The sequence below is a fragment of the Mirounga leonina genome, unplaced genomic scaffold, assembly GCF_011800145.1.
Source record: "Mirounga leonina isolate KUSES-001 unplaced genomic scaffold, KU_Mleo_1.0 Mir_101283, whole genome shotgun sequence".
NCBI classification, from domain to species: domain Eukaryota; kingdom Metazoa; phylum Chordata; class Mammalia; order Carnivora; family Phocidae; genus Mirounga; species Mirounga leonina.
In genome coordinates, this window is record NW_023270096.1 from 555,104 (window position 1) to 627,192 (window position 72,089).

A 72,089-nucleotide genomic window follows, 5' to 3' on the forward strand; every position below is an offset into this window, starting at 1 on the left:
GTGTTTAATTCACTCCTTTGCTTCTTGAAGCCTGCTGTTCATTGCATCAAGCCTGTTTTCCATCTCATTTATTGCATTCTTCATCTCTGATGGTTTCTTTTTTAACTCTTTCATCTCTCTCTTAAGAGTCTCACTGATATCTTCTATTTTATTTTCTTAAGTCCAGCCACTATTTTATATGATTGTTGCTTTAAATTCTCAATTAGGCATGTTACTTATATCTGTTTCACTTAGATCTCTGGCTGTGGCCTTATCTTGTTCTTTCATTTGGATAAATTCCCTTATCTTTGCATTTTGTCTATGTCTCTGTCTTCTCCGTTAGAAAAGTCAGTTATGTCTCCTGCTTCTGAACGTAATTGCCTTATGAAGTAGAATTTGTAGTGCCCAGGGAAGTGTCTCTTTTGTGTGCTGCCTGTGCTCTTCCATTGTGTTTTGGCTGCTCTATCGTTAGGCCAGTCATCTGCAGAGGCTCTCCTTGCTGTGGTCAGTGTTTCATCCCTGTCCTGAATGTGCTGAGTTTTTGCTAGGTGTGCTCTGGTCTGCTTGTGATTTGAAGCCCTACAGAACTCTCTGGTCAGGACAGCTGGTTTGGACAGGTTGTGTTTTTTTTTTTTTTTTCCTAGTCTTCTGGGGGAGAGGCCTCCCATGCTGGAACTCAGAAAGGCAGTTCTGCCAAGGTACATGGGAATGGGGTTTGTGTAATCATGTTAGGCCATCAGTGTCATTAGTGCTGTGCTCCTTTTTGCAATTGGCTCTGTGTTTATTCTGAGGGTCATAGCAGGGGATGTTTATGCTGAGGAGCAGGGGAGGGAAATGGTACTTGCCCACTCCTTTCTTCCCAGTGAGGCATCTCTGTGAATGCTGCCTCTCGGAGTCACACTCTGAGAAGATCGAATCATCTCCCCTTTGTGTGCCACAGGCACTCTTCAGATCACTGTTTCTGTGATGTCTGCCCCTGGGTTGTGTCCCTGCTTTGTCTTGAGGATCAGTGAAGTGTCCTCCAGGCTCTATCCTGCTAAACTGTAAAACTCCAGGCTCTCGGCCCCTCTCTTTTTCCAAGCCAATGGCTTTGGGGAAACCATTCTTGTGTGTGTCCCTGTGTGCTCCTCTCTCTTTCTCACCCTTCTCTGCTACCACAGCTCTCTCCCCTCCATTGCACCCACAATCTGTTTCTCCCCTAAAATCTGTCTCTGCACCTCCTATCTTCCATGTGGCCTCTTCTCTCGCTTTAGTTGTATACTTTGTCCTGTCAGTCTTTAGGTCAATTTCTGGGGTATTTAGGGTGATTTGATAGTTATCTAGTTGTGTTCATGTAAGGAGACAAGCCTACGGTCTGCCTACTCTACCACTATCTTACACATTGTCCTCAGTTCCTTTCTTTTAAAAGTTAGTTGGTTACCTTCTACAATTTCTAGACTTTTTTTTTCTTTCATAAATTATTTTGTCAAGTAATTATAGTAGATATATGGTTCTGGATAATAATTCAGTTATTAGCTTTTGGGACAATTAAATAATTCATAATGAATGAAAATGGATGAATTTTTTGTTCAATCCCTATGCACACGGTAATTGTAACACCATAGAAGGAATAAACTGTGGAATTGGGAAGAGCTTACTTTCATATCGGTCTAAATGGTGTGGGTTCCCCAGCCCTGATAGACTGAGAGTTGGAATAAGGAATTGTCCAGAAAGACCTAAAGAATCATTGTCCCTGCTTGACAGAGAGAAGGATACTTACTACTGCAATATATTTTAGGGGTTGAAATGAGGTTGAAAGTATAAAGGTATTTATACTTTGTGAAGTATAAAGTTGTTGAAAGTTGAAAATACAAATATATATATAAAGATATCAAGGACCAGGATGGATAAATGTGCATGCTTGCTACAAAACTGAATAGATATTTTTCCTAGGACAAGACAGAAGGCAACTAACATTTATTGATTACCCACAATATATTGGGCACTAAGCCAGCCATTTTCTCACATACTATATTTTTATCTTCTCAAGAGTCCTGTGAGATAAGTATTCTTAGCTCCAGGTCTAGATGGAAATGTAAAATAACTTCAGTAATCTAATAATAATGCATACCTTCAAACTGACTTTTTAATACTGTTCAATGTTTATGTAAAGGTGATAGTGAAAGTTGTATGGGAGAAGAGAAGGACTACTGGCAGCATTCACTCATTCATTCATTTAAGTATACATTGAGCACCTACTGCCACATTCTGTTCTAAGCACAAATTCCTGTCTTCATGGAGGAAACATATCCTGAAATCTATAACTCAATTACTTTTAATGTTACAGGCACTTCAAATATGGCCCTAAAATTAGCAGAACCCTCCTCTCCTCAGAAGACAGTTTATCAGCCATATAAGTGTGTCCTTTAGAACCCACCACTACCAACACTAATTAAAGTATTCTTTCCAAACTTTCATGTAATACTTTCTATGAGAAGAGAGTTTAGATAATGTAATTTTCTCAGCCTCATTATGTTTCTAGTGATTTAGAATCTCTTATATTTATATCCCATTTAACCATCCAGCTAGGCCAACCCATTAATCTTCTCTGATTATCTTCATTTTACAGATGAAAAAGCTGAGCCTCATAAGGATAAATAATTTTCCCTTGCTACATAACTGAAGTAGTAGGCCTGAATTGATAACTTTGGAAATTAAATTCGGGCTCCATCTGGTAAAACAGAGATATTTTTTAACATAAGGCACAAGATGCCCCAAATCTGCTTCTGTGTACATATTTCTAAGAGGCCCTGAGCTAAGCTCCACCATATGTATTTCTTTAATTTTTATTTCATCTATCCATTTATTCTAGAAGTATTAAATGCCTATTATATGGTTATCAATTTAGTGAATAATTTGGAACTACAAATAACATTTTGAAAAGTCTTCTCTTGAGGTTGGGTTCATTCATTTATTTGAATATATTAAAAGACAAGTTAATTTGAAAGTGCTTCTGAACTCCTATTTTAAAACCTAGTAAGGATTACTACAGAACAATCATTCAGAGAATGGTTAAATAAAATATGCTATATGCAAAAAATGGAAGGACAAGATAGACCTACATATAGGTCTATGGATAGATTTCTTACTTGAGTATAGTTGACACATGACTAGTTTCAGGTGTACAACATAGTGATTTGACAAATATATACATAACACTATGTCATGACAAGTATAGATGCAATCTGTCCTGTTACATCACTATTACAATATTATTGACTGTATTCCTTATGTTGTGTCTTTTATTCCCATGACTTATTCATTCTGTATCTGGAAGCCTGTATCTCCCTCTCCCCTTCACCCATTTTGCCCAACTCCCATCCCCTTCCCCTCAAACCATCAGTTTGTTCTTTGTATTTATAGGTGTGAGTCTCCTTTTTGTTTGTTTAGTCTTCGGAGTTTTTTAGATTCCACTTATGAGAGGAAACTTATGATATTTGTTTTTCTCATTCTGACTTATTTCATTTAGTATAATAACCTCCAAGCCATCCATGTTGTCTCAAATGGCATGATCCCATCCTTTTTTGTGACTATGTAATATTCCATTGTTTATATATACATTTTCCTCATCCATTCATCTATTAGTGGACACTTAGGTTACTTCCAGATCTTGGCCATCGTAAATAATTTTGCAATAAACATAGGAGTGCAGATAACTTTTCAAATTAGTGTTTTCATATTCTCTGGGTAAATAAGCAATAGTGGAATTATTAGTTCATTATATATTGCTATTTTTAATTTTTTGAGGAACCTCCATACTGTTTTCCATAATGGCTGCACCCAGTTGCATTCCCACCAACAGTGCACAAGGGTTCCTTTTTTTCCACATCCTTGTCAATTTTGTTATTTCTTGTCATTTTTATTTTAGCCATTCTAACTGGTGTAAGGTGATATCTCATTGTGGTTTTGATTGTCATTTCCCTGTTGATTAGTGATGTTGAACATCTTTACTTCTTTGGAAAAATGTGTGTTCAGATCCTCTTCCTATTTTTTAATCAGATTTTTTTGGGGGGGTGTTGACTTATATAAGTTGTTTATATATTTTGAATATTAACCTCTTATTGGATATATCATTTGCAAATATCTTCTCCCAGTCAGTAGGTTGTTTTTTTCATTTTGTTGATAATCTCCTTTGTTGTGCACAAACTTTTTATTTTAATGTGGTCCTAATAGTTTATTTTTGCTTTCATTTCCCCTGCCTTAGGAGACATAACTAGAAAAATGTTGGTGTGGCCATTGTCAGAGAAATTACTGCCTGTGTTCTCCTCTAGGAAATTTATTTGTGTGAAACTGCAAAAGATACTGAACAGTCCAAACAATCTTGAAAAAAAAAGAAAAGCTGGATGTACCACAATTCCAGATTTCAAGATATAGTACAAAGCTGTAGTAATCAATACAGTATTATGGTACTGGCACAAAAATAGACACATAGATCAGTGGAACAGAATAGAGTGCAGAAAAAAACCCAAGGTTTTATGGCCAATTAATCTATGTCAAAGTAGGCAAGAATATATAATGGGGAAAAGACAGTTTCTTCGACAAATGGTGTTGAGAAACCTGGACAGCTACACCTAAAAGAATGAAACTGGACCAGTTTCTTACACCATACACAAAAATAAACTTAGAATTGATTAAAGCCCTAAATGTAGGACCTAAAACTGTAAAATTCCTAGAAAAAAACCATGGGCAGTAATTTCTTTGACATTGGTCATAAAAATATTTTTCTAGATATGTCTCCTCTGGCAAGAGAAATAAGAGAAAAAATAAACTACTGGGACTACACCAAAATGAAAAGCTTTTGCACAGAAAAGGAAACCATCAGTAAAATAAAGAGGCAACCTACTGAGAGGGAGAAGATATTTGCAAATAATATATTTGATGATGGGTTTATCTGCAAAATTTATAAAGAATGTATGCAACTCAACACCAAAAAAAAAAAAACAAAACAAAAAAAAAAAAGCAAAAACCCACACAACAGTCTAACTAAAAAATAGTCAGAGGACCTGAATAGATATTTTCCCAAAGAAGATATACAGATGGTCAACAAACACATGAAAAGTTGTTCAATGTCACTAATCATCAGGGAAATGAAAATCAAAACCACGAGATATCACCTTACAATTGTCAGAATGACAAGAAATTTCAAGTGTTGGCAAGGATGTGGAGAAAAAGGAACCATCGTGCATTGTTGGTGGGAATGCAAATTGGTGCAGCTATTGTGGAAAACAGAATGGAGTTTCCTCAGGAAATTAAAAATAGAAGTTTCAAGTGACCCAATAATTCCAGTACTTGTTATTTACTCATAGAACACAAAAAACACTAATTTGAAAAAATATGTGCACTGCTATGTTTAGTGCAGCATTATTTACAATAGCCAAGGTATCAAAGCAACCTAAGTGTCCATCAGTAGATAAATGGATAAAGGAGATATGAGATATATATATATATACATATATATATATATAGGCATATGGGGTTGTATATGGTTATATATATATATGGGCATGGAGTCCCATGCCAAATGGGATAAAGGAGACATGAGATATATATAGATAGATAGATATGAGATATATATATATATATATATATATATATATATATATATATATGAAAACCAATGAGATATTACTTACTCATAAAAAAGAATAAGATCTTATAGGGGAAGGGAGGGAAAACTGAATGGGAAGTCATCAAAGAGGGAGAAAAACCATGAGAGACTCTTAACTATAAGAAACAAACTGAGGGTTTCTGGAGGGGAGGTGGGTGGGGGATGGGGTAATTGAATGATGGGCATTAAGGAGGGCATGTGATGTGATGAGCACTGGATGTAATACACAACTGATAAATTGATGAACACTACATCTGAGACTAATGATGTACTATATGTTGGCTAATTGAATTTAAATTAAAAAAAAGAATAAGGGGCGCCTGGGTGGCTCAGTTGTTAAGCATCTGCCTTCGGCTCAGGTCATGATCCCGGAGTCCTGGGATCGAGCCCCACATCGGGCTCCCTGCATGGCAGGAAGCCTGCTTCTCCCTCTCCCACTCCCCCTGCTGTGTTCCCTCTCTAGCTGTGTCTCTGTCAAATAAATAAATAAAATCTTTAAAAAAATAAAAAAAGAATAAGATCTTGCCATTTGCAACAACATGGGTGGACCTAGAGGTTATAATGCTAAGTGAAATAAATCAGACAAAGACAAATACGACTTCATTCAAATGTGAAATTTAAGAAACAAAAGAAAAAAACAAAAATAAAAAGAGACAAATAAAAATGGATTTCTAAATACAAAAAACAAACTGGTGGTTGTCAGAGAGGGTGAGAAGGGGATGGGTTAAGTAAATAAAAGGGATTAAGAGTTATTGTGGTGAGGGCGCCTGGGTGGCTCAGTTGGTTAAGCGACTGTCTTCGGCTCAGGTCATGATCCTGGAGTCCCTGGATCGAGTCCCGCATCGGGCTCCCTGCTTGGCAGGGAGTCTGCTTCTCCCTCTGACCCTCCTCCCTCTCATTCTCTCTGTCTCAAATAAATAAATAAAAATCTTAAAAAAAAAAGAGTTATTGTGGTGAGCACTGAGAAATATAAAACTGTTGATTCATTATTATTTTATACCTGAAATTAATATAATATATGTTAATTATACTTCAATGAACTGATGAATCATTGAACATTATATCAAAAACCAATAATGTCCTATACCTTGGCTAATTGATTTAAATTAAAAAAGAAAATACAGTCATATTCAAAATATAAACAAAATACTATGTAAAATAGAGAAAAGTTAATCATAAATGAAAGCAAAATAATATACATTTTTAACGTGCTACCTTATAACACAGTATATTAGACATGTACTGCATGGAGCACTGGGTGTTATATGAAAACAATGAATCATGGAACATTACATCAAAAACTAATGATGTATTGTACAGTGACATAACATAATAAAATAAAAAAAAATAAAGCAGTATATTAGTTGTTTCATAATTGAGTCATGAATGTAATTTTGTGTTATTTTTTTTTTCACAGCAGCAAGAATTAGCTCTTTCAGATCATATACTGATTGGGAGGATATATTTATAAACAAACCACAATTATTTCCAACTGAGTCCTTTAGCATGATTAATACCTATGAGTACTTTTTTGAACATCTTTATTTTTAAACAGAAATCAAAAACTGTTTTGCTCACATTGAGTTTTCATTTTTTAAGACAATTTTGTATACTTTTATTTTTATTATCATTTGATTTCAACACATAAAATTGAGATTATAATACATGGTTGCTATTAGTATATTACTGTATTAGTAATTATGGTCGTGTTAAATTCATAGTTTACTGCTTTGTAAAATCTTTGAACCAAAGTATGGTTTATTCTTGCCTGAAAAAATAAACAAACAAATAAATAAAAATAAAAATAAGAGACTACTTATAAGAAAACAGATCATCCAATTTTTAAAAAGGCAATATATTTGAATAATCACTTCACCATAAAAGAGATAATGACTTCAAATAAGCATAAGAAAAGATGTCCAAATCATTAGGTAAATACAAATTAAAAACATTATGAGATACTATTGCATATTAGAATGACTAAAATTAAAATAAAAAATACTGAGTACACCAAAAACTGAGTATGTTAACAAAGATGTAGAGAAACTAGAACTCATACATACATTGCTGGTGAGAACATAAATTGATACAACTACATTGGAAAAACAGTTTGACAATCTCTTAAAAAGTTAAACATAAAACTACCATATGAACCAGTCATTCCACTCTTAGTTATTAACCAAGAGAAAAGAAAGCATATGCCCATGCAAAGATTTGTATACACATATTTATAGCAGCTTTATTGTAAAACTCCAAATAACCCCGAAGGTTTATAAGCAAGTAAATGAATAAACAAATTATAATATATCCATATAGTGGAATACTACTCAGCAGTGGTCTAAAATGCAGAAGGAAAAAGGTATTCTGGGTCAGAGGAGCTATATTCTAGTTCTAGCTCCACCAGTCTGGAGTTTTATGACACAGAATAAGTCACATAATATTTCACAGCCTCAGTTTTCTCATTTAGGTATTGGAGAAATAAAAATATTTACCTTGTTTATTTCATATGTTGGTTTTAAAACTCAATTGAGGTAAATATATGGATTTGTTTGGTAAACTAATTTGTATGACTTTTTTTGAGGTATGAGATTTTTTAAATTGAAGTACGGTTGGCAGAAAATATTATATTTTCTGGTGTACACATACTAATTTGACAATTCAGTACATTAAGCTATGCTCACCACAGTTCTATACATTAAGCTATGCTTAATTCTATACATTAAGCTATTTACCATCTATCACCATTCAGTATTACAATATTATTGACTATATTCCCTACGCAGTGTTTTTCATCCCAGTGACATTTATTTTCTAACTGGAAGCTTGTATCTTGTAGTCCCCTTCACCTATTTTACTCATTCCCCTCAATCTCATTCCTTCTGTCAACCAACAGTTGATTTGCTGTGTTTATGATTCCATTTCTTTTTTGTTGGTTGGTTGGTTTTGGTTTTTACAATCCACATATAAGTAAAATTATATAGTATTTTTTTCTCTGTCTGACTTATTTCACTTAAGATATTAATTTATTCTTCTGATTAAATTTATGAAAACATCTTTCTTGAGAATTTTTTCTTCTAATGTTTCTCGTACTAAAGACTATAGCTAGAGAGCTCCTTTAAGGTTTAAGTAATAATAGATAAATATTGACATTCTTGGAAAGTTGATTTATGTTGACTTAAACGTGGTAAGAATATCATCATGACTGTTCACTTTTTAGCACATCAACAATTGTATTGGTTTATTCTGGACTCCAGTAAGAGATTTGGGGCACTAAAAAAAAACAATCTATCTGTCACTTTCACTTTGTCAAACTCAAATAAAGCCTTTTGATTGGAATGTATTTTTATCATGAAAAAACATGATTAATATTTACACATGGAGGTTGGGCTCCTTAATTGTACAGATTTATTCTTTGTTTGGTTTAATGACCTTCTTAAAGCAATATTTGTGTAAATATTGAACATAAAACAAGACCATACAAAGCTAATTCCCCCAAAGAAAATATATGAAAGTAAGTCAGTCTATGGGCTAGTACACATATCACACTACTTAATAATCTCAATTCGGATTGGTTTGGTTCTTATTGGCTAACCTATATTAATGATTTACTACATACGAACAGTGTGATATTGTCCTTGGTATATTATATATAGTAATACACACACATATTTATATATATGTATATATAGTATGTACTATACATACTAGTACTAGACATACTAGTATGTACTATACATACCATATTCTTTTGCTCTAGTACATACACATATACATACTAGAGCAAATGAAAGTTTTTATCCCCAGGAGGGGAACAAATCATTTCTGATTTAACAGCTGTACAAAGAGAGATGATTCTTCTTTCCAACTGGTAGAAATAGAAAACAAGTTTACTGGTTTGGCTTCTTTTTCTTATAGAGACTTCTTTCTTCCTCATCTTGGTAATGTGTTGTGATAGTTATCCCTTTAACTTGCTCATGAAACTTAGAAAATTCTTAAATTCCTTTTGTGTATGCATTTGTTCTTTGCTGTTGCAAGTTCATGTTTATTTTAATTTGCTTCTCTCTCTCTCCTGTCCAGTCAGACCACTGTAAAGTTTAGATTTTTGGAAAGCTAGCAAAGACTGATACCATTTCTTAATTTCCTTCACTCCCTTCTGTATTCTAGCAAGATTTTACTTTGAGGGAGACATATAGTTAATAGTCACCAATTGTGCTTCTTCTTACTCCTCTACAAAGAAGTAACTTAAACAGCCAAGTTTCAAGATACTGCTGCTTCTTTTAAGGACCATAGTTTCATAGGTGGCACTTGGAAAGACAGATAATGACCACCCACCTATCTCCCTCATCCTGGGCACACAGGAAGGTAGGTGAGTAGCAGCTCCTTCGAGACATATATCCACATTTGCATCATTGTGTGAATAATTTTATCTGCTGCCTCAAAACTTTGCCTCCTATCTTGCTTGCCTATAAGATAACAACCAAATCAAAGAAATAGCTGCTATTCAGAAAAACTTGGAAGGTCAAGAAAGTGCTTTCTTGGGGTGCCTGGGTGGCTCAGTCATTAAGTGTCTGCCTTCAGCTCAGGTCATGATCCCAGGGTCCTGGGATCGAGCCCTGCATTGGGCTCCCTGCTCTGCAGGAAGCCTGCTTCTCCCTCCCCCACTCCCCCTGCTTGTGTTCCCTCTGTTGCTGTGTCTCTCTCTGTCAAATAAATAAATAAAATCTAAAAAAAAAAAGAAAGTGCTTTCTTCCTGGAGGATCTTATAAGCTATTTAGCAGCTATTTTTGGAGCATCTACTATATGTGATGCTTAGCACAGGGGACTTAGAATAAGTCTCACCTTGTCCTTAAGAAGTTTAGTGTAGCAGAATGAAAGCTATGGAGAACAGTCTTCTTAATATCCTTTTAGACTCCAGAGGCAGATTGTGAGCCTTTTCTTGGCTGTCCACAAATGTAGTATTATTGCATCTATAAATCATTAAAACTGTAGAATCAGAAGGGAATCTCTCAGGGTCATATGTGGATAAACAAGGCTGACCCCTTCATCATGATAGCTATGGCATTAAGAAACTTCAGCTAATAGCATATTTACTGGTATGGCCAACTTAGATGTCAGTGGGAATATATTTCTCCACAAATTGGTAATGTCAAGTTGAGCAGTAAGTAACCCTAAGATCCTGATAACATATATATGAGGTATCAACTCCAGAGCAGCATTTCACTCTTCAACATGTTTCACATCTAAGAGAGAGTCATGGCTTTCTTTGGACAAAGTCACGTGTAAATTTCCTGAAATTCACATATTTCTAAATGAACTGTGGAATATATTTTCTAATGATTTCACGTTAAATATTGCCAGTTTCTCTTGTCTTGACATTTTTTTTTAAAAACGTTAAACAATTTTAGGTTCAGAAAATAGGGGAGAGAGGGGTTGAGATGGCAGAGGAGTAAGGGACCCTAATTTCTTCTGGTCCCTGGAATTCAGATGATAGTTATCAAATCATTCTGAGCACCAGCAACATCAATCAGACATCTTAGAAAAGAATTGCTGTAATTCTACAAATAGAAAAGCTACCACTTTTTGGAAGGTAAGAGGTGCAGAGATGTGAATCTAGGGTGATATATTGGAAGATAAGGTGGAGGGGAGGGAGCTTGCTTAAGTAAGATACTGCAAAGTATTATAAGAAGTAGAGCACAAAATCAGAACTTTCAGCAGTCTGCTACAGTGAGGGACGATGCTGACATTATGGTACTCAAGTGGCAAAGCATGGTGGAATCTGAGGTGGGACAGTATGGTGTCACAGGATCCCTAGGGTCACAAGAAGAACAGAGGTGCCTGAGTCCAGTAGGGTTTCCAGGGACAAGAGCAGGGAAGCTGGCTGAAAATAAGACTAGGAGACAGCTTTCTGCTTGGTGTTGCCATAAACTGACAGCAATTGCATGGTGGTGTGATCACTCTCTGGGCAAGGGCCCAGCAAAAGGTAGAAATGGGGTGAGACACCCCTCACTCCCCTGGGAGGAACCATGTGGGTCCAAGCCACAGGAGTCTGTAAATTTTGGAGACTCAAAACTGGGTCACATGCTTGAGATAAAAATGCTGGGTCACAGGCTGGGTGAACACAGAGTTTGGTCAGAAACCAGGGAGACAAGAGTGATCGACTGCTTTTTTGTAAGAGCTCACTGAAAAGTGGGGGGTGTGAACTTTCAGCTCCAGGGCTAGAGAGTGGGGCTCTGCCATTTTCATCTCCTCTGTTGCTGATGAAAGTCTTCAGGGAGCAAAAGAGTGCCATATAGTGGAATCTGGAACCACTTACATGGAACCAGCTGCATGTCAAGGGAGGCACAACTCCACAAAGGCAAGAACACCTGAGAATCAACACAACAGGCCCCTCCCCTAGAAGACCAGCAGGAAAAACTAGCTAACACCAAGTTTACCCATCATAGAGAACTACAAAACTTCAGCTCTTGGGGAAAACAGTATATAGCGTTCATGGGTTTTTAAATTATTTTTTAGTACTTCAGTTTTATTTTTTTTGGATATTTTCTTATTTTTTTCAATTCTTAATTTTTATTTTTATATATATGTTATATATAATATATACATTTTTTATTTTGGTTTCTTTTTATTTTATTTTTGTATATATATATTATTTTATTTGTGTATATATATATATATATATATTTTTTTTTTTTTTGTCTTTCTTCCCTATTTTGGGAATCTAGTTTCTTTTTTTTTTTAAAGATTTTATTTATTTATTTGAGAGAGAGAGAATGAGAGAGAGCACATGAGAGGGGGGAGGATCAGAGGGAGAAGCAGACCCCCTGCCGAGCAGGGAGCCCGATGCGGGACTCGATCCAGGGACTCCAGGATCACGACCTGAGCCGAAGGCAGTCGCCCAACCAACTGAGCCACCCAGGCGCCCGGGAATCTAGTTTCTTTTAACAAACAGACCAAAACACACCCAGGATCTAGTTTAGTGTTTTGTTCTGTTTTATGTTTTCTTTGATTCTTTTTTCTTATTTTGTTTTGTTTTTGTTTTCTTCTGGTTTGTTTTGGTTTGGTTTTTTTGGTGTTGTAGTTGTTATATTTGTCTTTTCTCTCTCTTTCTTCCATCCTTTTCTGGATATAATGATGAAACAGAAAAACACACCCCAAAAGAAAGAACAGAAGGTAGTACTCACTGCCAGGGATTTAATAAGTATGGATATAAGTAAGATGTCAGAACAAAAATTCAAAACAACAATTATAAAGATACTAGCTGGGCTTGAAAAAATCATAGAAGACACTAGAGAATACCTTACTAGAGAAATAAAATAACTAAAATCTAATCAAGTCGAAATTAAAAATACTATTACTGAGATTCAGTCCCAAATGGAGACTCTAAGAGTATAAATGAGGCAGAAGAAAGAGTTAGTGATATACAAGAAAAAAGTGATAGAAATTAAAGAAGCTGAGAAAAAGACAGAAAAACAACTACTGGATCATGAAGGGAGACTTTGAGAAATCAGTGATACCATAAAGCAAAATAATATCCAGATAATAGGGGTCCCAAAAGATGAAGACACACACACAGAGAGAGAGAGGCAAAGGTTTATTTCAACAAATTATAGCTGAGAACTTCCCCAATCTGGAGAAGGAAACAGGCATTCAAGTCCAGGAGGCACAAAGAACCTGCATCAAAATCAATAAAATTAGATCAACACCATGACATATAATAGTGAAGCTTGCAAACTTCAGAGATAAAAAGAAAATCCTGAAAGCAGCTCAGGACAAGAGATCCTTACCCTACAAGGGTAGACACATAAGGCTAGCAGCAGACCTGTCCACAGAGACCTGGCAGGCCAGAAAAGACTGGCATGATATATTCAGTGTGTTAAATGGGAAAAATATGCTGTCAAGAGTATTTTTTCCAGCAAGGCTGTCATTCAGAATAGAAGGAGAGATAAAAGAGTTTCCAAGACAAACAGAAAATAAAGGAGTTCCTGAACACTAAACCAGCCCTGCAAGAAATATTAAAGGGGGATCCTGTAAGCAAAGAGAAGGCCCAAAAGTAACATAGACCAGAAAGGAGCAGAGAAAATCTACAGAAAAAGGGACTTTATGGGTAATACAATGACACTAAATTCATATCTTTATATAATTACCCTGAATGTAAATGGACTAAATGCTCCAATCAAAAGACATAGGGTTTCAGGTTAGATAAAACAAAGAAACAAAGAAACAAACAAAAAAAAAACAAACATGACCCATCAATAAGCTGTCTACAAGAGACTCATTTAGATTCATAGATGCCTCCAGACTGAAAGTGAGGGGGTGACGAACAATTCATTATGCTTATGACATCAAAAGAAAGCTGGAGTAGCAATCTATATATCAGACAAACTAGATTTTGAACCAAAGACTGTGATAAGAAATGAAGAAAGACACTATATCATAATAAAGGGCCTGTCCAACAAGATCTAAAAATTGTAAATATTTATGCCCCTAACTTTGGAGCAGCCAATTATATAACCGAGTTAATAACAAAATTAAAGAAACACATTGACAATAATACATTAATAGTAGGGGACTTTAGAACGCTACTCACATCAATGGACAGATCATCTAAGCAGATCAACAAGGACACAAGGGCTTTGAATGACACATTGGACCAGATGGATTTAACAGATATATTCAGAGCATTTCATCTTAAAACAGCAGAATACACATTCTTCTCAAGTGCACATGGAACATTCTCCAGAATACATCACATACTGGGTCACCAATCAGTTCTCAACTGATTCAAAAAGACTGAGATTATTCCATGCTTATTTTGAGACCACAATGCTTTGAAACTTGAAGTCAAGTACAAGAAAAAAATTGGGAGGAGCAAAAATACATGGAGGTTAAAGAGCATCCTACTAAAGAATGAATGGGACAACAAGGAAATTAAATAATAATTTAAAAAATACATGGAAGCAAATGAAAATGAAAACATTACATTTCAGAACCTTTGGAATGCAGCAAAAGGTAGTCCTAAGAGGGAAGAGTATAGCAATAGAGGCTTTTCTCAAGAAACAAGAAAATTCTCAAATACACAACCTAACCTTACACTTAAAGGAGCTGGAAAAAGAACAGCAAATAGAGACTAAATCCAGACTAAATACTAATGATTAGAGCATAAATCAATGATATAGAAATCAGAAAAATAGTAGAACAGATCAAGGAAAGTAGGAGCTGCTTCTTCAAGAGAATTAATAAGATCAATAAACCCCTAACCAGACATCAAAAAAGAAAGAGACAGAGAGAGAGAAAGAACTCAAATAAATAAAATCATGAGAGAAAAAAGAGACATTACAACCAACACTGAAGAATTATAACCAATTCTAATAGAATATTTTTTTAAGATTTTATTTATTTATTCATGAGAGACAGAGAGAGAGAGAGAGGCAGAGGGAGAAGCAGGCTCCCAAGGAGCAGTGAGCCCGACGCGGGACTCGATCCCAGGACCCTGGGATCATGACCTGAGCCGAAGGCAGACGCTTAACGACTGAGCCACCCAGGCATCCCAATTCTAATAGAATATTATGAGCAATTATATGCCAACAAATTAGGCAATCTGGGAGAAATGGATGTATTCCTAGAAACATAAACTACCAAAGCTGAAACAGGAAGAAATAGAAAACCTGAACAGACCCATCATCAGCAAGGAAATTGAATCAGTAATCAAAAATCTCCCCACAAACAAGAGTCCATGGCCACATGCCTTCCCAAGGGAATTCTACCAAATATTAAAGAGGAATTAATACGTATTTTTCTGAAACTGTTACAAAAAATAGAAAACTTTCAAACTCATTCTATGAGACCAGCATTACTTTGATCCCAAAACCAGACAAAGAACCCATTAAAAAGGAGAATTACAGACCAAAATCCCTTATGAACATGGATGCCAAATTTCTTGCCAAGATACTAGCTAGTAGGATCCAATAGTACGTTAAAAGGATTATTCACCACGAACAAGTGGGATTTATTCCTTGGCTTCAAGGGTGATTCAACATCCACAAATCAATCAGTGTGATACATTAATAAAAAAAAAAAAGGACAAGAACTTATGAACCTCACAATAGATGTGGAAAATGCATTTGACAAAATGCAGCATCATTTCTTGAAAAAACTCTCCACTGTGTAAGGATAGAGGGAACGTACTTCAACATCATAAAAGCCACATATGAAAACCCACATTAAATATCATCCTCAATGGCGAAAAACTGAGAGCTTTCCCCCCATGGTCAAGAAAATGACAGGGATGTCCACTCTCACCACTGCTGTTCAACATATTACTGGAAGTCAGCTTCAGCAATCAGACAACAAAAAGAAATAACAGGCATCCAAATTAGCAATGAAGAAGTTGATCTTCACAGATGGCATGATACCCTGTAGAAAACACAAAAGAATCCACCCCAAAATTGCTAGAACTCATACAGGATTCAGCAACGTGGCAGGATATAAAATCAATGCACAGAGGTTGGTTGCATTTCTATACACTAATAATGAGACAGAAGAAAGATAAATCAAGGAATTGATCCCATTTACAACTGCACCAAAAACCATAAGATACCTAGAAATAAACCTAACCAAAGAGGTAAAGGATCTGTACTCTGAAAAGTATAGAACACTTATGAATGAAATTGAGGAAGACACAAAGAAATGGAAAAACATTCCATTCTCGTGGATTGGAAGAACAAATATTGTTAAAATGTCTATGCTACCCAAGCAATCTACACATTCAATACAACCCCTATCAAAATGCCATCAGCATTTTTCATAGAGGTGGAACAAATGATCCTAAAATTTGCATGGAATCAGAAAAGACCTCAAGTAATGAAAGGAATGATGAGAAAGAAAACCAGCTGGAGACATCACAATTCCGGACTTCAAGCTATATTACAAAGCTGCAATCATCAAGACAGCATGGTACTGGCACAAAAACAGACACATAGAACAATGGAACAGAATAGAGAACCCAGAAATGGACTCTCAACTTTGTGGTCAACTAACTCTCTACAAAGCAGGAAAGAATATCAAATGGAAAAAAAGACAGTCTCTACAATAAATGGTGTTGGGAAAGTTGGATAGTGAGATGCAGAAGAATGAAACTGGACCACTGTACACTGTACACCAAAATAAACTCAAAATGGATGAAAGACCTAAATGTGAGACAGGAATCCATCAAAATCCTAGAGGAGAACACAGGCAGCAATATCTTTCAATTTGGCTGCAACAACTTCTTGCTAAACCTGTCTCCAAAGGGAAACAAAAGCAAAGATGAACTATTGGGAATTCATGAAGATAAAATGCTTCTGCATAGCAAAGGAAACAGTCAACAAAACTAAAAGGGAACCTATGAAATGGGAGAAAATATTTGCCAATGTCTTATCAGATAAAAGGCTAGTATCTAAAATCTATTAAGAACTTATCAAATGTAACACCCAAAACCAAAAAAATCCAGTCAAGAAATGGGCAGAAGAAATGAACAGAGATTTCTCCAAAGAAGACATACAAATGGCCAACAGATACATGAAAAACTGCTCAACATCACTTGGTGTCAGGGAAATACAAATCAAAACCACAGTGAAATGCCACCTCACACCAGTCAGAATGGCTAAAATTAACAAGTCAGGAAACAATAGCTGTTGGTGAAGATGCAAAGAAAGGGGAACCCTCTTACACTGTTGGTGGGAATACAAACTGGTGCAACCACTCTGGAAAAGAGTATGAAGTTTCCTCAAAAAGTTAAAGATAGAGCTACCCTTTGACCCAGCAACTGCACTACTAAGTATTTATCCAAAGGATACAATAATACTGATTCGAATGGTGATTTGAACCCCAATGTTTATAGCAGCAATGTCCCCAATTGCCAAATACAGAAAGAGCCCAGATGTCTACCAACAGATGAATGGATAAAGAAGATATGGTATATATATTCACAATAGAATAATACTCAGCCATCAAAAAGAATGCATCTTGCCTTATGCAATAACATGGATGTGACTAGAGGGTATCATGCTAAGCAAAATAAGTCAGTCAGAGAAAGACCAATACCATATGATTTCTCTCACATGTGGAACTCAAGAAACAAAAGAGATGAACATAGGGGAAGGAAAGGAAATAAAAAATAAGATAAAAACAGAGAAGGAGGGAAACCATAAGAGACTCTTAACTATAGAAAACTCAGGGTTGCTGGAGGGGAAGTGGGTAGGTTTTGGGATAATTGGGTGAAGGGCATTAAGAAGGCACTTGATGTAATGAGCACTGGGTGTTATATGCAACTGATGAATCACTGAATTCTACCCCTGAATCTAATAATACAGTATGTGTTAATAAAAATAAATAAATAAATAAATAAATAAATAAATAAATAAATAAATAATAAAAATAAATAAATTAATTAAAGATAGCTTTACCCTACTACCCAGCAATTGCACTACTAGTTATTTATCCTAAGGATACTAAAATAGTGATGCAAAGGGACACATTCAATCCAATGTTTATAGAAGTAATGTCCACAATTGTCAAAATATGGAAAGAGCCCAGATGTTCATTGACAGAAGAATGGATAAATAAGGAGTGGTATATATATATACAATGGAATATTACTCAGCTATCAGAAGGAATGAAGTCTTGGCATTTTGCAATGATATGGATGGAACTAGAGGGTATTATGCTAAGTGAAATAAGCCAGTTAGGTAAAGACAAATACCACATGATCCACTCATATGTGGAATTTAAGAAACAAATCAGATGAACATAGGGGACAGGAAGGAAAAATAAAGTAAGAGGAATACAGAGAGGGTGACAAGCCATAAGAGGCCTTTAACTGTAGGAAACAAACTGAGGGTTGCTGGATGGGAGGTGGTTGGGGGAATGGGGTAACTGGGTGATGGGCGTTAAGGAGGGCTCTTGAAGTAATGAGCACTGGGTATTGTATGCTACTGATGAATCACTAAATTCTTCCTCTGAAAAGAAGTAATACAACATATGTTAATATAAAGAAATAAGTAAATAAATAAACAAATAAATATTTTTTAAAAGTTGAAGATAAAGCTGCCCTAAGACCCCCCAGCATTTGCACTACTAGGTCTATATCCAAAGGATACAAACATAGTGATTTGAAGGGGCACCTGCACCTTAATGTTTATAGCATTAATTTTCACAGTAACTAATAAATGGAAAGTGCCCAGATGTCCATTGACAGATGAATGGATAAAGAAGATGTGGTGTATAGATACAGTGGAATATTACTTATCCATCAAAAAGAATGAAATCTTGCCATTTGCAATGGCATGGATGGAACTAGAGGATATTATGCTAAGCGTATAAGTCACTCAGAGAAAGACAAATACACACTCAGACAAAGACAAAATCATATAGTAATATGATTTCATTCATATGTGGAATTTAAGAAACAAAAAAGATGAACTTAGGGGTAGGGAAGGAAAAATAAAGTAAGATGAAAACAGAAAGGGAGACAAACCATAAGGGACTCTTAACTACTGGAAACAAACTGAGGGTTGCTGAAGGGGAGGTGGTTGGGGGAATGGGGTAACTGGGTGATGGGCATTAAGGAGAGCACTTGAATTAATGAGCATGGGGTGTTGTACACAACTAATAAATCACTAAATTTTAACTCTGAAACTAATAATATACTATATGTTAATTAAATTAAATTTAAATAAAAATTTTAAAAAACTTTAAACAAATTTTTATTAACAGAGAGTGTCATATAATTAGATTATTTTTCTACTTCAGACACAATTATTCTTACTCTCCACGGAAAGGCTGCTTCTCATTTTTTTATCTGGTGATGGCAATCACTAAAATCCTGAATTTAACAGAATAGTTGTAAAAATGCCTCAGTGATTTAAGTTGAAAGCAACACATTTGTTACATGACCCTTGCATTTAGTTATCAGGAATGTACAAATGTGTTTTTATTCAAAAATACAAAATACATTTTCTGTAGGCATTGACAATGACAGCAGTAAACCATTATATGTTGTTAACTGAAACCAGTGACTTTTGGTTATAGTTATTTTCTTAAACATCAGCCAGGCTTTTCTTCAGTCATTTCCTTCAGCTGATTTCTCTAAGTTATTGGTAAGGATTACTGCATTGAACTTCCTCTCACAGTTTATTAATAAAGTACTATTTTAAGAATTAGGACATGCCACCTCCCATACCACATCCCATTCCACCCATTCTAGGGTCTTTAGGAATTTCAGTGACTAGATCTTCTCCTGTACTTAGCAGAGAGGCCACTCTAGCAACATCCAATAAAACAGTTCTTACAACCTTAGTTGAGTCAATTATTCCTTTTTCCACGATATTCACAAAATCTCTGAGCATAGCATCATACCCATTTCTGAGGAACTTTGCATAATTTTCTCAATTATTAGTGATCCTTCAATACCTGCATTCTTAGCAATGGTCATTGCAGGAATTTTGAGTGTTCTTTTAATAATTTATATATCAATTTTTTGATCTTCAGGAGCTGGAATTATTTTTTTAATTTAATTTTATTATGTTAATCACCATACATTACATCATTAGTTTTTGATGTAGTGTTCCATGATTTATTGTTTTCGTATAACACCCAGTGCTCCATTCAATACGTGCCCTCTTTAATACTCATCACCAGGCTAACCCATCCCCCCACCCATCTCCCCTCTAGAACCCCCAGTTTGTTTCTCAGAGTCCATAGTCTTTCATGGTTCATCTCCCCCTCCGATTTCCCTCCCTTCATTTTTCCCTTCCTACTATCTTCTCTCTTTTTTTTTAACATATAATGTATTTTTAAAAGATTTTATTTATTTATTTGAGAGAGAGAGAGAGAGCACATAAGCAGGGGGAGGGACAAAAGGAGAGGGAGAAGCAGAGTCCCCACTGAGCATGAAGTCTGATGCAACATGGGGCTCGATCCCAGGACCCTGAGATCATGACCTGAGCCAAAGGCAGCTGCTTAACCAAATGAGCTACCCAGGCACCCCAGGACCTGGAATTATTGAATCCAAAGCTGGAATGCTCCAAACCATGACATCACCCCTTCCCAGAACAATGCCTCCAACAGCAGCACATGTAGCATTGAGGGCATCTGTAACTCTGTCATTCTTTTCATTCGCTTCAACATCATTTGTCCCACCAACTTTCAGCACAGCTACTCTATCTGAAAGTTTGGCCAGATATTCAGTTTTTCCTTTTCATGTTCACTAGTTGTGATATCTAACTTCTTGATGATTTCTTGAAAACATTTTTCAATTTGAGCTTTGTCACCATTTCCTTTCAAGAGCATGGCATCATCTTTGGTCACAATGACCTCTCCAACTTTTGCTCAGTCATGAGGCTGAATTTCTTCAAGATTTATTGTCAATCCCTCTTCTCCAAACACTGCACCACCAGTCACAACAGCCATTTCTTTAATCTGGTTCTTTTTATTGTGACCAAAACCTAGAGCTTTTACTGCTACAACCAAAAGATCAATTTTTAGCCTATTCAAAATGAGTTTATTCAGAGCTTCTACATCAACATCTAGCAATTATGACCAAGGGCTAATAGGGAGCATTGGCAATTTCAGGAACAGGTACAGTGGATTGGACTCTGGAAACTTTCTTTTCACCTCAATAGAATATAGAATAATGGAATTCACATTTCTGACCTTTTAATGTATTAATAAAATATGGAGAAATATACTCACACTCAAACTACATGCCTTGAATAATTTCTAATTCATCCTTTAGTGTTTTTCCATTCTTTACTGTGATGACTCCCTTTCTTCTAGGTTTTTTTCATTAAATCAGAAATGATGTTGCACATTTCTTTGTCTCCATTTGCAGAAATTGTAGAAATCTGAGCAGTTTCTACAGGGGTTGTCACAGGTTTAGACTGATTCTTAAGTTCAGCAATTACAACATCAACAGCTAACATCACACCTCTCCTGATTTCCACAGGATTAGCACTGTTGCTAATCTTTTCTAAGCCTTCCTTGGCAATAGGGTGTGCCAAGAAAATAGCAGTAAGGGTGCCACCCCCAGCCTCTTCATTTGTGTTACTGATATCCTGAACAAATTTAGTGCCAATATTTTTATATATTTATATTTTAAGCCAATAGACTTTGCAACAGTTACACCATCTTTTGTTACTTTGGGTCTTTTCCAACTCTGTTCAATAATCACTGTTCTTCCCTTGGCCCCACAGTAACAGCTACAGCATCAACTAAAAGGTCTACACATTGACGCATTAAAGCTCAGGCATCTACACCAAATTTTACTTCTTTGGAATAAGCCTGAATGAGATGAGGAGCCAGTGCCCTAGACACTGGCCTAATTTCAGGAAGAACTACAGGTAATCAAGGCGTTTCTGTGGGGCAACTGCAGGGTGTGCCAGCAGTCAGGCAAGTTGTAGGATGCAAATGAGGGGAAGAGTTCCTCCTGTTGTGAATTTTAGCAGATTTTTTCACTAATCCAGTATCATTCACTCAGATGTCCTATTCATATAGTAACCTAATTTTCCAAGACATTTTTAATTTCAAGAATTATCTCCCATTATCTTTCCAAGCCATCAGAGCGTTCCATAAGTTCCAGTTTTTTCAAAGTCCAATTTACATCTTTTGGATTGCATCTGGCACAAAGAAGCAACACAAAAACCTTATTTATGAGATATTATGGTCGGATTTAAAGTTCGGAAAGTGTAGCTATCCCACTACTAAAAGTAATATTCAGGGAATGAAAAAATACATAAAGCTAGTAAGTGGAAATAATGATAAGGACCTCCACAATCCTTTGTTAGGCCATACTTTGCTCCCAGACCATGGTTTAATGCTCTAACTTCTAGTTGAGAAACATGTTTTAAGCAACTTAAAGTTATAAAATGATAATTGATTATTAGTGTAATAATTTAACATCTTAAATTTTTCAGAAAGATGATTCATTCATTTATTTTGAAGTGAGGTAGAAGGGAATAAGTAAGAAGATTCAAGGCTAGTTTTATCCAAGTGTTTTTCTTGTTTCTGTCAACTTTGTAAATTGTATGTGTGACTTTTTAGTTAATATGACTGCAAGTGAACTAAAAAATAGAAAAGTCTCTCTAAGGTGGAAATATACATTCCAAGTCTTTAGGAAATTAATGTTTATTCTAAATTGTGGTCCTTTAACATTTATGATCTTACTTCACTTTGCATAGATCAACAAGAGGGAATAGTAATACTTAATCTGCAAACTGTACATAGGATCTATCTGGAAACATTCTGCTACTTAATGAAAAGTCTAGATAAAGTAGTTCTCCTTAAATTCACTGTTCATATATGTTTTTCTTTTTTAAGTGTGTGTGTGTCTGTCTGTCTGTCTGTCTGTACGTAATTTGGCTATGGTTCTTTTAGATTGAGCATTATCCATAGTTACAAGATAAGTTCTCTTAGGCCTATAGAAGATTCTGAGTCAATATGTATAAAACACCTCAGATTAGCACAATCATTGAGAAGAACTATCAACCTTTGAGATCCAAATCTTTTGCTGTCCTGACTGTAGTACAGAACTTTAAATGGGTAAAGTGTGTTTCAGAGAATGATTCATTGAATTCTCACCATAGGTTTGCCTTCTGCTTATGTAACTCTGTAGGAATCTCTCATTCCATGGCTTTGGATTATTTTTTACAATTCTGACTCGGCAACAGAGGATAAAAGCCATGATATGATGAATAAGCCACACAAGTAAGAAATACAGATGTGGACTATAGACCTCCAAAGAAAAATTAAGCTGGTCGAGGATATGTGCTAGACATTGGAAATGTTAAGAGGTAGGTACTTTGGTGGTTATTGTTGTTGAGGGCTTTGTGTGTTAAAGTAGACTATTGTAAGAAGATTGTCATGATCTGTATAATATGACAAGCTGTGACTACTTTTATAAGAAAATTAAGCTTACTTTCAGAAAAGTTGAGCTATCAAAGTGGTAGTGAAAATCTGAAGAAGATTTTATTCTTAGCTTTTTAGATTTTTTAACAGGAAATAAGCCTAGGAGGGAGTAAGAGAAAATGAACTATCATTTATTGAGATTTACTAACCAAGTATCAAAATATGTGTTATCCCATTTAATCCTCATAGTAATACTATGATGTATGTGGTATTATCTTCATTTTACAAGTCTTGAATAGATTACTTGACTTATCCAAGGCCATGCAGCTATTAAGTTCAGGATTGTGTTTTAGACACAGGTCTCTCTGACTTCTAACACTGTATGTAAAGAAGACTAATACCTAAAAGAAAGCTATAACTATATAATTTCATGGTTTTCTTATGAAGAATTAAACCTCTACTTAATTTTAATTTTCTGAGGAAAGTTTCTGACATAGCATATTCAGAGAATTCTTCAGTAACCCCAATATATGCACCTAAGGAAAAGGCAATGCTAGAGAAAGAAGCAACTATTCTCAGCAATGAAATGACTGTGGTTCTGACATTTTTCCTTTTTGCTTCTTCTTTGTTTCTTTAGATAGTATGTAAATGGAAACCAAATTTTCTAGAGCAGGTATATGTACCTAGAGCAGGTAATTGTAGAAATGTAGCCTTCTATTATGAAATCTGCTTTATTTATTTAGCTAAAGCAGCAGTTTAAAGTTTATTTCAACTGATTGTAGACTCATGTCACATACCTTTGGACATTTGATCAGTCTAAGGAATTTAAGCCTCTTTGATTTTCATAATTTAGAAATGTTTAAGTTTTCTTCACATTGCAGAAGCTTTTGTCTTCATGAAGTCCCAATAGTTCATTTTTGCTTTTGTTTCCCTTGCCTCTGGTGACATGTCTAATATGAAGTTGCTAGGCTGAAGTCATAGTTTCAAAGAAAAGTGGAAATATTGATATAATTTTATTAAATTACAGTCTTTAGAAGTTCTTCCACATGGTGTTTAAACTTTTAATTACATCTTTAATAATATTTTTTATAACTGACTAATAAAAATTATTGGCAACTGTGGTATAGTGGCAAGATCTTTTGATTTGTAATCAAAGAACCTGAATTTGAATTTTAGTTCTGCCTCTCTGGTACTCAGTTTTCTTTTATTTATTGTTTTTTTATTATGTTCTGTTAGCCAACAAATATATATCACTAGTTTTTGATGTAGTGTTCAATGATTCATTAGTTGCATATAATACCCAGTGCTCTTCACAACACATGCCCTCCTTATTAAGATTTTTAAAAATCTTTTAATTTTAAATTTTTTTAATTTAAATTTTAATTCCAGTATAGCTAACATACAATATTATATTAGTTTCAAGTGTAGAATATAGTGATTCAACAATTCTGCACATTACTCAGTGCTCATGATGATAAGCATACACATCACCTGTTTCATCCATCCCCACCACCCACCTGTCCTCTGGCAACCATCAGTTTCTTCTCTATAGTTAACAGTCTGTTTCTTAGTTTGTCTCTCTTCCTCTCTCTCTTTTAAATTTGATCATTTGTTTTCTTTCTTAAATTCCACATATGAGTAAATTGAGTGGTATTTTTCCTTAACTCACTTATTTCACTTAGCATTATACTCTCTAGCTCCATCCATATTGTTGAAGATGGCAAGATTTCATTCTTTTTTATTCCATTGTATATGTATCGTATCTTCTATAGCCATTCATCTATCTGAACTTCAGTTTTCTCATCTCTAATATGGGGGAAATAATCCATATCTCATATAGTTTTGTGTGAATAACTTGAGATAATAAATGTGAGTGTACTTTGTGGACAATAAAATTTCATAAGAATGTGAAGGGAGAGGGAATCAAATGAACACTAAGGGAACGAGGAACTGTTTCTTTAAAAAGTTTAATAAAATTGATAAACCCCTAGCCAGACTTATCAGAAAATAAGAGAAAGAACCCACTAAATAAAATCACAAATGAGAGAGGAGAGATCACAACCAACACCACAGAAATACAATTACAACAGAATATTATGAAAAAATTATGTGCCAATAATTTGGGCAATCTGGAAGAAATGGATAAACTCCTAGAAACATATAAACTACCAAACCGAAACAAGTAGAAATAGAAAATTGAAGAGACCAATAACCAGTAAAGAAATTGAATCAGTAATCAACAAAGTCCCAACAAACCAAAGTCCAGGGATGGCTTCACAGGCAAATTTACCAAACATTTAAAGAAGAGTTAATAACTTTTCTTCTCAAACTGTTCCAAAAAATTGAAATGGAAGGAAAACTTCCTAACTCATTCTATCAGGCCACCATTACCCTGATTCCAAAACCAAAGACCCCACTCAAGAAAAGAACTATGGGTTATTATCCCTAATGAACGTGTATGCAAAAATTCTCAACAAAATACTGGCAAGTTGAATCCAACAATATATTAAAAGAATCATTTACCACATGAGAAGGAAAGATGGCAGAGGACTAGGGGACTCTATTTCAACTGGTCCCCGGAATTGAGCTGGTTATCTACCAGACCACTCTGAGCACCGACAAAACCAGCCTGAGATGTAAGAAGATCTGGATCTCTACAAGCAGAATATCACAGGTGGTTGGTTTTGAGGTACAAAGCGGAGAGCCCTGATTCCGCGGGCAGATATCGGAGGATAAATTGCAGCGGGAGGGAGCCTGTCCATGGGCATCCTACACAGCCGGTGAGTGACAGCCTCACCAACTGGGGAGGGGGCACAGACTCATGGACCGGTAGTAGCGGGAAAAGGACTTTAGGGCAGCCCCCGGGTTGGAAACCTGGAGCGGCAGGGTCATGTGTGTGAACTGCAGCCGCTGGCGGTTTTAGAAGCACAAAGGGCAGAGACGTGCTCTGACATGGAGGCAGGACTGGGGATGCTGCGGAGGGGCACACAACCCAGGACGCTGCAGTTTATAGCAGCACAGACAGAAATGGAGATGGTGTGGCCTGGGGAGCTCACTGAAGAACAGACTGCGGTCTCTCTGCTCTGAGGCAGAGGTTTGGAAACAGTCTCTTCTGCTCTGACTTGCAGAAGAGACTCGGAAAGCCACCAGGGAAAGTCATCAGAGAACAAAAGGCCCCAAAACTGATCCCCGCTGAACACATCCCCCGCCACAGGGAGGCAGGGCAACTCCGCCCAAACAGGGTTGCCTGAGTAACAGCACGGCAGGCCCCTCCCTCAGAAGATCATTTGTTTTCTTTCTTAAATTCCACATGTGAGTAAATTGAGTGGTATTTTTCCTTAACTCACTTATTTCACTTAGCATTATACTCTAGCTCCATCAACCTAGGTCAACAAGAGGCCAGCAACCCTAAGGTCCCAAGAAAACAGGTGCATATTGCTTGGGTTCCAGTCAATAATTTGGACTATATACATTCCCTCAAACACCCACCAAAACAATGACTAGGAAGAGGAGCCCCCAAAATAGAAAAGACTCAGAGATCATGACTTATGCTGCAGATTTACAAATGGATGCAGATATAACCAAGATGTCGGAGATAGAATTCAGGCTAGCAATTGTAAAGACAATGGCTAGAATGGAGAAATCAATTAATGGCAACATAGAGTCTCTAAGGGCAGAAAAGAAAGCTGAATTGGCAGAACTTAAAAATGCTATCAATGAGATCCAATCCAATCTAGATAATTTAACAGCTAGGGAAAGTGAGACAGAAGAACGAATAAGCCACCAGGAAGACGAAATAATAGATAAAAAGGGAAAAGAGGAGGCCAGGGAAAAACAACTCAGAATCCGTGAAAATAGAATCAGAGAAATAAGTGACACCATGAAGCATTCAATGTCAGAATAATTGGAATCCCAGAGGGAGTGGAGAGAGAGAGAGGACTAGAAGATGTATTTGACCAAATCGCAGCCGAGAACTTCCCTCATCTGGGGAATGAAACAAACATTCACACCCTAGAGGCAGAGAGGACCCCTCCCAAGGTCAAGGAAAACAGACCAACACCCTGGCATGTAATAGTAAAACTTGCAAACTTTAAAACCAAGGAAACCATCTTAAGGGCCGTTAGGGGGAAGAGATTCCTTAAGTCCAAAGGGAGGAAGATCAGAATAACATCAGACTTATCCACAGAGACCTGGCAAGCCAGAAAGGGCTAGCAAGACATATTCAGGGTACTAAAAGAGAAAAACATGCAGCCAAGAATACTTTATCTGGCAAGTCTGTCATTTAGAATGGATGGAGAGATGCAGAGCTTCCAAGGCCGGCAGAAACTGAAACAATATGTGACCACTAAGCAGGCCCTGCAAGAAATACTAAAGGGGGTTCTATAAAAGGAGAAAGACCCCAAGAGTGATCTACAACACAAATTTACAGGGACAATCTGTAAAAACAACGTTTTCACAGGCAACATGATGATAATTAATTCATATCTTTCAATAATCATTCTCAACGTGAATGACCTAAATGCTCCCATAAAGCGGCACAGGGTTGCAGATTGTATAAAAAGACAGGACCATCCATATCCTGACTACAAAAGACTCATTTTGAACCTAAAGATACATCCAGACTGAAAATGAAGGGATGGAGATCCATCCTCCATGCCAGCAGTCCTCAAAAGAAAGCCGGGGTAGCAATTCTTTTATCAGACAAATTAGATTTTAAACTAAAGTCTGTAATTAGAGACACAGAAGGACACTATATCATTCTTAAGGGGTCTATCCAACAAGAAGATCTAACAATTGTAAATATCTATGCCCCCAACAAGGGAATAGCCATCTACATAAGCCAACTGTTAACCAAAACAAAGTCATATTGACAACAATATGTTAATTGTAGGAGACCTCAATACTCCACTCTCAGCAATGGACAGATCATCTAAGCAGAAAATCAACACAGAAACAAGAGCTTTGAATGACACACTGGACCAGATGGACCTCATAGATATTTACAGAACCTTCCACCCTAAAACAACAGAATACTCATTCTTCTCAAGCGCACATGGAACTTTCTCCAGAATAGACCACATACTGGGTCACAAATCAGGTCTCAACCGATACCAAAAGATTGAGATTATTCCCTGCATATTCTCCGACCACAATGCTCTAAAACTGGAACTCAATCACAAGAAAAAAATTGGCAGAAATTCATACACTTGGAAGCTAAAGACCACTCTGCTCAAGACTGTTTGAGTCAACCAGGAAATCAAAGAAGAACTTAAACAATTCATGGAAATCAATGAGAACGAAAACACATCGGTCCAAAACCTATGGGATACTGCAAAGGCGGTCCTAAGGGGGAAATACATAGCCATCCAAGCCTCACTCAAAAAAACAGAAAAATCCCAAATTCACCAACTAACTCCACACCTTAAAGAACTAGAGAAAAAGCAACAAATGATGCCTAAGCCACGCATTAGAAGAGAAATAATTAAAATTAGAGCAGAGATCAATGAATTAGAAACCAGAAACACAGAAGATCAGATTAACAAAACTAGAAGTTGGTTCTTTGAAAGAATTAATAAGATCAATGAACCACTGGCCAGAGTTATCCAAAAGAAAAGAGAAAGGACCCAAATTAATAATATTGTGAATGAAAGTGGAGAGATCACGACTAACACCAAGGAAATAGAAAGAATTCTTAGACATTATTATCAACAACTATATGCCAATGAACTGAGCAATCTGGATGAAATGGAGGCCTTCCTGGAAACCTATAAGCTGCCAACACTGAAACAGGAAGAAATTGACAACCTGAATAGGCCAATAACCAGTAACGTGATTGAAGCAGTTATCAAAAACCTCCCAAAAAACAAGAGTCCAGGGCTTGATAGATTCCCTGGGGAATTCTACCAAACATTCAAGGAAGAAATAATACCTATTCTACTGAAGTGGTTTCAAAAACTAAGAAGAGAAGGAAAACTTCCAAACTCAGTCTATGAGGCCAGCATTACCTTAATCCCCAAACCAGGAAAAGACCTCATCAAAAAAGAGAATTTCAGACCGATATCCCTGATGAATATGGATTTCAAAATCCTCAGCAAAATCCTAGCTAATAGGATCCAACAATACGTTAAAGGGATCATCCACCACGACCAAGTGTGATTTATCCCTGGGATGTAAGGGTGGTTCAACATTCGCAAATCAATCAATGTGATAGAACACATTAATAAGAGGATGGAGAAGAACCATATGGTCCTCTCAGTTGATGCAGAAAAAAACATTTGACAAAATACAACATCCTTTCCTGATTAAACTCTCCAGAGTATAGGGATAGAGGGAACATTCCTCAAGTTCATAAAATCCATCTATGAAAAACCCACAGTGAATATCATCTTCAATGGGGAAAAGCTGAGAGCCTTTCCCTTAAGATCAGGAACATGTCAAGGATGCCCACTCTCACCACTATTGTTCAACGTAGTACTAGAAGTTCTAACAACAGCAATCAGACAACAAAAAGAAATAAAATGTATTCAAACTGGCAAAGAAGAAGTCAAACTCTCTCTTTTCGCAGACGACAGGATACTTTATGTGGAAAACCCAAAAGACTCCATCCGCAAATTACTAGAACTCATCCAGCAATTCAGTAATGTGGCAGGATACAAAATCAATGCACAGAAATCAGTTGTTTTCTTATACACTAACAACGCAACTGTAGAAAGAGAAATTAGAGAAACGATTCCATTTACAATAGCACTAGAAACCATCAGATACCTCGGAATAAACCTAACCAAAGAGGTAAAGGATCTATACTCTAGGAACTACAGAACACTCATGAAAGAAATTGAAGAAGACACAAAAGATGGAAAAATTATCCATGCTCATGTATCAAAAGAATAAACATTGTTAAAATGTCTATGCTACTCAGAGCAACCTATACTTCCAATGCCATCCCAATCAAAATTCCAATGACATTTTTCAAAGTGCTGAAACAAACAATCCGAAAATTTGTATGGAATCAGAAAAGACCCCGAATCGCCAAGCAAATGTTGAAAAAGAAAACCAAAGCTGGGGGCATCACGTTGCCTGATTTCAAGCTATATTAGAAAGCAGTAATCACCAAGACAACATGGTCCTGGCAGAAAAACAGACATATAGACCAATGGAACAGAATAGAGAACCCAGATATGGACCGTCAACTCTATGGTCAAATAATCTTTGACAAAGCAGGAAAAACATGCAATGGAAAAAAGACAGTCTTTTCAATAAATGGTGCTGGGAAAATTGGACAGCCATATGCAGAAGAATGAAACTTGACCATTCTCTAACACCATTCACAAAGATAAACTTAAAGTGGATGAAAGACCTCCATGTGAGACAGGAATCCATCAAAATCCTAGAGGAGAAGATAGGCAGTAACCTCTTTGACAGCGCCCACAGCAACTTCTTTCAAGATACATCTCCAAAAGCTAGTGAAACAAAAGCAAAAATGAACTTTTGGGACTTCATCAAGATAAAAAGCTTCTGCACAGCAAAGGAAACAGTCAACAAAACAAAGAGGCAGTCCACAGAATGGGAGAAGATATTTGCAAATGACACTACAGATAAAGGGCTGGTATCCAAGACCTATAAAGAACTTCTCAAACTCAATACCCAAAAAACAAATAATCAAGTCAAAAAGTGGGCAGAAGATATGGAAAGACACTTCCTGAAGAAGACATACAAATGGCTAGCAGACACATGAGAAAATGTTCATCATCATTAGCCATCAGGGAAATCCAAATCAAAACCACACTGAGATACCATGTTATACCAGTTAGAATGGCAAAAATGGACAGGGCAAGAAACAGCAAGTGTTGGAGAGGTTGTGGAGAAAGGGGAACCCTCTTACATTGCTGGTGGGAATGCAAGTTGGTACAGCCACTTTGGAAAACAGTGTGGAGGTTCCTCAAAAATTTAAAAATAGAGCTACCCTATGACCCAGCAATTGCACTCCTTGGTATTTACCCCAAAGACACAGATGTAGTGAAAAGAAGGGCATATGCACCCCAATGTTCATAGCAGCAATGTCCGCAATATCTAAAGTGTGGAAAGAGCTGGATGTCCTTCAAAAGATAAATGGATCAAGAAGATGTGGTCCATATATACAATGGAATATTACTCAGCCATCAGAAAAGATGGATACCCAACTTTTACATCAACATGGATGGGACTGGAGGAGATTATGCTAAGTGAAATAAGTCAAGCAGAGAAAGTCAATTATCATATGGTTTCACTTATTTGTGGAACATAAGGAATAGCATGGAGGACATTAGGAGAAAGAAGGAAAAAATGGGGGGGGAATTGGAGAGAGAGATGAACCATGAGAGACTATGGACCCTGAGAGACAGACAGGGTTTTAGAGGGGAGGGGGGAGGGGGGATTGGTTAGCCTGGTGATGGGTATTAAGGAGGGCACGTACTGCATGGAGCACTGTGTTTTATATGAAAACAATGGATCGTGGATCACCACATCCAAAACTAATGATGTATTGTATGTTGACTAACATAATATAATAAAATAAAAAAAAAAAAGAATCATTCATCTCAATCAAGTGGGATTTATTCCTGGGTTGCAGGTGTGGTTTAATATTTACAAAGCGATCAACATGATGCACCACTTTAATAAAAGAAATGATATGAATCATATTATACTCTCAGTGGATGCAGAAAAAATGTTTAAGAGAATACAACATCCATTATTGGTTAAAAAAATACCCTCAACCTAGTGGGGATATAGGGAACATACCTCAAAATCATAAAGGCTAGATACAAAAGACCCACAGCTAATATCATCTTCAATGGGGCAAAACTGAGATAAAAATGTAGAAACCTTTTGCAAAGCAGAGGAAACAATCAACAGAATTAAAGGTAACCTTTAGAATGGGAGAATATATTTGCAAATGACATATGTGATAAAGGGAAAGTACACAAAAAGTATAAAGAACTTGTCAATATCCACACCCCCCAAAAAAATCCTGTTGAGAAATGGGCAGAAGACATGGATAGACATTTTTTTTTTTCCAAAGAAGACATCCAGATGGCTAATAGATACCATGAAAACATGCTCAACATCCCTCATCATCAGGGAAATATAAATCAAAACTACAATGAAATATCACTTCATACCTCTCCAAATGGCTAAAATTAACAACACAAGAGACAACAGGTGTTGGTGAGGATGCAGAGAAAGGGAAACCCTCTTATATTGTTATTGGGAATGCAAACTGGTACAGCCACTATAGAAAACAGTATGGTGGTTCCTCAAAAAGTTAAAAATTGAACTACCTTATGACCCAGCAATTGCACTACTAGTATTTACCTAAAGGATAAAAGAAAACAGATTCAAAGGGGTACATGCCCTGCAATGTTTATAGCAGCATTATCAACAATAGCCAAACAATACAGAAAGCCCAAATGCCCATCAACTGATGAATATATAAGAAGATGTGAGATAGATATATATATATATATCTGGAATATAGTGGAATATTATTCAACCATCAAAAAATGAAATCTTGTCATTTGCAATAATGTGAATGAAGTTAATATATGTAGTGGAATATTATTCAGCCATCAAAAAGAATGAAATCTTGTCATTTGCAATAATGTGAATAGAGTTAGAGAGTATTATGCTAAGGAAAATAAGTCGGTCAGATAAAGACAAATACCATATGATTTCACTCATGTAGAATTTAAGAAACAACACAGATGAACATATGGGGAAAAATGAGAGGAGCAAACTATAAAGCAGATTCTTAACTATAGGTAACACACTGAGGGTTGCTGGAGGGGAGGTGGGCAGGGAGATGAGTTAAAAGGGGGTTGGAGATTAAGGAGGGCATTTTTTTTGTGATGAGCACTGGGTGTTGTATGTGATGAATCACTAAATCCTATACATGAAACTAATTTTACACCATATGTTAACTAACTGGAACATAAATAAATACTTGGAATAGGGGGGAAAAAAGAAACGGAGGCTCAAATTTTATAATAAATTAAGAGTTTCAAAATACCTTTTCTAAAAAAATTGAGGTTGAAAAATTTGCAGAAAGTCACATAGCTAGTACATGATAGAACCAGAAATCCAACTTTGGACTGTGTGTCTCTAAGCCCAATATTCTTTCCACAACATCAAGCTGCCTAGGTGATTGTATCGGGACTTACAATAAGTGGAATTCATGTATGAGATTAATTTAATGGAAATAATTACTGAAAGGGGAAGATCGTGGAGGATTAGGAGTACCCTAGGCTTGCCTGTCCCACTAACACAACTAGATAACTATGAAATCAATCCAAAAGCTCCAGAAATATACCTGAAGACTGACAGAACAAACTCCACAACCAAAATGAGAGAAGAAGTTACACTGAAGAAGGTAAGAAGTGCAGAGACAGGGTTTAGGGGAGAAATAGATTGCAGGTACTCTGGAGGGAAGGGAGCTGTGGTCCCAGAGAAGGTCAAGAGAATGAGGAGCATACAGGAGAATGCACAAGGAAAATGTTTCCTCAAAGCCATTGTATTGTAAAAGGAGAGGGGCTGAATTTCATATCTTCTTCCAAGCAACAGGGATTAAAACATGGAGTTTTAAAGATCAACGGTTGGGATAAAGTCCAACCACCCGGTTGTTACAGAGACCAGAGGGCACTCTGCTGCTCCTGGAGAGAAGGCAGGCAAACAACCCAGGAGCAGACAGCATGGAAACAGCAATCTGAACAATGCCTGAGGCACACAGTGGGGGAGATTATTCACTCTTCTTGGAGCACGTCCCTGAGAGGCAGTGTTCATGAAGATGCCTCTCTGGGAACAAAGGAGCTGGCCTGTGCCATTTCCCTCCACTGCACCTTAGCATTGACACAGAGCCACCTGTGGGAAGCAGCACAGTACCAACACTGGCTGCCTAACTTGCATACACCAGGCCTGCCATCCCTGCACTCTCATGGAACTGCCCCTCGGTCAAGCTTGCCTCGGTCCCAGTGCAACAGACTCCTCCCCCTGAAGACCAGCACAAACCCAGCCCACACTATGTCTCCTTACAAGAGATTTCTGCAGGGCCTCAGTTCTGGTGCAGGTGGTGTCACATCTCATTTCAAAGCAGACCAGAGCACACCTAGTTAAAACTCACCACATTTAGGTCAAGGACCAAACACTGCCCACAACAGCCAAGGAGAGCCTCTGCAGATGACTGGCTTGAGGGATAGAGCAGCTAAAACACAACAGAAGAGAACACACAGCACACAGGAGACACTCCCTGAAGCACCCAGAACTGGGCACTACATAATTTCTTCTTCATAAGACCATTACTTGTGGGAGCAAGAGATATAACTGGCTTTTCTAACACAGAGAAGGCAGAGGTTTAGACAAAGTGACAGAGGAATTCATCCCAAATGAAAGAACAAGATAAGGCCATGGCCAGAGATCTAAGCAAAACAGATATAAATAAAATGCCTGATGGAGAATTTAAAGCAATAATCATAATAATACTCACTGGGCTTGAGAAAAGAATAGAAGAAATCAGTGAGACCCTTGGCACAGAGATAAAAGAGTTAAAAAAAAGAATCAATCAAACAGGAAGAGTGAAGTAAAGAAGATTGGAAACATCCTTGATGTAATGAACAGCAGGCTGGAAGAAACATAAGAATGAATTAATGACAGAAGACAAAGTATAGGAAAAGTATCAAGATGAACAAAATAATCAAAAAATTATGGACCACAAGAATAGACATAGGGAAATCAGTGACTCCATCAAATGTAATAACATTCTTATTATAGGAGTCCCAGAAGAAGAAAGGAGAAAAGGAGGCAGAAAATTTATTTGAAAAAAGACTAGATGAGGGGCACCTTGGTGGTTCAGTCAGTTAAGTGTCCAACTCTTGGTTTTGGCTCAGATCATGATCTCACAGTCATGAGACCAAGCCCCACATCCTGCTCTGTGCTGAGCATGGAGTCTGCTTCAGATTCTCTCTCTCTCCTTCTCCCTGTACTCCTCCCCCTGCTCACTTGTGGGTTCACTCTCCCTAAAATAAATAAATAAAATAAAATAAAAAGGAAAAAAAAGTAGCTGAAAACTTCCCTAATCTGGGGAAGGAAACAAATATCCAGATCCAGGAAGCTCAGAATAATCCCATCCAAATCAACAAAAGCAGGCCAACACCAAGATACATTGTTATTAAATTTGAAAATATACTGATAAAGAATCTTAAAAGCAGCAATATAAAAGAAAGCCATAACTCACAAAGGAAAACCAATAACAATACTTGTATATTTCTCAACAGAATCTTGGCAAACCAGAAGGGAATGGCATGATATATTGAAAGTGTAGAATGGAGGGGTACCTGGCTGGCTCAGTTGGTGGAGCATGTGACTCTTGATCTTCTTGGGGTCATGAGTTTGAGCCCCACATGGGGTACAAAGATTACTTAAATAAAAAAAACTAAAAAAAAGTGAAGAATGGAAAAAAATCTGCAGCCAAGAATACTCTATCCAAGAAGGCTATTGTTCAGGAAGAAGAAAAGATAAAGAGCTTCCCACACAAACAAAAATTAAAGTTAGTGACCACTAAACAAGCCCCACAAGAAATATCATAGGAGGCTTTTTTTAGTGCAAAAGAGAGCAAATGTGATAAGCACAAGGAAGATTAGAGAAAATCTCCAGAAACACAAAAAGAAATAATAAAATGGTAATAAATACATTTCTATCAATAATTACTTTGAATGTAAATTGACCAAACACTCCAATCAAAAGACATAACATGTCAGAATGGATTTTTAAAAAGACCCATATATGCTGCCTATAAGAGACTCATTTTAAATCTAAAGACACCTGCAGATTGAAAGTGAGGGGATGGAGAAACATTTATTATGCAAATGGATGTCAAAAAGAAAACTTCTATCAGACAAACTAGACTTTAAAACAAACCTGTAGCAAGAGACAAAGAAGGGCACTATATAATCACAAGGGACCAATCCAACAAGAAGATCTAACAATTTTAAATATTTACAGACCTAAAATGAGAGCACCCAAGTATTTTAAAAAATAATAACAACAAACATAAAGGGGCAATCAATAATAATACAATAATAGTAGAGGACTTTAATACCCCACTTACATCAATGGACAGATCATCTAAATGGAAAGTTAACATGAAAACAATGGCTTTAAATGACACACTGGACCAGATGGAGTTAACAGATGTATTCAGAACATTCCATCCTAAAACAGAAGAATACACATTCTTCTCAAGTACACTTGGGACATTCTCCAGAATAGGTCACATGTTAGGGAACCAAACAGGCCTCAACAAATAAAAAAAGGATTGAAGTTGTACCATGCACCTTTTCTGACACAATGCTATGAAACCAGAACTCAACCATCAGAAAAAAAATTGGAAAGACCACAAATACACGAAGGTTAAATAACATGTTACTAAACAATGAATGAATCAACCAGGAAATCAAAGAAGAAATTAAAAAAAAAAACACCCACATGGAACCAAATGAAAATGAAAATACGATGGTCCAAACCTTTAGGTTGCAGCAAAAGCAGTTCTAAGAGGGAAATATAGCAAAACAAATCTACCTCAAGAAGCAAGAAAAATCTTAAGTAAACAAACTAACCTTACACTTACAGGAGCTAGGAAAAGAACAACAAATAAAGCCTAAAGCCAGCAGAAGGAAGCAAGTAAAGTTTAGAACAGAAATATATGATATAGAAACGAGGGAAAAAAACACAATAGAACATATGAATGGAACCAGGAGCTGGTTCTTTGAAGATATTAATAAAATTGAAAAACCTCAAGCCACACTTATCAAATATATAAGAGAAAGGACACAAATAATTTTTATTTATTTATTTATTTGACAGAGAGAGACACAGCGAGAGAGGGAACACAAGCAGGGGGAGTGGGAGAGGGAGAAGCAGGCTTCCCACAGAGCAGGGAGCCCAATGTGGGGCTCGATCCCAGGACCCTGGGACCATGACCTGAGCCGAAGGCAGTAACGACTGAGCCACCCAGGCGCCCCAGGACACAAATAATTAAAATCATAAATTAGAGAAGAGAAATAACCTATGCCACATGAATACAAACAATTGTAAGGGGATATTATGAAAAACTATATGCCAAAAAATTGGACAACTTGCAACAATGAATAAATTCCTAGAGACATATAAACTACGAAAACTGAAACAGAAAGAAATAGAACTCTTGAACAGACATAACCAGAAAATAAATTAAGTCAATGAAGATGTCAGAGGATCAGGGGTACCCTAAGGTTGTCTCATCCCTGTGTTTGAGTTGTGTTGGTAGTTATCAAATCATTCGGAACAACCAAAAAATCAATCAGAAGTCTGAAAGAACAAAAACTGTAAGTCTACAGGGCACCTGGGTGGCTCAGTCGGTTAAGCGTCTGCCTTAGGCTCAGGTCATGATCCCAGGGTCCTGGGATCGAGTCCCACATTGGGCTCCCTGCTCTGCATGGAGCCTGCTTCTCCCTCTCCCACTCCCCCTGCTTGTGTTCCCTCTCTCGCTGCGTCTCTCTCTGTCAAATAAATAAATAAAATCTTAAAAAAAAAAAAAAACTGTAAGTCTACAAGTAGAAAAACAACCACCTTTTGAAATGGGGGAGGTGTAGAGGGTTGAATTGGGGGAGATATAGCTATGGATACAGTGGGAGGGAGGGAGCCTGTAAATGGAGGCTACTGGAAAGTATTATAAGCAGCAGAGCATGAAATCTGGACTTCAAGATGTTTGCTACACTGAGGGACATGCCTGGCTTAAAGGTGCTCAGGTGGGGAAGTGGAGTGGAAACCCAGGTGTGACACCATGGTCTGAAGATCACCAGGGTTGCAAGAAGAATGGATGATGCCAACATGCTGCAGTGTTCCCAGGCATAGGAGTGTGGAAGCCGACTGAGCATAGCAGGTCTTGGTGCCAGCTTTCTGCTCTGTTTTGCCATAAACTGAGAACCACTGTGTGGTCATGCAGCTGATTTCCTGGGATGGGCCAGCAAATGGCAAAAGTGTGGTGACACTCTCCCCAGGGAGGAAAAGCACAGGTACGTGCTGCTGCAGTCCCTAAAATTTGGAGTTTCGAAACTCAGTCACATGCCTGAGATTAAAAGGCCTGGACATAGGCAGGGTGAACGTAGGGTTTTGAGGGTAACTGGGGACATGAGTGATTGATTGCTTTTCTGTAAGGGCTCACTGAGGAGTGGGAGGTGTGAATTTTCAGCCCTGGAGCTAGAGAGTGGGACACCTCCACATTCATCCCACCCAGCAGCACTGAAAGCCTTCAGGGAGCAAAACAACACCACATAGTGGAAGCTGGAGCTGCTTACACCAAGCCCTGCCCCACTGTGTCCTGGAGGCATATTTCCACTAGGGTAAGTTCACCTGAGAAACAGTGGAACAGGCCCCTCTCCCATAAGACCAGCACAAACAACCCACTTGCACCAAATTTACTGATCATAGAAAGCTGCAAAGCCTCAGCTCTAGGAGAAAATAAGATACAGCTTCTTTTTTGCTTTTATTCCTTATTTTTTATTATTATTTTTCAATTGTTTTCTAATTTTTTAAATTCCTTTCTTAAAATTTTGACTAAATTTTCTTAATTTTTATTTTTATATATGTATATATATATGATTTTTTCTTTACTTTCATTTTATTCATTTATTTATTGGGGGAATGAAGATTTTTAAATATATTTTATTTATTTATTTTGGCGGGGGATGGCAGACAGGGCAGGGGAGAGCCTTAAGCAGACTCCACGCGGAGCATAGAGTCTGATGTGGGACTTGACCTCACAACCCTGAGATCATTACCTGAGCCAAAACCAAGAGTCAAATGCTATACTGACTGTGCCACCCAGGCACCCCATGATGAAGATGTTTTTAACAAGCAGAACAAAACACACAGGATCTAGTTTTGAAGGGCTTGTTTTTTGTTTTTCTTTGTTGTTTTGTTTTGTTTTTTTTCTTTCTTCATTTTTTTTTTTTCTGGAAAAAAATATGAGACAGAGAAATTCACTCCCAAAAGAAAAAAAAAGGGGAAGGCCAGGGATTTAATCAATACAGATACAAGCAAGATGTTTGAACTAGAATTTAAAACAACACTTATAAGAATACTAGCTGTGTTTGAAAAAAGCATAGAAGGCACTAAAGAATCCCTTACTGCAGAGTAAAAGAACTAAAATCTAATCAGGCCAAAGTTAAAAATGCTAAAACCAAGATGCAATCCCAAATGGATGCATAAAAACAAGGATGCACGAAGTAGAGGAGTGAATCAGTGATATATAAGAGAAAACTATGGAAAATAACGAAGCTGAAAAGAAGGAGAAAAAAGTAATGGGCCATGAAGGTAGACATAGGGAACTTAACAACTTCTTAACACATAATAGCATTCATATCATAGGAGCCCCAGAGGAGAAAGACAGAGATAAAGGGGCAGAAGGTTTATTCATACAAATTATAGCTGAAAAAATTCCTAATCTGGGGAAGGACACAGACATCTAAATCCAAGGAGCAGAGAGCACTCCCATTAAATTCAGCAAAAGCCAACCGTTGCCAAGACATATCAGTCAAATTCACAAAATACACAGACAAGGAAAGACTCCTGAAAGCTGTAAGGGAAAATAGTCCTTACCTACAAGGGAGGAGAAATTAGATATGCATCAGATTTGTCCACAGAAACTTGGCAGGCCAAAAAGAAGTAGCAGGAAATATTCAACATGCTGAATGGAAAATGTATGCAGCCAGGAATTCTTTATCCAGCAAGACTGCCATTCAGCATAAGAGAGATAAAGAGTTTCCCAGACAAACAAAAAGTAAAGGACTTCATGACCAGCAAACCAGTCCTGCAAGAAATTTTAAGGGGGATTCTTTGAATGCAGGAATAAAAGACCAAAAGCAACGAAAACTAGAAAGGACCAGAAAACATCAGAAACACCAACTCTACAGGTAACACAATGGCACTAAATTCATATCTTTCAATAATCACTCTGAATGTAAATGGACTAAATGTTCCACACAAAAGACATAGGGTATCAAAATGGATAAAAAAACAAATAGATCCATCTATATGCTGCTTACAAGAGACTCACTTGCAGATTGAAAGGGGATAGAGATCTATCTATCATGCTAATGAATGCTAAAAGAAAGCTGAAATAACCCACAGTTTTATGGTTGATTAATCTTCAGCAAAGCTGGAAACAATATCCAGAAAGAAGAAGATAGTCTTCTAAAAAAAAAAAAAAAACATGTTGGGAAAACTGGACAGCAACATGCAAAGGAATGAAACTGGATCTTTTTCTTACACCATACACAAAAATAAATTCAAAAAGGATTAAAGACCTAAATATAAGACCTAAAATGATAAAAATCCTAGAGGAGAACACAGGCAGTAATGTCTTTGACATCAGCCATAGCTACTTCTTTCAAGACATGTCTCTTGAGGCAAGGGAAATAAAAGAAATAAACTATTTGTACTTTATCAAAATAAAAAGCTTCTGCACAACAAAAGAAAAAAATCCACAAAAGTAAAAGGCAACCTATGAAATGAGGGAAGATATTTGTAAAAGGCATATCTGATAAAGGGTTATGATCCAAAATATAGAAAGAACTTATAAAACCCAACACCCCAAAATGAATAAGCCAATTAATAACTGGGCGGAAGAAATGGAAAGACATTTTTCCAAAGAAGACAACCAGAACACTGCAACAAAAACTTATGATGTACTATATGTCAGCTAACTGAACATAAAAAAAAAAGACATCCAGATGACCATTAGACACATGAAAAGATGCTCATCACTCATCATCAGGGAAATGCAAATCAAAACTACAATGAGATATCTATCACCTCACACCAGTAAGAATGGCTAAAATTAACAACACAAGAAACAATAGGTGTTATCGAGGATGGAGAGAAAGGGAAACCCTCTTACACTGTTGGTGGGAGTGCAAACTGGTGCAGCCACTCTGGAAAACAGTATGGAGGTTTCTCAAAAGTTAAAAATAGAACTACCCTATGATCCAGCGATTGCAGTACTAGGTTTTATCCAAAGTAAACAAAAATACTAATTCAAAGGGATACATGCACCCCAATGTTTATAGCAGCTTTATCTACAATACTGAAACTATGGTAACTACCCAAGTGTGCATTGACTGATGAATGTACAAAGAATAGTTGGTATGAAGGAAATTAGTGAGAGAAAAACAAATACCATATGATTTAAATTATATTTGGAATTTAAGAAACAAAATAAAGGAGCAGTCAAAAAAGGGTGAGAAGCCAACTAAGAAGTAGACTCTTAACTGTAGAGAACAAACTGTTGATTATTGGGGGAGGTGGGTGAAAGGATGGGTTAAATAGGTGATGGTGATTAAGGAGTGCATTTGTTATAATGAGCATCTGGTGTTATATGTATGTTTCAATTACTACATTGTACACCTGCAACTAAAATTACACTGTATGTTAACTAACTATAATGTAAATAAAAATTCATAAAATTTATTCACATTTGAGACTGACACTGCTAACCATATTCAAGGAATCGCACAAATAGAGTATAAATGCTTCTTTTTTTAAATTTTATTTTATTATGTTATGTTAGTCACCACACATCATTATTTTTTGATGTAGTGTTCCATGATTCATTGTTTGTGTATAACACCCAATGCTCCATGCAATACGTGCCCTCCTTAATACCCATCACTGGGCTAACCTATCCCCCCAACCCCTCCCCTCTAAAACCCTCAGTTTCTTTCTCAGAGTCCATAGTCTTTCATGGTTTGTCTCCCCCTTCGATTTCCCCCCTTCATTTTTCCCTTCCTACTATCTTCTTTTATTTTTTAACATATAATGTATTATTTGTTTCAGAGGTACAGGTCTGTGATTCATCAGTCTTACAAAATTCACAGTGATCACCATATCATATGTCCTCCACAATGTCCATCACACAGCCACCCCTCCCTCCCACCCCCACCACTCCAGCAACACTCAGTTTGTTTCCTGAGATTAAGAATTCCTCATATCGGTGAGATCATATGATACTTGTCTTTCTCTGACTTATTTCATTTAGCATAATATCCTCTAGTTCCATCCACGTCATTGCAAATGGAAAGATATTGTTTTTTGATGGCTGCATAATATTCCATTGTATATATATACCACATCTTCTTTATCCATTCATCTGTTGATGGATATCTTGGCTCTTTCATAGTTTGGCTATTGTGGACATTAGTGCTATAAACATTGGGGTGCACATGCCCCTTCAGATCATTACATTTGTATCTTTGGGGTAAATACACAGGAGTGCAATTGCTGGGTTGTAGGTTAGCTCTATTTTCAACTTTTTTGTGGAACCTCCATACTGTTTTCCAGAGTGGCTGCACCAGCTTGCATTCCCACCAACAGTGTAGGAGGGCTCCCCTTTCTCTGCATCCTCACTAACATCTATTGTTTCCTGATGTGTTCATTTTAGCCATTCTGACAGGTGTGAGGTGGTATCTCATTGAGGATTTGATTTGGATTTCCCTGATGCCCAGTGATGTGGAGCAGTTTTTCATGTGTCTGTTGGTCATTTGGATGTCTTCTTAGCAGAAATGTCTGTTCATGTCTTCTGCCCATTTCTTGATTGGATTCTGTGTTCTTTGGGAGTTGAGTTTGATAAGTTCTTTATGTATTTTGGATACTAGCCCTTTATCTGATATGTCATTTGCAAATATCTTCTCTCATTCTGTTGGTTGTCTTTTGGTTTTGTTGACCGTTTCCTTTACTGTCCAAAAGCTTTTTATCTTAATGAAGTCCCAATAGTTCATTTTTGCCCTTGCTTCCCTTGCCTTTGGCGATGTTCCTAGGAAGAAGTTGCTGCGGCTGAAGTCGAAGAGGTTGCTGCCTTTGTTCTCCTCTAGGACGTTGATGGATTCCTGTCTTTCATCCATTTGAGTCTATTTTTGTGTGTGGTATAAGGAAATGGTCCAGTTTCATTCTTCTGCATTTGACTGTCCAATTTTCCCAACACCATTTGTTGAAGAGACTGTCTTTTTTCCATTGGACATTCTTTCCTGCTTTGTCGAAGATTAGTTGACCATAGATTGAGGGTCCATTTCTGGGCTCTCTATTCTGTTCCATTGATCTAGGTGTCTGTTTTTGTTCCAGTATCATACTCTCTTGATGATTAGAGCTTTGTAATAGAGCTTGAAGTCCAGAATTGAGACTCCACCAGATTTGCTTTGCTTTTTTCAACACTACTCTGGCTATTTGGGGTCCTTTCTGGTTCCATACAAATTTTAGGATCATTTGTTCCATTTCTTTGAAAAAACTTGATGGTATTTTGATAGGGATTGAATTAAATGTATAGATTGCTCTAGGTAGGATTGACATCTTCACAGGTGTTCTTCAAATCCATGAGCATGGAAATTTCTTCCATTTCTTTGTGTCTTCCTTAATCTCTTTCATGAGTATTCTATAGTTTTCTGAGTACAGATTTTGCCTGTTTGGTTAGATTTATTCCTAGGTATCTTATGGTTTGGGGTGCAATTGTAAATGGGATCGACTCCTTAATTTCTCTTTCTTCTGTCTTGTTGTTGGTATATAGAAATGCAACTGATTTCTGTGCATTGATTTTATATCCTGCCACTTTACTGAATTCCTGTATGAGTTCTAGCAGTTTTGGGATGGAGTCTTTTGGGTTTTCCACATAAAGTATCATATCATCTGCAAAGAGTGAGAGTTTAACTTCTTCTTTGCCAATTCAGATGCCTTTTATTTCTTTTTGTTGTCTGATTGCTGTGGCTAGGACTTCTAGTACTATGTTGAATAGCAGTGGTGATAGTGGACATCCCTGCCATTAGGGGAAAAGCTCTTAGTTTTTCCCCATTGAGAATGATATTCACTGTGGGTTTTCCATAGATGGTTTTTATGGTATTGAGGTATGTACCCTCTATCCCTACACTGTGAAGAGTTTTAATCAAGAAAGGATGGAGTACTTTGTCAAATGCTTTTTCTGCATCTATTGAGAGGATAGTGTGGTTGTTGCTCTTTCTTTTATTAATGTACTGTATCACATTGATTGATTTGCAGATGTTGAACCAACCTTGCAGCCCAGGAATAAATCCCACTTAGTCATAGTGAATTATCCTTTTAATGTACTGTTGAATCCTACTGGATAATATTTTGGTGAGAATTTTTGCATCCATGTTCATCAGAGATATTGGTCTGTAATTCTCCTTTTTGATGGGGTCTTTGTCTGGTTTGGGGATCAAGGTAATGCTGGCCTCATAAAATGAGTTTGGAAGTTTTCCATCCATTTTTATTTTTTGGAACAATTTCAGGTGAAAAGGTATTAATTCTTCTTTAAATGTTTGGTAGACTTCCCCTGGGAAGCCATCTGGCCCTGGGCTCTTGTTTGTTGGGAGATTTTTGATTACTGCTTCAATTTCCTTAGTGGTTATAGGTCTGTTCAGGTTTTCTATTTCTTCCTGGTTCAGTTTTGGTAGTTGATACATCTCTAGGAATGCATCCATTTCTTCCAGATTGTCTAATTTGCTGGCATATAGTTGCTCATAATATGTTCTTATAAATGTTTGTATTTCTTTGGTGTTGGTTGTGATCTCTCCTCTTTCATTCATGATTTTGTTGTTTTGGGTCATTTTTCTTTTTTTTTTTTTAATAAGTCTGGCTAGGGGTTTTTCAATCTTATTAATTCTTTCAAAGAATGAGCTCCTAGTTTTGTTGATCTGTTCTACTGTTCTTTTGGTTTCTATTTCATTGATTTCTGCTCTGCTCTTTATTATTTCTCTTCTCCTGCTAGGTTTAGGTTTTATTTGCTGTTCTTTCTCCAGCTCCTTTACGTGTAGGGTTAGGTTGTGTATTTGAGACCTTTCTTGTTTCTTGAGAAAGGTTTGTATTGCTATATACTTTCCTCTTAGGACTGCCTTTGCTGCATCCCAAAGATTTTGAATGGTTGTGTTTTCATTTTCATTTGTTTTCATGATTTTTTTTTAATTCTTCTTTAGTTATCTCATTGACCCATTCATTCTTTAGTAGGATGCTCTTTAACCTCCATATATTTGAGTTCTTTCCGACTTTCCTGTTGTGATTGAGTTCTAGTTTCAAAGCATTGTGGTCCTAAAATATTCAGGGAATGATCCCAATTATTTGGTACCAGTTGAGACCTGATTTGTGAACTAGGATGTGATCTATTGTGGAGAATGTTCCATGGGCACTAGAGAAAAATGTGTATTCCGTTGCTTTGGGATGGAATGTTCTGAATATATCTGTGAAGTCCATCTGGTCCAGTGTGTCATTTAAAGCCTTTATTTCCTTGTTGATCTTTTGCTTAGATGATCTGTCCATTTCAGGAAGGGGGTCTTAAAGTCCCCCACTAATATTGTCTTGTGGTTGATGTATTTCTTTGCTTTTGTTATTAATTGCCTTATATAATTGGCTGCTCCCAAGTTAGGGGCATAGATATTTACAATTGTTAGATCTTCTTGTTGGATAGACCCTTTAAGTACGATATAGTGTCCTTCCTCATCTCTTATTATAGTCTTTGGTTTAAAATTAATTTTTCTGATATAAGGATTGCCATCTCAGCTTTCTTTTGATGTCCATTAACATGGTAAATGCTTTTCCACTCCCCCTCTCTAAATCTGGAGGTGTCTTTGGGTCTAAAATGAGTCTCTTGCAGGCAGCATATCGATGGTTCTTGTTTTTTTATCCAATCTGATACCCTGTGTCTTTTTATTGGGGCATTTAGCCCATTTACATTCAGGGTAACTAGTGAAAGATATGAATTTAGTGCCATTGGATTGCCTGTAAGGTGACTCTTATGGTATATTGTCTCTATTCCTCTCTGGTCTATGACACTTTTAGGCTCACTCTTTGCTTAGAGGACCCCTTTGATTATTTCTTGTAAGGCTGTTTTGGTGTTTGCAAATTCTTTTAATTTTTGTTTGTCCTGGAAGCTTTTTATCTCTCCTTCTATTTTCAATGAAAGCCTAGCTGGATATTGTATTCTTGGCTGTATATTTTTCTTATTTATTGCTCTGAATATACCATGCAAGTCCTTTCTGGCCTGCCAGGTCTCTGTGGATAACTCTGCAGCCAATCTAATGTTTCTACCATTGTATGTTACTGACCTCTTGTCCCGAGCTGCTTTCAGGATTTTCTCTTTGTCTCTGAGACTTGTAAGTTTTACTATGAGATGTCAGGGTGTTGACCTATTTTTATTGATTTTGAGGGGGGTTTCTCTGTGCCTCCTGGATTTTGATGCCTGTTTCCTTCCCCAAATTAGGGAAGTTCTCTGCTATAATTTGATGTAACATACCTTCTGCTCTCCTCTCTTTCTTCTTCTTCTGGGATCCCAATTATTCTAATATTGTTTTGTCTTATGGTATCGCTTATCTCTTGAATTCTGCCCTCGTGATCCAGTAGTTGTTTATCTCTCCTTTTTTCTCAGCTGCTTCTTTATTCTCCATCATTTGGTCTTCTATATCACTAATTCTCTCTTCTGCCTCATTCATCCTAGCAGTTAGTCTCCATTTTTTATTGCACCTCATTAATAGCCTTTTTGATTTTGACTTGGTTAGATTTTAGTTCTTTTATTTCTCCACAAAGAGATTCTCTAGTATCTTCTCTGCTTTTTTCAATCCCAACTAGTATCTTTATAATCGTCATTCTGAACTCTAGTTCCGACATCTTACTAATGTCCATATTGATTAGGTCCCTGGCAGTTGGTACTGCCTCTTGTTCTTTTTTTTTGAAGTGAGTTTTTCCATCTTGTCATTTTCTCCAGAGGAGAATAGATGAATCAGAGAACAAAATGCTAACAAGGTAACAATGACCCCAGAAAAATATACACTAAACAAATCAGAAGAGACCTGAAACCAGGGAGAAAAGTAAGGGAAAGAAAGAAAAAGAAAAGAATATGATCAAATATGATCAGGCTGGTGAATAGACCAATATCACACACTAGATTTTGGGTGTATTTTGGTCCATTACAAGAAACTGCCTTGCAAAATTTTAAAGAAAGAAAAACTTATATATGTACAAAAATAAGGGTAAATATGATAAAGGGATGGAATATGTAAAGATGAAAAGTATAAAAGATTTTTTAAAGAGAATTGGGGGGTGGGGTGGGAGGGATGGGGTGACTGGGTGATAGACACTGGGGAGGGTATGTGCTCTGGTAAGCGCCGTGAATTGTGCAAGACTGATGAATCTCAGATCTGTACCTCTGAAACAAATAATGCAATATATGTTAAGAAAAAAAAAAGAAGAAGAAGAAGGTAGCGGGAGGGGAAGAATGAAGTGGGGGAAATTGGAGGGGTAGACGAACCATGAGAGACGATGGACTCTGAAAAACAAACTGAGGGTTCTAGAGGGGAGGGGGGTGGGAGGATGGGTTAGCCTGGTGGTGGGTATTGAGGAGGGCACATTCTGCATGGAGCACTGGGTGTTATGCACAAACAATGAATCATGGAACACTTCATCTAGAACTAATGATGTAATGTATGGGCATTAATATAAGAATAAAAATATATATATATATAAAAAAGGAACTGATAAGAAGTTGCTGAAAAAAGAAAGAAGAGAAATTAAAAAAACAAAAAGGAAAGGGAGAGAATGTGATCAGGCAGGAGAGTAGAACAAAGCCATACACTAGAGATTTAGGGTGTATTTTGGTCTGTTAGAAGAAACTGTATCCCAAAATTTTAAAGAGAGAACAACTTATATATACATAAAAAATAAGGTTAACTACAATGAAGGGATAGAATATGACTCTAAAAATGAAAAATAAAAAAGATTTTAAAAGAAAGGATTGATAAGATGTTGGTTGAAAAAGGGAACAAGAAAAATTCAAAAAAGTAGAAAAAATAAAGAAAATTTAAAAAAATTAACTTTGAAAGACTAAAGAATCATGGGGAAAAAGCCATGAATTCTATGTGCTGTATTACCCTAGTGCTGGAGTTCTGCCATTCTCATTGATTGGTAAACTTCGTCTTGACTGGCTGTTCTTGCTGATCTTCTGGGGGAGGGGCCTGTTGCTGTGATTGTCAAATGCCTTTGCCGAAGGTTGAATTGCACAGCCCATGTCAGAAGCTGGGGTAATTAATCTGCTCGGGTTTGCTTGTGGTAGCTTTTGATCCCTGAAAGCTTTCTGTACAGGTTTGGAGGGAGAGAAAGAAAATGGCAGTCTCCCAATCTCTGCCCCTGAGGAGCCGAGAACTTGGGGCCCCACTCCTCAGTGAGCCCCCAGAGAAAAGCAGTCAGTCAATCACCCCTGTCTCTCCAGTCTCTGGCCGCACTCTGTGCTTACCCAGCCTGTGACTGAGCATTTCTATCTTTGGCACACAACCCTGTTTGGAGTCTCCAAACCCAGCAGATTCCTGCAGTGCACTCTGGCACTGCTCCTCCCAGGGGAGGAAGGGGAGTTCCCCTGGATCTGCTGCTTGTTGGGTCCCTGCTTCAAGAGTAGTGGCCTGACTGTTCCGTGAATCATGGTTTATGACAACCCAGAGCTGAGAGCCCACTCCTTGGCTCCATCTCTGCAGCTGGCTTCCCTGTTTTGATACCTGGGAGCTCTGCCACACTCAGGCACCCCCAGTCTTTCTGTGACCCCGAGGGTCCTGAGACCACACTGTCCCAGCGAGTGTTCCAACCCCCTGCTTAGCCACTGGAGCGACATCCCTCAACAGAGCAGACTTCTAAAAGTTCCAATTTTGTGCTCTTCTGCTCTATCACTTGCCGGTAGCCAGCACCCTCCCCTCCGCAGTCTATCTTCCCAAATATCGCCTTGGATTCACTTCTCCACACGTCTTACCTTCCAGAAAGTGGTCACTTTTTTGTTCAGAGAGTTGCTGCTATTCTTTTCTTTGATCTGTTGAGTTTGTAGGTGTTCAGAATGGTTTGATACCTATCTAGCTGAATTCCTGGTACCAGACAAAATTTAGGTCTCCTACTCCTCCTCCATCTTGCTCCTCTCTCAAGTATAAATGCTCTTGGATTACGAAGGATTAAGGAAATAGTATTTGTAACACACTTTAAGATCATTGGAAGAAACTAACTACAGAAGCTTAATATTTAGGCCTATCACCCTCGTAAATGCAACAAATATCAAGAAAAATATGATGGTATATAAGAAGATATCTATTTATCTAGGGATTATGTATCACATTTAATATGTTCGTATAGACTTTTGCAGCAACTTCTGTACTCCCTCCTTTTCTTTTCCTATGTTTCTTCCACTATCTCCCCAATAAATATAATTGCAGACTTTAAGGATCTTAAAGTGATTTATCTCTATTAATGAATGGATTGGCTGCTTGTTATAGGTTTCATAGCAACAACAAAAGCCACCAATGGAGAGTTTGTGTCTAAAAGCATTATTAATAATGATTTCAGAAAATGGGGAGTTTATGAGTTAAAATTAAAAAAAACCCTCAATTTCTCTTATAAATAAATGGTTTGTGAATGTGGAAGTCATTAATTTGCTTATTTGCATGTTAAGTTTTAATCAGATCCTGCAAAAGAGATTTAGGTATATTAGAATCAAAGGCTCTGGACAATGAGCATTAAGAAGAAGCCTACTGTCACAAAAACATGCATTCCAACACTTTCCACTCCATGGAAAAGTAGGTATCAGATATTTACTATGAATACAACTCTATTGAAGAAGCAACAGAAGTTAAAGACATAGGCAATGCCCTCCTGGGGATTACAGCCTGATGGGGAACATGGAGAGGTAACTTACATCTACTATCTTATTTGACAAGGAAAACTATCTTGTGAGGCAGGGAATGTTATTCTCATTTCACAGATAAGGGAACTCAGGGTCAGAGAACTTAGGCATCTTGCCCAAAGTCACATAGCTGGGACGTGGCAAAGTCAGTATTCAAACTCATTTTTTGGATTTTGATTGTTAAAATCTATGTATTTACTTATACAACACAGAGGGCAAGGTAAAAAAACAGTTTAGTAGTAAAATTCATATAACATACTTTAAGTGCAATAGGAATTCAGAGAAAAGTGTTCTGATTCAAGTTTTGTCTAAATCAGTCCATGTTTTCTGCATGAAGGATATGGTTCCTCAGGTAGTTCTTGTAAATTGTTTAATTAGATTTTAAAAGGGAATGAATAAGCCTGTCTCTGAATTTGTTTCTTCATTTGTAAAACAGGGATGATGTTATCCCCTTCCCCCTGTATCATTGCTATGGTTTAAAAAGGTGACATGTAAAAGCTTTTGGTAAATTAAAAAGCAGTTAGGGACTGGTTGGGCTTGTGAAAGGATCGACATGCCTTTGGCTAAAGATTTACTACACCTGTCCTTGGAAGAGGAAAAGAAAAAAACATAAAAAGAAAGGCAAGCTCAAAGCCCCAATTCCTATTTTGTAGATATCAAATGTCCAGGTTGCTACAAAATTACCAGTTTTCAGCCATGATCAAATAGTGATTCTTTGTGTAGGCTGTTCAACAATGTTGTGCCAGCCAACAGGAGGAAAGGCCAGACTCACAGAAGGATTTTCATTTAGAAGAAAGCAACACTAATGATCCACACAACCTCCTAAATTTGTGTTATATGGCAGAAAGCCTTATCAGTTCAATAATTCCAGTTAATCTACCAAGATAATGTTATTTTGTAAGGTATACAACAATGATCTCCTATATTTTGTGTCAGTTTTTCAATAACATTTAGGTTATGGGAAAAAAAGCATTAAACAATGTAAATTGTTCTTAATACTTACTAAAGTATGAAAGTGTAAGTGCATGTGATTGATGTGTTTACACAGAGCTGACAGTGAGGATATGGTTTTAAGGATGGACAACTTCCCTACTAAAATCTCAGGGCAAAGAGGGTCCTCAAAGATCATCTGATCTAACTCCCATCTGAAGTTTGTTAAAAAGGAATCTGGAGCAGAAAATGGTCTGGTGTCTCCTAACGGAACTTATCTGTATCTTTATATAGTTATTTATCTCCCAAATTCTGTTAATTTTAGACAATAGCGCCACAGATTTTTTTCATTATTCTTACAAATTGACTTGAATTCAACTTTTCTTTTACTTTTAAAGTTTTTAATAATGTTGATTGAAATAAAAGTATTATATTTATTTCAATGCAAACTCTTTCTTTTTCTTCTAATTACCACATTTCAACAATATGGCAACTGGAAGATTAGAAGGCAACTTGCTTAGTTCTGCTTATTGTTTCTGAATTATACTCCTAAAAGCAGAGTCCAGGTTCTTTGCATTCCTAAATAAAAAACCCTGACTATTCTGGGAAGATGTTTTAACCCAAAGTACAAAAAAAAAAAAAATGAGAGAAGAGCCACAGCTTTATCTTTTTGCTCACTTATTCTGGATGTCAATTTCTACCTAGATGCTACTTTATCTCAGGGAAGGTCATGCCACTAACTTGAATCAGGTTGGACTTTATAGTAGGTAATTATTACAAGGCAGTCTTCAGTATATACGGCTTAATTCCAAGGGTAAAGTTAGTTTTCTGTAACTCTAAACATACTTTCCCACCAAACTTGGGGCATCACAATGCCTGACTTCAAGCTATATTACAAAGCTGTGATCATCAAGACAACATGGTCCTGGCACAAAAAGATACACATAGATCAATGGAACAGAATAGAGAGTACAGAAATTGACCCTCAACTCTATGGCCAACTAATCTTCAACAAAGCAGGAAAGAATATCCAATGGAAAAAAGACTGTCTCTTCAATAAATGGTGCTCGGAAAATTGGACAGCCACATGCAGAAGAATGAAACTAGACCATTCTCTTACACCATACACAAAGATAAACTCAAAATGGATGAAAGATCTAAATGGGAGACAGGATTCCATTAAAATCCCAGAGGAGAACACAGGCAGCAACCCCTCCGACCTCAGCTGCAGCAACTTCTTGCAAGACACATCTCTGAAGGCACAGGAAACTAAAGCAAAAATGAACTATTGGAACTTCATCAAGATAAAAAACTTCTGCATGGAAAATGATACAGTCAACAAACTAAAAGGCAACCTACAGAATGGGAGAAGATATTTGCAAGTGTCACAACAGATCAAGGGCTGGTATCCAAGATCTAAAAAGAACTTCTCAAACTCAACACCCAAAAACCAAATAATACAGTCAAGAAATGGGCAGAAGACATGAACAGACATTTCTCCAAAGAAGACATCCAATGGCCAAAAGAGACATGAAAAAATGCTCCACATCACTTGGTATCAGGGAAGTGCAAATCAAAACCACATTGAGATACCACTTTACACCAGGTAGAATGGCAAAAATTAACAAGACAAGAAACAACAAATGATGGCAAGGGTGCAGAGAAAGGGGAACCCTCCTACACTGTTGGTGGGAATGCAAGTTGGTACAGTCACTTTGGAAAACAGTGTGGAAGTTCCTCAAGAAGTTAAAAAATAGAGCTACCCTACGACCCAGCAATTGCACTACTGCATATTCACCCCAAAGATACAGATGTAGTGAAATGAAGGGGCACCCGCACCCTAATGTTCATAGCAGCAATGTCCACAATAGCTAAACTGTGGAAGGAGCTGAGTTGTCCTTTGACAAATGAATGCATAAAGAAGATGTGGTATATATATATAATGGAATATTACTCAACCATCAGAAAGGATGAATACCTGCCATTTACTCGACATGGGTAGAACTGGAGTTTATTATGCTAAGTGAAATAAGTCATTCGGAGAAAGACAATTATCTTACAGTTTCATATATGGAATATAAGAAACAGTGCAAAGGATCATAGGGAAGGGAGGGAAAACTGAATGGGAAGAAATCAGAGAGGGAGAAAAACCATAAAAGACTCTTAACTATAGGAAACAAACCGAGGGTTGCTGGAGGGGAGGTGAGTGGCAGTACGGGGTAATTGGGTGATGCGCATTAAGGAGGGCATGTGATGTGATGAGTACTGGGTGTTATACACAACTGATGAATTATTGAACACTACATCTGAAACTAATGATGTATTATATGTTGTCTAATTGAATTTAAATTAAAAAAAGAAAAAAAAGAAACATTTTCCAAGGAAACAACAATATTATAAAGATCATTAACCAAAACATTAAATAATCATCTTTTTTTAAAAAGATTTATTTATTTATTTGAGAGAGTGAGAATGAGAGAGAGTACATGAGAGGGGGGAGGGTCAGAGGGAGAAGCAGGCTCCTCGCTGAGCAGGGAGCCCAATGTGGGACTCGATCCTGGGACTCCAGGATCATGACCTGAGCCGAAGGCAGTTGCTTAACCAACTGAGCCACCCAGGCGCCCAATAATCATCTTTAGATGAGAAAATACAAGTGACATTTATTTTCTTCCTTATATGCTTCTCTGTTTTCCAATTTTTCTACAGTAAGCATTATTACTATATAATTCTTTTTTTTTAAAGATTTTATTTATTAATTTGACAGAGAGAGATAGCGAGAGCAGGAACACAAGCAGGGGGAATGGGAGAGGGAGAAGCAGGCTTCCCGCAGAGCAGGGAGCCCGATGTGGGACTCGATCCCAGGACCCTGGGATCATGACCTGAGCCGAAGGCAGATGCTTAACGACTGAGCCACTCAGGCGCCCACATATATAATTCTTAAAAAATAATTTATTGAGGTAAAATTCACATAACAAACAGTAACCATTTTAAAGTTGAATAATTAAATGCCATTTAGTAAACTCACAATGTTGTCCAACCACCTCTCTCTAGTTGGAAAATATTCCCATCCCTCCAAGGTAAAACCACTTACTTATGAAGCAGATTCTCTTCCCTTAACCCTTGGCAACAACCAAGTGTAGTTCTGTCGCTATGGATTTATGTATACTGAATATTTCATGTATAACCCAAATATTTCATATATATAGAATCATACAATTTGACTTATTTCACTTAGCATAATGTTTTGAGATTCATCCACATTGTAGCATGTATGTATCAGTACTTAATTTCCTTTAATGGTTAATATTCATTTTTTATCCATTCATCCCTTAATGAACATTTTGGCTGTTGCCATCTTTTGGCTATTGTGAATAATGCTGCAACAAGCATGTGTGACATGCACTTCTTTGAGTACATGTTTTCAATTCTTTTGGATTATATACATAAGATTAGAAATGTGAGGCCATATGGTAATTCTATGTTTAGTTATTTGAGGAACTGCCAAACTTTCCTACAGTGAGTGAATCATTTTGCATTTCCACCAGCAAAGTTTTTCCATATCCTCACCAACACTGGTTATTTTCATTTTTTTATACAGTGTAGTTTTATTTTTTTTAATTTTTAAACTGTTTATTTTAATTCCAGTTAGTTAATATACAGTGTTATATTAGCTTCAGGTGTACAACATAGTAATTCAACACTTCCTGTGCTCATCAGGACAAATGTACTCCTTAATCCCTATCACCTATTTAACCCATCCTCTCACTCCCTCTCCCCTCTGGTAAACATCAGTTTATTCTTTATAATTAAGAGTCTGTTTCTTGATTTGTCTCTCCTCTCTCTCTTATTTTTTTTCCCCTTTGATTTTTGTTTTGTTTCCTAAATCCACAAATGAGTGAAATCATGTGGTATTTGTCTTTCTCTGGCTTATTTCACTTAACATTATACCCTCTAGGTCCATCCATGTTGTTGCAAATGACAAGATTTCACTAATTTTTAAGGCTGAGTGATATTTCACTGTGTGTGTGTGTGTGTGTGTGTGTGTGTGTGTGTGTGTGACATCTTTATCCTTTCATCTATCAGTGGACACTTGGGCTGCTCCCATATCTTGGCTATTGTATGTGGCCTCCTTAAACCTATCACCAGGCTAACACATCCCCCCACCCCCACCCCTCTAAAACCCTCAGTTTGTTTCTCAGAGTCCATAGTCTCTCATGGTTCATCGCTTCCTCTGATTTACCCCCATTCATTTTTCCCTTTCTTCTCCTAATGTCCGCCATGCTATTCCTTATGTTCCACAAATAAGTGAAACCATATGAAAATTGACTTTATCTCCTTGACTTATTTCACTTAGCATAATCTCCTCCAGTCCAATCCATGTTGATGTAAAAGTTGGGTATTCATCCTTTCTGATGGCTGAGTAATATTCCATTGTATATATAGACCACATCTTTTTTATTCATTCATCTGTTGAAGGGCATCTCGGCTGTTTCCACAGTTTGGCTATTACAGACATTGCTGCTATTATCACTGGGGTGCATAGGGCCCTTCTTTTCACTACATCTGGGTCTTTGAGGTAAATACCCAGGAGTGCAATTGCTGGGTCATAGGGTAGCTCTATTTTTAATTTTCTGAGGCACCTCCACACTGTTTTCCAAAGTGGCTGTACCAACTTGCATTCCCACCAACAGTGTAAGAGGGTTCTCCTTTCTCCACAACTTCTCCAACATTTGTTGTTCCTTGCTTTGCAAATTTTTGCCATTCTAACTGGTGTAAGGTGGTATCTCAGTGTGATTTTGATTTGAATTTCCCGGATGGCTAATGATGATGAACATTTTTTTCATGTGTCTGTTAGTCATCTGTATGTCTTCTTTGGAGAAGTGTCTGTTCATCTCTTCTGCCCATTTTTTGACTTGATTATTTGTTTTTTGGGTGTTGAGTTGGAGAAGTTCTTTGTAGATCTTGGATACCAGCCCTTTATCTGTAGTGTCATTTGCAAATATCTTCTCCCATTCTGTGGGTTGCCTCTTTGTTTTGTTGACTGTTTCTTTTGCTGTGCAGAAGCTTTTTATCTTTTTTTTTTAATTTTTTTTTATTCTTATGTTAATCCCCTTACATTACAACATTAGTTTTAGATGAAGTGTTCCATGATTCATTGTTTGTGCACAACACCCAGTGCTCCATGCAGAATGTGCCCTCCTCAATACCCACCACCAGGCTAACCCATCCTCCCACCCCCCTCCCCTCTAGAACCCTGTTTGTTTTTCAGAGTCCATCGTCTCTCATGGTTCGTCTACCCCTCCGATTTCCCCCGCTTCATTCTTCCCCTCCCGCTACTTTCTTCTTCTTCTTCTTTTTTCCTTTCTTACCATATATTGCATTATTTGTTTCAGAGGTACAGATCTGAGATTCAACAGTCTTGCACAATTCACAGTGCTTACCAGAGCACATACACTCCCCAGTGTCTATCACCCAGTCCCCCCATCCCTCCCACCCCACCCCCCACTCCAACAACACTCAGTTTGTTTCCTGCGATTAAGAATTCGTCATATCAGTGAGATCATATGATACATGTCTTTCTCTGTTTGACTTATTTCACTCAACATAATACCCTCCAGTTCCATCCACGTCGTTGCAAATGGCAAGATCTCATTCCTTTTGATGGCTGCATAATATTCCATTGTATATATATACCACATCTTCTTTATCCATTCATCTGTCGATGGACATCTTGGCTCTTTCCACAGTTTGGCTATTGTGGACATTGCTGCTATAAACATCGGGGTGCACGTACCCCTTCGGATCCCTACTTTTGTATCTTTGGGGTAAATACCCAGTAGTGCAATTGCTGGATCATATGGTAGCTCTATTTTCAACTTTTTGAGGAACCTCCATACTGTTTTCCAGAGTGGCTGCACCAGCTTGCATTCCCACCAACAGTGTAGGAGGGTTCCCCTTTCTCCGCATCCCCGCCAACATCTGTCATTTCCTGACTTGTTAATTTTAGCCATTCTGACTGGTGTGAGGTGGTATCTCATTGAGGTTTTGATTTGGATTTCCCTGATGCTGAGCGATATTGAGCACTTTTTCATGTGTCTGTTGGCCATTTGGATGTCTTCTTTGGAAAAATGTCTGTTCATGTCTTCTGCCCATTTCTTGATTGGATTCTTTGTTCTTTGGGTGTTGAGTTTGATGAGTTCTTTATAGATTTTGGATACTAGCCCTTTATCTGATATGTCATTTGCAAATATCTTCTCCCATTCTGTCGGTTGTCTTTTGGTTTTGTTAACTGTTTCCTTTGCTTTGCAAAAGCTTTTTATCTTGATGAAGTCCCAATAGTTCATTTTTGCCCTTGCTTCCCTTGCCTTTGGCGATGTTTCTAGGAAGAAGTTGCTTCGGCTGAGGTCAAAGAGGTTGTTGCCTGTGTTCTCCTTTAGGATTTTGATGGACTCCTGTCTCACATTGAGGTCTTTCAACCATTTGGAGTCTATTTTTGTGTGTGGTGTAAGGAAGTGGTCCAGTTTCATTCTTCTGCATGTGTCTATCCAATTTTCCCAACACCATTTGTTGAAGAGACTGTCTTTGTTCCATTGGACATTCTTTCCTGCTTTGTCAAAGATGAGTTGACCACAGAGTTGAGGGTCCATTTCTGGGCTCTCTATTCTGTTCCATTGATCTATGTGTCTGTTTTTGTGCCAGTACCATGCTGTCTTGATGATGACAGCTTTGTAATAGAGCTTGAAGTCCGGAATTGTGATGCCACCGGCTTTGCTTTTCTTTTTCAATATTCCTCTGGCTATGCGGGGTCTTTTCTGGTTCCATACAAATTTTAGGATTATTTGTTCCATTTCTTTGAAAAAAGTGGATAGTATTTTGATGGGGATTGCTTTGAATGTGTATATTGCTCTAGGTAGCATTGACATCTTCACAATATTTGTTCTTCCAATCCATGAGCATGGAACGTTTTTCCATTTCTTTGTGTCTTCCTCAATTTCTTTCATGAGTATTTTATAGTTTTCTGAGTACAGATCCTTTGTCTCTTTGGTTAGATTTATTCCTAGGTATCTTATGGTTTTGGGTGCAATTGTAAATGGGATCGACTCTTTAATTTCTCTTTCTTCTGTCTTGTTGTTGGTGTATAGGAATGCCACTGACTTCTGTGCATTGATTTTATAACCTGCCACTTTACTGAATTCCTGTATGAGTTCTAGCAGTTTTGGGGTAGAGTCTTTTGGGTTTTCTACATAAAGTATCATATCATCTGCAAAGAGTGAGAGTTTGACTTCTTCTTTGCCAATTTGGATGCCTTTGATTTCTTTTTGTTGTCTGATTGCTGTGGCTAGGACTTCCAATACTATGTTGAATAGCAGTGGTGATAGTGGACATCCCTGCTGCGTTCCTGACCTTAGGGGGAAAGCTCTCAGTTTTTCCCCATTGAGAATAATATTTGCTGTAGGTTTTTCATAGATGGCTTTTATGATATTGAGGTATGTACCCTCTATCCCTATACTCTGAAGAGTTTTGATCAAGAAAGGATGCTGTACTTTGTCAAAAGCTTTTTCTGCATCTATTGAGAGGATCATATGATTCTTGTTCTTTCCTTTGTTAATGTACTGTATCACGTTGATTGATTTGCGGATGTTGAACCAACCTTGCAGCCCAGGGATAAATCCTACTTGGTCATGGTGAATAATCCTTTTAATGTACTGTTGGATCCTATTGGCTAGTATTTTGGTGAGAATTTTTGCATCCATGTTCATCAGGGATATTGGTCTGTAATTCTCCTTTTTGATGGGGTCTTTGTCTGGTTTGGGGATCAAGGTAATGCTGGCCTCATAAAATGAGTTTGGAAGTTTTCCTTCCGTTTCGATTTTTTGGAACAGTTTCAGAAGAATAGGTATTAATTCTTCTTGAAATGTTTGGTAGAATTCCCCTGGGAAGCCATCTGGCCCTGGGCTTTTGTTTTTTGGGAGATTTTTGATGACTGCTTCAATTTCCTTAGTGGTTATAGGTCTGTTCAGGTTTTCTATTTCATCCTGGTTCAGTTTTGGTAGTTGATACATCTCTAGGAATGCATCCATCTCTTCCAGGTTATCTAATTTGCTGGCATAGAGTTGCTCATAATATGTTCTTATAATTGTTTGTATTTCTTTGGTGTTGGTTGTGATCTCTCCTCTTTCATTCATGATTTTGTTGATTTGGGTCATTTCTCTTCTCTTTTGGATAAGTCTGGCCAGGGGTTTATCAATCTTGTTAATTCTTTCAAAGAACCAGCTCCTAGTTTCGTTGATCTGTTCTACTGTTCTTTTAGTTTCTATTTCATTGATTTCTGCTCTGATCTTTATGATTTCTCTTCTCCTGCTGGGTTTAGGCTTTATTTGCTGTTCTTTCTCCAGCTCCTTTAGGTGGAGGGTTAGGTTGTGTACTTGAGACCTTTCTTGTTTCTTGAGAAAGGCTTGTATTGCTATATACTTTCCTCTTAGGACTGCCTTTGCTGCATCCCAAAGATTTTGAACAGTTGTGTTTTCATTTTCATTGGTTTCCATGTATTTTTTTAATTCTTCTTTAATTTCCTGGTTGACCCATTCATTCTTTAGTAGGATGCTCTTTAGCCTCCATGTATTTGAGTTCTTTCCGACTTTCCTCTTGGGATTGAGTTCTAGTTTCAAAGCATTGTGGTCTGAAAATAGGCAGGGAACGATCCCAATCTTTTGGTACTGGTTGAGACCTGATTTATGACCTAGGATGTGATCGATTCTGGAGAATGTTCCATGGGCACTAGAGAAGAATGTGTATTCCGTTGCTTTGGGGTGGAATGTTCTGAATACGTCTGTGAAGTCCATTTGGTCCAGTGTGTCATTTAAAGTCTTTATTTACTTGTTGATCTTTTGCTTAGACGATCTGTCCATTTCAGTGAGGGGGATGTTAAAGTCCCCCACTATGATTGTATTGTTGTTGATGTGTTTCTTTGCTTTTGTTATTAATTGCCTTATATAATTGGCTGCTCCCATGTTAGGGGCATAGATATTTACAATTGTTAGATCTTCTTGTTGGATAGATCCTTTAAGTATGATATAGTGTCCTTCCTCATCTCTTATTACAGTCTTTGGTTTAAAATCTAATTTGTCTGATATAAGGATTGCCACCCCAGCTTTCTTTTGGTGTCCATTAGCATGGTAAATGGTTTTCCACCCCCTCACTTTCAATCTGGGGGTGTCTTTCGGTCTAAAATGAGTCTCTTGCAGACAGCATATCGATGGATCTTGTTTTTTAATCCAGTCTGTTAGCCTATGTCTTTTGATTGGGGCATTTAGCCCATTTACATTCAAGGTAACTATTGAAAGATAGGAATTTAGTGCCATTGTATTGCCTGTAAGGTGACTGTTACCGTATATTGTCTGTGTTCCTTTCTGGTCTATGTTGCTTTTAGGGTCTCTCTTTGCTTAGAGGACCCCTTTCAAGATTTCCTGTAGGGCTGGTTTTGTGTTTGCAAATTCCTTTAGTTTTTGTTTGTCCTGGAAGCTTTTTATCTCTCCTTCAATTTTCAATGACAGCCTAGCTGGATAGAGTATTCTTGGCTGCATATTTTTCTCATTTAGTGCTCTGAATATATCCTGCCAGTCCTTTCTGGCCTGCCAGGTCTCTGTGGATAGGTCTGTTGCCAATCTAATGTTTCTACCCTTGTAGGTTACATATCTCTTCTCCCGAGCTGCTTTCAGGATTTTCTCTTTGTCTATGAGACTCGTAAGTTTTACTATTAGATGTCGGGGAGTTGACCTATTTTTATTGATTTTGAGAGGGGTTCTCTGTGCTTCCTGGATTTTCATGCCTGTTTCTTTCCCCAAATTAGGGAAGTTCTCTGCTATAATTTGCTCCATTATACCTTCTGCCCCTCTCTCTCTTTCTTCTTCTTCTGGGATCCCAATTATTCTAATGTTGTTTCGTCTTATGGTATCGCTTATCTCTCGAATTCTGCCCTCATGATCCAGTAGTTGTTTATCTCTCTTTTCCTCAGCTTCTTTATTTTCCAGCATTTCATCTTCTATATTACTGATTCTCTCTTCTGCCTCATTTATTCTAGCAGTTAGCGCCCCCATTTTTGATTGCACCTCATTAATAGCCTTTTTGATTTCTACTTGGTTGGATTTTAGCTCTTTTACTTCTCCAGAAAGAGTTTCTCTAATAACTTCCATATTTTTTTCAAGCCCAGCTAGTATCTTTAAAGTGATGATTCTGAACTCTAGATCTGACATCGTACTAATGTCCGTATTGAGTAGGACCCTGGCAGTCGGTACTGCCTCTTGTTCTTTTTGTTGAGGTGATTTTTTCCGTCTCGTCATTTTGGGCAGAGAAGAAGAGATTAATGAGAGAACAAAATGCTAGCAGAGTAACCACGTCCCCAGAAAATATACTCTAAACAAATCAGAAAAGACCTGAAGCAGTGGGATAAGAAGGGGAAAGAGAGAAAAAAGAAAAAGAAAAAGAAAAAAAGAAAAAGATAAAGATAAAAACAAAAACAAACAAAACAAAACAACAACAACAAAAGAAAAAACAGAATGTTATCAAATATGATCTATATGGTATATAGATCAGTGCCACACACTAGATTTGGGGTGTGTTTTGGTCTTTTAGAAGAAAGTGTCTCCCAAAATTTTAAAGAAAGAAAAACTTATATATGTACAAAAATAAGGGTTGATATGATGAAGGGATGGAAAATGACTGTAAAAATGGAAATTATAAAAAATTTTATAAAAGGAATTGATAAGAAGTTGTTTGAAAAAAGAAAGAGGATTTAAAAAAAGAAAAAAGAAAAAGAAATAAAAGGGAGACGATGTGATCAGGCAGGGGAATAGAAAACACCATATACTAGAGATTTAGGGTATATTTTAATCTGTTGGAAGAAACTATCTCAAAATTTTAAAGAGAGAACAACTTATATATATAAGCCAAAAATATGGGTAACTACTATGAAGGGATAGAATATGACTCTAAAAATGAAAAATAAAAATGTTTTTTTTTAAAAAGGGATTGATAAGATGTTGTTTGAAAAAGGGAAAAAGAAAAATTCAAAAAGAAATAAAAAGACAAAAAGACAGTTAAAAAAAAATTAACTTTAAAAGACTAAGGAATCATGGTAAAAAAGCCGTGAATTCTATGTGCAGTAGTCCCTTAGCGCTGGAGTTCTGCTGTTCTCATTGATCGGTAAACTTAGTCTTGGCTGGCTGTTCTCGCTGATCTTCTGGGGAGGGGCCTGTTGCCGTGGTTTCCAAATGTCTCTGCCGGAGGCGGAATAGCCCCGCCCTTGCCCCCTCCCGGCTAAGTAATCTGCTCGGGTTTGCTCTCCGGGGCTTTTGTTCCCTGCGAGCTTTCCGTACAGCTTTGGAGGCGGAGAGTGAAAATGGCGGCCTCCCAATCTCCGCCCCGGAGGAGCCGAGAACTCGGGCCCGCTCCTCAGTGAGCCCCCAGAGAAAAGCCGCCAGTCACTCCTGTCTCCCCGGTCTCCGGCTGCACTCCATGCTCACCCGGCCTGTGACCGCGCGTTTCTATCTCTGGCACCCGACCCCGGGTGGAGTCTCCAAACCCAGCAGATCCCTGCGGTGCGCTCCCGCGCGGCTCCTCCCGGGGGAGGAAGGTGAGTCTCCCTGGATCTGCCGCTTGTTGGGTCCCTGCTGGAGGAGCAGTGGCCCGACTGTGCCGCGGATCCCGGTTTATGGCCACCCCGAGCTGAGAGCCTGCGCCTGGGCTCCGCCTCTGCAGCCGGCTTCCCTGCTCCGATCCCTGGGAGCTCTGCCGCACTCAGGCACCCCCGGGCTTTCTGTGACCCCGAGGGTCCTGAGACCACACTGTCCCGGAGGGTTCCACCCCCCGCTTAGCCACCAGAGTGACGTCCCTCGGCGGAGCAGACTTTTAAAAGTTCCGATTTTGTGCTTCGCGGCTCTATCACTTGCCAGAAGCGGCCGACGGAGGCCCCTCTCCCGCCGTCTATCCTCCCGAATATCGCCGCGGATTCACTGCTCCGCAGGTCCTACCTTCCAGAAAGTGGTCGCTTTTCTGATGAGAGAGTTGTTGCTCTTCTTTTCTTCGATCTCCTGTTGGGTTTGTAGGTGTTCAGAATGGTTTGATCCCTATCCAGCTGAATTCCTGAGAGGAGACGAAATCCAGGTCTCCTACTCCTCCGCCATCTTGCTCCCAGAAGCCTTTTATCTTGATGAAGTCCCAAAAGTTCATTTCTGCTTTTGTTTCACTAGCCTTTGGAAATGTATCTTGAAAGAAGTAGCTGTGGCTGATGTCAAAGAGGAAAGAGGTTACTGCCTATGTTCTCCTCCAGGATTTTGATGGATTCCTGTCTCACATTGAGGTCTTTCAACCATTTTGAGTTTATCTTTGTGTGGTGTTAGAAAATGGTCGAATTTCGTTCTTCTGCATGTGGATGTCCAATTTTCCCAGCACCATTTACCGAAGAGACTGTCTTTTTTCCATTGTATATTTTTTCCTGCTTTGTCGAAGATTAGTTGACCATAGAGTTGAGGGTCCATATCTGGGCTCTCTATTCTGTTCCATTGGTCTATATATCTGTTTTTGTGCCATTACCATGCTGTCTTGGTGGTCACTGCTTTGTAATATAGCTTGAAATCGGGCAACTTGATGCCCCCAGCTTTCTTTTTCTTTTTCAAAATTTCCTTGGTGATTCGGGGTCTTTTCTGATTCCATACAAATTTTAGGATTGTTTGTTCCAGCACTTTGAAAAATGTCATTGGAGTTTTGATCAGGATGGTGTTGAAGGTATAGATTGCTCTGCATAGCATACACATTTTAACAATGTTTATTCTTCTGATTCATGAGCATGGAAAGTTTTTCTAGCTTTTTGTGTCTTCTTCAATTTCTTTCATGAGTGTTCTGTAGTTCCTAGAGTATAGATCCTTTACCTCTTTGGTTAGATTTATTCCAAGGTATCTTATGGTTTTTAGTGCTATTGTAAATGGAATCGTTTCTCTAATTTCTCTTTCTACAATTGCATTGTGAGTGTATAAGAAAGCAACTGATTTCTGTGCATTGATTTTGTATCCTGCAACATTACTGAATTGCTGTATGAGTTCTAGTAATTTGGGGGTGGTCTTTTTAGGTTTTCCACATAAAGTATCATGTCATCTGTGAAAAAAGAGAGTTTGACTTCTTCTTTGCCAATTTGAATACCTTTTATTTCTTTTTGTTGTCTGATTGCTGTTGCCAGGACTTCTAGTACTATGTTGAACAATAGTGGTGAGAGTGGGTATCCTTGACGTGTTCCTGATCTTAAGGGAAAGGCTCTCAGCTTTTCCCCATTGAGGATGATATTCGCTGTGGGTTTTTCATAGATGGATTTTATGAACTTGAGGAATGTGCCTTCTATCCCTACACTCTGAAGAGTTTTAATCAGCAAAGGATGCTGTATTTTGTCAAATGCTTTTTCTGCATCAATTGAGTGGACCATATGGTTCTTCTGTCTCCTCTTATTAATATGTTTTATCACATTGACTGACTTGTGAATGTTAAATCCCACTTGGTCCTGGTGGATGATCCTTTTAATGTATTGTTGGATCCTATTAGCTAGGCTTTTGTGAGGATTTTGGCATCCATATTCATCAGGGATATGGGTCTGAAATTCTCCTTTTTGATGGGGTCTTTCCTTGTTTGAGGATTAAGGTAATGCTGGCCTCATAGAATGAGTCTGGAAGTTTACCTGCTCTTTCTATTTTTGGAAACAGCTTCAGGAGAATAGGTTTATTTCTTCTTTGAATGTTTGGTAGAATTTCCCAGGGAATCCATCAGGCCCTGGACTCTTGTTTTTAGGAGGTTTTTAATCACTGCTTCAATCTCTTTACTGGTTATTGGCCTATTCAAGTTGTCAATTTCTTCCTGTTTCAGTCCTGGGAGTTTATAGATTTCCAGGAAGGCATCCATTTTATCCATCCGTCAGCTTATTGGCATATGGTTGTTGATAATAATTTCTAATAATTTATTCTATTTCCTTGGAGTTAGTCGTGATCTCTCCCCTTTATTCATAATTTTATTAATTTGGGTCCTTTCTCTTTTCTTTTGGATAACTCTGGCCAGTGGTTTATTGATCTTATTAATTCTTTCAGAGAACCAACTTCTAGTTTCATTGATCTGATCTACTGTGTTTCTGGTTCCTCATTCATTGATCTCTGCTCTAATCTTAATTATTTCTCTTCTAATGCATGGCTTAGGTATCGTTTGTTGCTTTTTCTCTAGTTCTTTAAGGTGTAGTTAGGTGGTGAAATCGGGATTTTTCTATCTTTTTTTTTGAGTGAGGATTAGATGGCTGTGTGTTTCCCCCTTAGGACCACCCTTGCAGTATCCCATAGGTTTTGGACCAATGTGTTTTCATTCTCATTGGTTTCCATTAATTGTTTAAGTTCTTCTTTGGTTTCTTGTTTGACCCAACATTCTTGAACAGAGTGGTCTTTAACTTCCAAGTGTTTCAATTTCTTCCAATTTTTTTCCTGTGATTGAGTTCCAGTTTTAAAACACTATGGTCTGAGAATATTCAGGGAATAATCTCAATCTTTTGGTATTGTTTGAGACCTGATTTGTGATCCAGTGTGTGGTCTGTTCTGGAGAAAGTTCCATGTGCGGTCAAGAAGAATGAGTATTCTGTTTTAGGGTGGAATGTTCTGTATATATCTTTGAGGTCCATCTGCTCCAGTGTGTCATTCAAAGCTCTTGTTTCTTTTTTGATTTTCTGCTTAGATGATCTGTCCATTGCTGAGAGTGGAGTGTTGAGGTCTCCTACAATTAACGTATTGTTATCAATATGACTCTTTATTTTGGTGAACAGTTGGCTTATGTAGATGGCTGCTCCCATGTTGGGGGCATAGATATTTACAATTGTTAGATCTTCTTGTTGGATAGACCCTTTAAGAATGATATAGTGTTCTTCTGTGTCTCTAACTACAGTCTTTAGTTTAAAATCTAATCTGTCTGGTATAAGAATTGCTACCCCAGCTTTCTTTTGAGGTCCACTGGCACGGAAGATGGATCTCCATCCCTTTACTTTCAGTCTGCATGTATCTTTAGGTTCAAGATGAGTCTCTTGTAGACAGTATATGGATGGGTCCTGTCTTTTTATCCAATCTGCAACCCTGTGCTGTTTTATGGGAGCATTTAGGCCATTCACGTTGAGAGTGATTATTGAAAGATATGAATTAACTGTCATCATGTTGCCTGTGAAGACCTTGTTTTTATAGATTGTCCCTGTAAATTTTTGCTGTATATCACTCTTGGGGTCTTTCTCCTTTTATAGAACCCCCCTTTAATATTTCTTGCAGGGCCGGCTTAGTCATCACATATTCTTTCAGTTTCTGCTGGTCCTGGAAGCTCTGTATATCTCCATCCATTCTAAATGACAGCCTTGCCAGATAAAGTATTCTTGGCTGCATGTTCTTCTCAGTTAGTACCCTGAATATGTCTTGCCAGGCCTTTCTGGCTTGCCAGATCTCTGTGGATAGGTCTGACGTTATTCTGATGTTCCTTCCTCTGTGCACAAGGAATCTCTTCCCCCTAACTGCCTTTAAGATGGGTTTCCTTAGTTCTAAGATTTGCAAGTTTTACTATTACATGCCGGGGTGTTGGCCTGTTTTCCTTGATCTTGGGAGGGGTCCTCTCTGACTCTAGGTTGCGAATGTTTCTTTCATTCCCCAGATGAGGGAAGTTCTCAGCTGCAATTTGCTCAAATATATCTTCTAGTCCTCTCTCTCTCTTCATCCCCTCAGGGATTCCAGAATTCTAACGTTGGAGCGTTTCATGGTGTCACTTATTTCTCTGATTCTATTTTCATGGATTCTGAGTTGTTTTTCCCTGGCCTCCTCATTTCCCTTTTTATCTATTAATTGGTCTCTTAGTTCACTGATTTGTTTTTCTGCCTTGCTTACCCTAGCTGTTAGATTACCTAGATTAGATTGGATCTCATTGATACCATTTTTAAGTTCTGCCAGTTGTTTTCATTTCTGCCCTTAAAGACTCTATGTTGCCATCAATTGATTTCTCCATTCTAGCTATTGTCTTCACAGTTGCTAGCCTGGATTCCATCTCCGACATCTTTGTTATATATGAATCCATTTGTAAATCTGTGTCTCTGAGTTTTTCCTATTTTGTGGGTTCCTCTTCATAGTCCTCCTGTTGAGGGCTGGTTGAGGGAATGTATAGAGTCCAAATTATTGACCACAACCCAAGCAAGTTGCACCTCTTTTCTAGGGACCTTAGGGTTGATGGCCTCTTGTTTTCCCAGCCTGTCTTCTGGGGGAGGGACCTGCTGTGCTGTTTCTCAGGCAACCCTTTTTGGGCAGAGTTGCCTCGCTCCCTGTGGTGAGGGATGGGCCCGGTGAAAACTGTTCTTTGGGGGCTTTTGTTCTCTGGCAGCTTTCCCTGGTGGCTTTCTGCATCTCTTCCAAGAGTCAGAGTAGAAGAGACCATTTCCAACCCTCTGCCTCAGAGCAGAGAGATCACAGTCTGTTCTTCAGTGAGCTCTGCAGGCCACACTATCTCTGTTTCTGTCTGTGCTGCTATAAACTGCAGTCCTGTGTTGTGCACTCCTCAGCAGGGCTCCCAGTCCTTTCCTCCATATCAGGGCTTGGGGGCACTTCTCTTCCTTTTATGCTTCTGAAACCTCCAGCTGCCCCCAGTTTGCACACATGGCCCTACTGCTCCAGGTTTACATCTGGGGCGTTGCCCTAAATTCTTTTCCCCACCACTACTGGTCGGCGAGTCTATGTCCTATCCCCAGTACAACAGGCTATCACTCACCGGCGGTGTAAGATCCCAACAGTTTGGCTTCCTCCCCCTTCCGTTTATCCTCTGATATCTGTCAGTGGAATCACGGCTCCCTGCTTCATACCCCGAAACCAACTCCCTGTGATAATCTGTTTGTAGAGATTTAGATCTATCTTCTTACATCTCAGCCTGATTTCGTGGGTGTTCAGAGTGGTCTGGTTGATATCTAGCTTAATTCTGGGGACCAGTTGGAATAGTGTCCTCTACTCCTTTGCCATCTTTCCCCCCCTCCTGGCAATTCTATCTTTATTTTATTTTATTTTGATTTATTTTATTTTATTTTTTTAGAATTGTCCATATCGTTTTCCACAGTGTCTGCACAAATTTCCATTCCCACCAACAGTGCATGAAGTTTCCTTTTTCTCTGCATCCTTGACAACACATTATTTCTTGTCTTTTTTTTTTTTTTAGCCATTCTGACAGGTGTAAAGTGATATATCATTGTGGTTTAATTTGCATTTTCCTGATGATGAGTGATATTGAGCATCTTTTCATGTATCTCTTGACCATCTGCATGTCTTCTTTGGAAAAATGTCTATTCAGATCCACTACCCATTTTTTAATTGAATTGTTTGTTTTCTTGGTTTTGAGTTGTATACATTTTTTATATATTTTCAGTATCTACTCCTTATCAAGTATAACATTTGCAAATATCTCCCATTCAGTAGGTTGCCTTTTTTGTTTTATTGGTGGTTTCCTTCTCTGTGCAAAAGCATTATATTTTGGTGCAGTCCCAATAGTTTAATTTTGCTTTCCTTTCCCTTGCCAGAGGAGACATATCTAGAAAAATGTTTCTATGCCTAATGTCAAAGAAATTACTGCCTGTGTTTTCTTCTAGGAATTTTATGGCTTCAGATCTTTTAGGTCCTTATTCCAGTCTCAATTTATTTTTGTGTGTGATGTAACTAAGTGGTTCAGTTCCTTTCTTTTGCATGTAGCTGTCCAGTTTCCCAATTCCATTTGGTGAAGAGACTGTCTTTCCCCCCTTGTATATATTTGCTTCCTTTGATGTACCATAAAAGTGTGAGTTTATTTCTGGACAATCTACTCTGTTCTATCGATCTATGTGTCTTTTTTGTGTCAGTAACCATACTATTTTGATTAGTACAGCTTTGTAGTATGTCTTGAAATCTGGGATTGTGATACATTCAGCTTTGTTCTTATTCAAGGTTTATTTGGCTATTTGGGGTCTTTTATGATTTTATACACATTTTAGCATTATTGGTTTTGGTTTTGTGAAAAATGCCTTTGGTATTTTGATAGGGGTTGCATTATATCTGAAGATTGCTTTGGGTAATATGGACGTTTTAACAATATTAATTCTTCCAATTCATGAGCATAGACTATATTTCCATTTGTTCACATCATCTTCAATTTTTTCGTCAATATTATATAGTTTTCCAAGTATATGTCTTTCACCTCCTTGGTTAAGTTTATTCCTAGCTATTTTATTCTTGCAATTGTAAATGGCAATGCTTTCTTAATTTCTGTTTTTGCTACTTCATTATTGCTGTATAAAAACACATTGGATTTCTGTACATTTATTTTTTTGCCCAATGTCCTTACTGAATTCATTTTTCAGTCCTAGCAGTTGTTTTGGTGGAGTCTCCAGGGTTTCAAGTATATAATATCATGTCATCTCTAAATAGTGAAAGTTTTGTTCCTTCTGTAGTAATTTGGATGCTTATTATTCTTTTTACTTGTCTGATTACTGTGGCTAAGAATTCCAGTACTATATTGGATAAAGTTGATGTGAATGGACATCCTTGTCTTATTCTTCATTTGAGAGGAAAAGCTCTCAGTTTTCCACCACTGAGTATGCTGTTAGCTGTGCGTTTTTCATCTATGGCCTTTATTATGTTGAAGTCTGTTCCCTGTAAAGCTACTTTTTTGAGAGTTTATATCATGAATGGATGTTTTATTTTGTCAAAAGCTTTTTCTGCATCTATTGAGATGACTATATGATTTTTATCCTTTCTCTTGTTGATGTGAAATATCACTTTGATTGATTTGCAAATATTGAACCACCCTTGCATACATAGACTAAATCCCACTTGATCATGGTGAATAACTTTTTAATGTATTGTTGAATGTTGTTCGCTAATATATGGTTATGGATTTTTGCATCTATGCTCATTAGAGATATTGGCTGCAGTTTTCACTCTCTCCTTTTTTTGTGTGGTGTTTTTATCTGTTTTTTCTATCAGGGTGATAATAGCCTCATACAATGTATTTGGAAGTTTTCCTTCATTTTCTATTTTTTGGAATAGTTTGAGAAGGATAGGTAGTAACTGTTCTCTAATTGTTTGGTAGAATTCACCTGTGAAGCCATCTGGTCTGGGACTTCTGTTTGTTGGGCTTTTTTTGATTACTGACTCAATTGCATTTATAGCATTTGGTCTGGTCAGGCTATCTATTTCTTTATGGTTCAGTCTTGTAAGGTTGTATGTTTCCATTTCTTCTAAGTTGTCCTGTTTGTTTGCATATAATTGTTTATAGTAGTCTCTAATGAGCTTTTATATTTCTTTTTTTAAGATTTTATTTATTTATTTGACAGAGAGAGTGTGAGAGAGCACAAGCAGGGGGAGCAGCAGAGGGAGTGGGAGAAGCAGGCTTTCCACCAAGCAGGGAGCCCAATGTGGGGCTCAGTCCCAGGACTCTGGGATCATGCCCTGAGCTGAAGGCAGACACTTAACCGACTGAGCCACCCAGGCGCCCCTGAGCATTTGTATTTCCATGGTAACAGTTTTATCATCTCTTTTATTTCTGATTTTATTTATTCGAGTTCACCTTTCTTTTTTTCTTGGTGGTTCTAACTAAAGACTTGTCTATTGTGTTGATATGTTTAAAGAACCAGCTCTTACTTCCATTGATTTTCTATATTGGCCTTCTAGTTTCTATTTTATTTATTTCTCTTCTGATCTTTGTTATTTTTATCTTTGACCTTTATTTGTTCTTTTTTCTAGTTCCTTAGGATTGAAAGTTACATTGTTTATTTGAGGTTTTTCTTGTTTCTTGAGGTACTCATTTATCACTATAAACTTCCTTCATAGAATTGTTGTTGCTGCATCCCATAAGTTTTGGTAAGTTGTATTTCCTTTTTCATTTGTCTGGTGATATTATTTTCCAATTTCTCTTTTAATTTTTTTTTAATTGAACCCTTGATTGCCCAATAGCATGTTGTTAAGCCCCACACATTTGTGAATTTTCCAATTTTCCTCTTGTAATTAATTTCTAGCTTTATACCATTTTGGCTGGAAAAGACGCTTAAGATGACTCAGTCATCTTAAACTTTTTAAGACCCTTTAGTGGCTTAGTATATGATCTAACCTGCAGAGTGTTCCATGTGTATTCTGTGAAGGTGAATGTGTATTCTTTTGTTTTGGGATGGAATGTTCTATACTAAATCCATCTGGTTTAACAGGCTATTTATAGCCAATGTTTCCTTATTGATTTTCTGTTTGGATGATTTTCTTTATTGATGTAAGTGGGGTATTTAAATCCCTTATGATTGTATTGCTGTCTAACTCTTCCTTTAGGGTTGTTAATATTTGTCTTATATATTTTGGTACTCCTTTGTTAAGTCCATGTATGTTTACAAATATTATATTTTTCTTGTTGGATTGACTCCTTTATCTTTATGTAATGCCCTTCTTTGTCTCTCATTACAGTCTTTGTTTTAATGTCTATTTTGTTGAACACAAGTATAGCTACTTCAGCTTTCTTTTTATTTCTATTTGCATGGAATATCTTTATCCATCCCTTCATTTTCAGTCTGTATGTGTGCATATATCTGAAGTATGTTTCTTGTATGCAGCATATAGATGGGTCTTTTATTTATTTTTTTATCCATTTAACTACAAGTTGTCTTTTGATTAGAGAATTTAGTCCATTTACATTTAGAGTAATTATTGAAAAGTATGTACTTACTGTCATTTTGTTAACTTTTCCTGCTTATTTTGTACTTCCTCTGTTTCCTTTTTTCTTCTCTTTTTTGGTTTGAGGACTTTCCTTAGTGGTATGTTTAAATTCCTTTTTCATTACCTTTTGTGTATA

General features: G+C 37.5%; 2 pseudogenes; one reads left to right on the forward strand and one right to left on the reverse strand.

Moving 5' to 3' along the window:
* Positions 1 to 19,821: 19,821 nt before the first annotated feature.
* On the reverse strand, positions 19,822 to 22,006 carry LOC118012755 (annotated as a pseudogene).
* A 28,820-nt stretch (positions 22,007 to 50,826) lies between these two features.
* On the forward strand, positions 50,827 to 51,079 carry LOC118014501 (annotated as a pseudogene).
* Positions 51,080 to 72,089: the final 21,010 nt, after the last annotated feature.